Below are 54,297 nucleotides of genomic sequence, written 5' to 3'. Positions count from 1 at the left end.
TATGCTTTAGGGTTTTGTAACCAAGCTTCCTGATCTTCATCATTTATGAAGTGAAGACCTTTGTAGCTAATGATAATTAATCAAGTTACTGGAGTTAATCACATACTAGGATACGTGCAAAGAAGTTAGACACAGATTAAAGATTTGTGCAAAGCAAAGAAGTTTACTATAAGATCAAGATCAATTGGATATTGAAGCGAATGTTCAACTGTAAGTTGGTATTTTGGGATAAGCTAGTATATATAGTGGTAAGATTTCTCATACTTTTAAATGCTTGATTATTGATTACTGGATTCTTGGGAGTGGTGATCTGAAATTTACCTGGTAGGGTTTTTGCTTTGCGAGAGGTTTTCCCCATTCGTCAACAAATCACTGTGTTATTTATTTTTCACTGCATATTAATTATTTGGTGATTTGTTGATGCCTTTACAATTTGTATGTAATTTGGCCTAATTAATCAACTTGGGTAATTGAATCAATTAACTGTGTCAATTAATTCTAACCCAACAACCCAGATTAGCCATAAATAAAAAGATAATGGTTGTTTAAGCTTTTATTATTAGTTTATGCTTTTATAATAAATGGTTGTTTGTAGTCGTATCAATTAGTGATCCTAAGTTTGAAATATGTCTTACATATAATGTTAAAATGTTGATATCTAATTATTATTTTTTGAAGTGGATGATGTAAGATTTGAAATATAGATCAAGGTTTTGAAACCCGGATCGGACCGACCGGGAAACCTTTGAATCGCTCATTTTTGTGGTTTTTTTAGCCTCAAAACCGCTCTATGGGAAAAAAAGCAAGGACCCGTGCAAACCGCGATCGGACCTCACAGTTCTGAGAACTGTGAACGGTTCTCGCGGTTCTCAAGGTTCCTTTTTTTTTTTTTTTGTTGCAAATACTAGTTGAAATTAAAGATTTGGCCAGCACGCACTTTGGACCTTTTTTTCTTTTTTTCTTTTTCTTTTTTCTTTTTCTTTTTTTTTCTTTTTTTTTTTTTTTTTTTTTTTTTTTTTTTTTTTTTTTTTTTTTTTTTTTTTTTTTTTTTTTTTTTTTTTTTTTTTTTTTTTTTTTTTTTCAGATTTGGAACCAAAAGATTTGTGAGGGGGAAAAAAAAAACAAATTGAGAATGTAAGGTTGAAATTTATCAACCATCTTGTTGGTTTTATTCCGTGCCAATTTGCTTGTAATTTAAGCACTTAGTAACCCTATATTTAGGTGGGATTCATGTAAGGGTAGTGTGTGAAGAGGATGTGAAGAAAAGCTCAAGTTTGTGCAAAGAAGCAGAGTTTCGCGGCTAGGACTCACGGCTGACTCGCGACTAGCAAGCCGCCAAATGCAGGCACGTGAGATGCACACAAGGGAGCTGAAGGGTCGCGCTAGCTATCGTATTACAGGACAAAAGTCCCAGGCTGGCCAGACCGTTACTTCGCGACTTGAACTTGCAATTTGGACAAGCCGCGAGGTCAAGCCGCCAACTTACCCTGTTTGGCAAAAACTGACTCTCCGTATTCCAAACATACACCACTATATATAGACCTTTATACCCACTAAATTAAGAGAGCTTCCAGAGAGAATTTTGTGAGAGAAATCCTAGAAAAAAACAAGATTGCCTCATCCCCAATCTTTACCTTAGAGACTTTACAAATTCCTCTACTCTCTTTCTCTCCATTGTCACATCCTTGAGAGGTTATTGACCAAATCCTTTTCTCACCACACCCACGTCTGTGAGAAGGTTCATTTGGTGCTAAGGGAAGCAGTTTGGAAGGAACCAATATACATTGGTTGATGCTATGATATAGTAGCGGAATCCGGAAAGCTAAAGAAGAAATAGGTTCGGCGTAACCTCGTTGGAGCAAGAAATTTGGAGGGCTTAGGTACTTGGGTAAATTAGACTTGGAGGATCTTCTGCTGTTCATGTATCCCAACTACATTCTTTAGTGGATTATTTACCGCTTGGAGGGTGGCAGAGAGGTTTTACGCTGAGGACTTCGGTTTCCTCTTCGATAACACATCATGTGTTGTCTGTGTGTTTGCATCTGCCTTCCCTTTATCTTTGACTTATATTTACTGCTGTTGATGTGTTTATATTTGGCTTAGATTGTTTATCAATTCTATTATAAGCTTGTTATCATGTTCCGCATATTAATTGTTTGATATAAAGTTTGAATTGGTAATTTTGTAATTGGAGGTCCAAACGTTCAAAGGTGTTTTAGACGCTTTTTGAACTTTCAATTGGTATCAGAGCAGATACACTTGTTGTGGTTTTAATACTTGAGTGTGATCCTTGACTTTTTGTTGAGATGGATAGGTCTCAATCTCTCAATGTCCCACCATTTTTTTATGGTAACAATTATGCCTTCTGAAAAGTTAGAATGAGGGCATTTCTATGCTCTATTAATGACACCGTGTGGAATGCGGTTGAAATAGGTTGGACCAGGCCGGAGGCTGAAAAATCCACCTGGGATAAAGCAGCTCTTGTGGCGGCTAATGCTAATAGTAAAGCCTTAAATGCTATTTTCTGTGGTGTGTCTCCAGATGAATTCCATAGGATATCTCACATGACAGTTGCCAAGGAAGCTTGAGAGATTTTGGAGACTACATATGAAGGTACGAAAAAGGTTAAGGACACAAAGCTAAAAATGCTTACCACCAAATTCGAAGAGCTTAAGATGAAAGATGATGAGTCCTTTGATTCGTTTTATGGGAAGCTCAATGAAATTGTGATTGCGAAGCTCAATCTTGGTGAGAAGATTGAAGATACTAAGGTGGTGAGAAAAATTTTGAGGTCCTTACCGGAGAGCTTTCGAGCAAAAGTCACAGTCATAGAGGAAAGCAACAATTTGGATGAAATTAAGATCCAAGAGCTCATTGGGTCACTTCAAACGTATGAGCTTGGATTGGCTTCCCACAAGACGAGTAAATCATTTGCTCTCAAAACCATCACCGAAAGAATGGATGATCCTTCCGAAGAAGATGGAGTGGAGAAGGAAGTAGCATATCTTGTGAAAAACTTCCGCAAATTTCTGAAGATGAAGAACAGTGGGAAACCATTTAACAAAGGGAAGTTTCCATCTTCAAGAGGTGATAGGAAAGAGTTTAAGAGGAAAGAGGGAAAGGATTCTCAATCTCCTTCGGACATTGTGTGTTTCGAGTGTAATGGACATGAACACTTCAAAAAAGAATGTCCCAACTATTTGAAGTCAAAAGGAAAGGTTTATGCTACTACCTTGAGTGATACTGACTCATCAAACTCCGACTCTGAAGATAGCTGTGATGGAGAAGGAAACTACTCCACATTCATGACCATTGCACATGTGGAGTCATCAGATGATTTGGGTACACTTGTGAAGGAGCTTGGGGAACATTCTGATTTGGAGTCTATTAGAATAGTTGAGGAGTCTGGAGATGAGGAAGTTGAAAAAGCTGGGGGATTGCAAGAGACTTACAAAGCACTCCTTGAGAAGACTACTGAATATGCTAAGGTGGCTAATACAGCCATTAAGAAGATGAAGAGGGCTGAGGAAGATTATAAAAGTCTTCTGGCACGATACAAGGAGGCGAAGTGTGAAATTAAGACACTAAATGGTGAGCTGTCGGAAACTTACACCAAAGTAAGATTTCTTGAGCAAGAGGTGGTGCAAGCTCATGCCAAGTTAGATAGGGTCTCCTTTAGGAAACTGGGCGATGTTATTTCATCTCAGAAATATGCCTCAGACAAGTCTAGTTTGGGATATACTGGAGGAAGAAGCTCATCAGTTAATGTCAACAAAGAAGTGAAGTTTGTAAAGGTCAAAGAGATGACTGTGGATAAGCCTATTCCTGAGAAAGTTAAAACTGAAAGGAAGAAGAATGTGGCTGATCAATGGGTGTTAAATAAGTCCCGTAATTAATCAGAATCCAGATATGGAGCGAGAGGGAAATCAGTTCCAAGATCATAACAGGGTCCTAGAACGGAATATGTTTGTCACTATTGCAGATTGTAAGGACATATTAGACCCAACTGTCAAAAGCTGAGAGCAAACAACAATGCAAATGCACCTCGGTCACGAGGAAGAAGAAATGACATGAGGTCTTGGGGTGGTGAGCAACTAAGAAGTAAAAACTGTGATCCAGGAATGATGGATGTGATGAAAATGATCGGTGCCTTCATAAATTACCTGGAAAGCTTCACACGAAGGTTTGATAGTCCTAATTCTCGTACCTAATCCGTTAAGGATATCACTCCAACCGCACGTGACGTGTGGGTGACGAAGGGTACTCATGCATAAGTATTACAACATATCCATGCATCAATACTTCCCATGTTTGTGAATATGCTTGGTTGTGGGCTTCTTGCTAGTATTTAGGTTGTTATTTTGTGTGTGTGTGTTTGTTTTTGGTTTAAATGTTTTTACATTGTTTTTTATGTTATGTTTTTTATTAATCTTTTACTGCTTTTGTGTCAAAAATCCAAAAACACATAAAATGTAGAAAATCCAAAAAATTTGATCGGCTTTGTTGAGTTTTGTCTCAAAGCATGTTTTGCCTTGTACCTTTATACTAATGGCTTTATGCATTTAACGAGCTTAGCTTCTCTTTCATGCACTCATATCATTGTGGAAGAAATTCTGAAATCTATGTGACTGTTGTAAATAGATCTTCAACCTTGTCATGAATAATTAGTGAATGGTTTTGTTGATCTTGAGACATGCATAGACTTGTACCTATATATCTTCCCACTTTTTATTTTTATGCTTAAAAGAGCTCTCTAAATGTAAATCTCCAAATGAAAAGAGATATAGAGCTGCAAAAGCTTGTCGCACATACTAGTATTCAACTAGGAAAAAGGGAAAACAACCAAAATAAAATATATGATGCCCAAAAAGCCAAAGGCTAACTCATCAATTGAAATATAAAAAATTTCAGGCATCTATCTCAAAATGAGATTTTCTTTGCTCAAAAAGTGCAAATGATATGTTGAATATGGAGCCAAATGAAAAGTTTCAAAGAATTATTATGAAGTGTTTGTGGGAGGTCATATATGCATGTTTCTATAATTGAGATAGGTCACATTATCCAGTGCTAGTTGTGTATGCCTTGATTGAATTGATCATTGAAGTTTCACATTAGACTAAGGACTATATCACTTTTGATATCCACACACAACACACAAGTCTATGTTCAATGAACGCTATATTCATTTGTGTAATTGTACTTGATTAAATGTGTTTTCACATACTCAATCTTTGTTGATTAAACACAAAAAGATTTTTGAGTGTTTTAGATTATTTTTGGAAAGTGTTTTTGTTTTTACAGAATGTCAAAAATTTCAAAGACAGTGTTGCCCTGTTTTGGCGACTCAGTCGCGGGTAGCTCTAGTTGCAAAGCTCTCTCCGAGATTTTCGTGGGTCACTGGCGGGTCAGCATCCCAGTCACGAAAAAGACTTAGAAATTTTTTCAAAAGTTGTGTTGTTGCATATTTCGCGGCTCAGTGTGGCGACTTGATCGCGGGTGGAAGGTCCAGTCACGAGGGGTACATAGAGATTCTCATGGCTTAGCTCGCGACTCCCTTGCGGGTAGATCTTCTAGTTGCGAAAAACACTTAGAAAAATTTTCAAATTTCTTACCTTCATAGTGTTTCGCGGCTTACCCTGACGACTGACTGGCGACTTGATCAAGTCGCGAAAAACGCGTGTTTTGCATTTTAAAGATAGTTTTTAAAATTGTTTTTCAGTTTTCCCTCGAACTTTAGTGACTGTTCATTGTCTTCCTCAAATCACTATTTCAAACACTCTGTGTTCACTCTTGTGTTACCTCCATTTCTGCATTTTTTTCTTCTCAAATCTTCAAGAAATAGGTATGGGTTTTCTATCCTTTACTTCAGTTTTCCTAGTCTAAGTGTTATTTTCTTGAATTTGTGTGTTTTGAAAATCGATTGTGTTTTTGGGTGTTTAGTTTTGGGTTATTCATTATAGTGAATGTCATATGTTTGACTGTTATTGTTGCTATGAATATTTTGGTTTTTTAGTTGGGTTTGTTGAATAGGTTTTTGTTGCCAATGACTTGTTCAGTGTGGCTTCACATGATGTTTTGACTTATCTGAGTGTTCTTACCTTGATTGACTCTGTCTGTGAATATCACTTTCATGATATTGTGTTGAAATGCTTGTTGTCTGTGACACTTTGCTACTCATTTTTGACAGAGTGTGCTGTAATGCCTATTACTCTCTGTGTGTTTGGCATTTGTTCCATGTTTTGTATGTTTCCGGTCTTCGGCAATGCTTATTCTGTCACTTTATTGACTTAGTTCTCGTTTTGTGATTCTATGTCTTCTAAATTTGTTGGGTCTTTGCACTCTCATCTCTTGACTAGATCTAACAAAATGAGTGTTATGTGGATTTGGTACTTTGCTATATGTTTACTCTTTTACAGATGTCTCACGATCCTCTAAAGGAAAAGAGGTTATGACAGAAGAGGAAACATTACCTATTGCAAAACGAACATGTTCTTCATCACAGCCATCTACTGAACTCAATAGTGAGTTACTCAAAACTCCTCAGCACCTACATGCTTACTCAAGCATTTTTGACCGGGCAACTCCTATAGTGGAACGAGAGGTCAGATTTGACACTTTGGAAACCACTTTTGTCCCTCGGATCTTCGAGGCAAAAGATTAGATAGAATTATTTGGAAATTTTGTTGATCTAATGATGGAACTAGTGAAGGAGTGTTTCACCAACACAGTTGATCTTGAAAATGAACTACACTGTATGGTAAGAGGAACGAAGTTCATCATTAGTTCAGACACCATAGCTGAACTTCTCAAAATCACTAGACCTGAGAATGTTAACCTAACTCCTTATGATGATTGCACTCCAGTGATTCAGGACATTCTCCAAGTTCTTGGTCTTGGCCTCGACATCTCCAGTGCCGGCACATCCATAAGTACTACCAAGTTTTCACCTGAGTTGACAACATTGAATTTGATCATGTTTACCAACCTCTATCCATTGACCAACATGGTGTATATCAACCTTGGAAGGGCTTAATTTCTATGTGATCTCATCACAGGCACCACAATTGACATCTGTGCCCATATTTTTTATATCATAAGAAAGACAGCGACTCGAAAAGTAGCACGGGGGTGCCTTCCATTTTGCAGTCTCATTATGAAATTCATTTTAAGTGAAGCTGCTACTCCTCCCTCAGTTGGGAAAATAATTACTCGTCCTCGACCAATCTCTATGTCCACTCTACAAGCTAGCAGAAGTCATTCATCCAAAACTCCAAAGAGTGCACATTTCTCTCCTGCTACTCCTTCTACTCTTGAGCTAGATTCACATGTACATGCCACCCATGCATCACAGCAACCTAGCACTACACAAGCACAGTCTGCCCCTTAACCTGATAGGTTGGAGATGCTTTTTAAGAATCTCCACAAGTGCCTTGAGGAATTGGAAAAGACTCTCAGTGATGACCAGAGAGAGCAGTCAGAGAGATTGGCAGTCATGTAGGACTAGATCGATGTTTTAGCAGCTTAAGTTGAGGGCATGTTCATTAAGTTACAACAGTGACCCTTTGGCCATTCTGGTTAAAAAAGGGGAGAATTTTTGGGTCAACACTTGAGGGGGAGTGCTTATTTGAGGGGGAGTTTCATAATCCTTACTGCTTTTGTCTATAGTTTTGTTACTATGGTTTGGATAGCTGTTGTTTTTACTGATTTGATACAATGTGGTTTTGGGTTAATGTTTTGCTTATACTCATATCTCTTAAATGTTTTTAACACTTTGGTTTATTTATATATTGATGATGTTATTCTGTTAATTCAGCATTTGTTTTATCTGTTTGTACCCATGTTGCTTATGTAAGCTTTAAGGGTTTGGTTTTATGCACACTTGTAGGCCTTTGTGATTTGTGTCATGATTTATGCAGCCTTTGTGCTTTGTTAAATCAGTATTTCTAACCTAATGCTATGCATTCCTTTTTAAGTACTGTCACTCTTGTGCCCGTGTATGATTTTTTCTAGATGCACATACTTCATATATTGTGCATTAGTTAAGTGTTGGTCATTCAAGTGATTTGTTTTGTGTTTGTCAACTTGAATGTCCGGATGTTCATTCCAAGTGTGAATGAACATTATGATCACTTGTATAAAGTGATTACCTGTTTTTGGTCTTGCTATGGTTTATTGCTTTACTCTATTGTGCTTGATTGCATTATGCTTGCTCTATTTGCATTACAAGTTTTCTGCATACAATGAACTTATTGTGTTGTTGTGTTTCAGGAGTTACTTGTTCTTATGGTTCTAAAGTTTCACAGATTCTAAAGTTAGGTGTAAGTGAGTTTTCCAACTGTTCCCAACTCACGCGTTAAGTCTAGAGTTTGTTTTAGGGTTTTGTCATGGAATAGGCAAAGGGAGAGATTGTAAGGTTGAAATTTATCAACCATCTTGTTGGCTTTATTCCGTACCAATTTGCTTGTAATTTAAGTACTTAGTAACCCTGTATTTAGGTAGAATTCATGTAAGGGTAGTATGTGAAGAGGATGTGAAGAAAAGCTCAAGTTTGTACAAAGAAACAAAGTTTCGCGGCTAGGACTCGTAGCTGACTCGCGACTGGTGCAATACCTCTAATTTCCTCACAATTTTTTTTTAACTTTTTTAACTTTAACCTTTTAACTCTTTTTTAATATATTTTATTTAATGGCTGAAATTGAAAGTCACTTTGCAATATCTTAGGTATTGAACATTCCCTTCTGGTATAGCGTACACTTCGGTGGGCTGACAAGAGACAGCTGAGGGAGAGGAGAAGCCTGCATTAACCTGTGTCTCGTTCGTCTAGTCTCCATCAGTCCAGAGTCAGACACGAAAAGTGGTGCGGGCAGAAATTAAGGAAGCGCTGTGCTAATTTGACCAACCCATATATGTTGCTGTTAGATTGTTCCGTATTTCTTTCTTTTATGTAAAATGCCAAGAAGAAACGAACATTCTTTATTGCATCATGGATATGACTAGTAGCATTTGTCAATTTCGTCTGCATCATTTTTGTAATTTTGTTGCGCTACTTGTTGGGCATGGCAGTAAAAGCAGCATGAGGGGACATGCAAACAATCTTCCAAGATGACAGCGGTCCTGCCTGTGGCTGTGACTTCCAGTTCAACGGTATACAATTAATGTCTTATGACTATTGGGATATATATCTGTATCTTCATTACGCAATAATTCATTATTATAAACTTTTTACTCAAAGACTGTTGTATTTGTAGAAAAACTCTCTAATAGTGACTTTAGTTTGGTATGGTGAAAAGTGGGAAATAGAAATGAGAGAAGAAAGTAAAGAGGAAATAGGGAAATAGAGGGTCTTTGATGGTAAAGTACCCATCATTTTCCCTCTTCCCTCCATACATATCTTGAAGTTTTTATTTGTTTATTTATTTATTTATTTTATTTAATAAAAATATGAGAGTAAATTTATACAAATTATATTTTTTATATTCTCATTTTTCAACCACAAAAAAGATATTTTTATCCCCACTTTTTTATTCTCCCAACTAAATACATATGATAGAAAATTAGAATTTTTTTTTCTACCAATGCTTTTCTAATATCCCGCGATTGAAATAACATAAAATTAAAAAATATTTTACAATTATCTATGTGACAAAATGTTAATGGTGGATAATAAAGTAATGATAGACCTTTATAAAAACCAACGATGAAGTTTATTGAGAAAAATATTTTCTATAGAATATAGATTACTCATTCAATATAATATTGTAGATTACTCATTCAAGATAAACAACTTACAGCATTTGGATATATATTCGCTTTACTTCTTTCTTAAGAAAAGATAAATAGTACTAACTGATCATTAATTAGTACTAGTTCATCAACATAAAAACCAAACAGGAAGTACGTTATGTATATTGTGATCCAGACTCTTTTTTTTTTTTTTTTTTAATTACAATATGTTACTAGCTTTGCTGCTTGAACCTTTTCTCTGCTAGACTCCCAAGCTTTTTGTGCATAGAGAGGTGCCAACTCAACTATAAAACCTTTGGCTGGACTTCTTCTTTTTCTTATTTTTTTATTTTTTCACGATGCTAAATAATTACTTGTATTATACGAGTTATATCATAGGATAGACTAGTCGCACCAATGAGTCATTTTAATTTTATACAAATGCATCATCATCACTTGAACATATGTCTCTTTGGCTATAAAAAAAAAAAAAAAAAAAAAAAAAAAAAAAAAAAAAGGCCAAAGAGACATATATTCAAGTGAGATGATGCATTTGTATAAAATTATTGAAGTGATGATGATGCATTTGGCTATGTTCATCAAAATAAATGTCCCTTTGACTATATTCGAAATGTACCATTTCTATGATCTATTTGACTATTTCTGCATTTCTGTCGGAAGCATGGTTGTTAAAAGTCTTGGCAGCGGAATTTGGCCGTTTCAGCGTCTCTATTCCAAGTAAAAACTAAAGAGCCACCATAGGACGTTCGCAACGCAAATTGAGGATGTGACAAGAACGGCCAGTGCTGAGTCAAAAAAAGAGAGAAGAAAATAAAAAATTACAGTATATTATAATAACGAGCCCATTTCACTTACTCCCTCGAATGCCACCATAGGACCAAAAAAGTTTGTATGTACCTTGGGTATACAGCAGGCATATCTAGCTATTATATATAAATATAATTATATATATATGATTTATTTTATTTATTTTAATTTTTTTTATAGCTATATCAAAATTATCAATTTTGTTTGGTGGCCGTTCCAATTTCCTTATTGTAACATAATATTTTAAAATTGATTTATTTTCGTAAAGAGAAATAATATGTCTACAATATTTTTACAACATTTTTACAACAAATCCTAAGTAGCAGATTGTTAATGGTTGTTATTATTGAGGTATAAAAGTAATCTTAGTGTTAGGTTCAAATTTAAACCAATAACAACTAACCACTTGTGATTTGTTGTAAAAATGTTGTAGACGTAGCATCTCTCGTAAGGTAAAATATTAAGTGATGTAATATTATTTAAAGTTGCATCAGGTGTAACTTGAACCAAACTCTATTATTATTATTATTATTATTATTATTATTATTATTATATAACACAAAAAAATAATTTCTTTTGGCAAGAACACCATTATGATTCCTACATTTTAGGGTTATAGTCAATTTGGTCTCTACATTTTCGTAGCAATCAATATGGTTTATATTATTTTTAATTTGTAGTCAATTTGGTCCCTACCATTAACTCGCTAACGGAAAAGGCATACGCAACAAATAGTGTGCACTGTTGGCACATTTTAAGCTCATGTGGCAACTAAAATAATAATATTACATGCCACATCATTTGAAAAAAAAAATTAATTTATCAGTTTTAAAGAAAGAAAATAGAAAGAAAGAAATTCAGATCTATTATTATTATTATTATTAGATAACACAAAACAATAATTAACTTTTTATCACATTATGTTATACAATTTTCAGTATCTATCAATTCAAAATCAAATTAAAAAAAAAAACACATTTTAATGAAAAAAAAAATGTCATATGTAGGCAAAATAACAAAATTTCAAATAGTTGAAAGAAAATATCCGGCTTAACAAAATTTCCCTTCCTTGATTCGACAACTCCACCAATGCCTTCAAGTTAGGTTGGAGATTTTCCGATTTAAGAAAATTGAGTAGGGTTGGAAAATACCCCAAACCTAACCTCACCTCTAACTGTGAGGATGAGCCTTATATACAACTTTCCTAAACATGATTTGGTTACATGTAGACTACTCTTCAAACCTTTTTTTTTCTTTAGAAAAAAATTTAAATTACTATAAATTTTATTATAAATGATTTACAAATTAACATGAAAATAAATGCGATTGGTGATTTTTGTATAGTGTTTAAAAGTTGACATATTGGTTTGTAAAATTTATGTAATGAAATTTGTAATAAGGGAGTCAATCTCGTATTGAATGCTGTACCAGTTTGACCCAAGGGAGTCAATACCGTACCGGAGGCTATACCGGTTTGGTCAGCGGTACGATATATTTCGAATACCGGTCAATACCGGTATACCGTTTCGAATTTACCGCTATTTTATATTTATTTTATATATATATATATATACACACACAAAATCTCTAGGACCATGTTTATAAACATGTTTTCATTTATTGTTTATCTCTAGCTCACGTAACTGCCTATTAATTATTAAAAATATAAAACTAGTGAGCGGCAACTGGCAATAGTTGAATATTCAGCAAAAAACAAAAAAAGACAATAGTTGAAAATTTGAAATAAATGATGTAATTGAAATTTCAAACTTGTTTCAAATTTCAAAGTCTACACGTGTGGTGTCAGTACACACAAAATAAGATTACAAGAACCACACAAAACAAAAGGACCAAGGGGATGCAGCTGTTAGTCTAAACAACAGATAAGAAGAAGTGAAAAAAAAAAAAAAAAAATAAAGAAGGGAAGTGAAAGGAACGAAACTGAAGGAGGAAGAGGAAGGGATAATCAGATAAATGTTGACACTGACCAACAAAGTGGTGCTGGGCTTGAAGGCGACATGAGCCATTTGGTACTTTTATGTTTTGTTTTGTGTTTTGTGTTTTTTTTAAGAAGCTTTTTGTATCGGTCGGTTTTTACTTTCCATCCGAAATGGCCGGTATTCGCCGGTACGTCCAGCATAGTCCGGTATAGACCGGTATTTTGAGCGGTACAATTTAAGGGAGTTTCAGTACCGTTTTATCCACCGGAATGAGAAATACCGGCCGTACCGGCCGGTACGGTACGGTATTAACTTCATTGGTTTGACCAGTGGAACGATATATTTCGATACCGATTAATACCGGTGTACCGTTTCGGGTTTATCGTTATTTTTTATATTTATAAACACACACACACACACATATGTATGTGTGTGTGTGTATATATATATATATTATAATAAATATAAAATTTTACCATAAAACATTATCTCAATTTAAAACAAATTATTCATGATTTTAGACTTTATTATCAATTAAAAAAAAAAAAAAAACACAATATAAAAAATAGAAAATAATAAATATAAAATTTTACCATAAAACATTATCTCAATTTAAAACAAATTATTCATGATTTTAGACTTTATTATCAATTAAAAAAAAAAAAAAAACACAATATAAAAAATAGAAAGCTTAATTGTTCATTGCATACTAAGAGAACAAATAATACTAATAAGTTAATGCAAGTAAGTTACCATTATGTCCTTACAAAAATTCAAAAAGCTTTTTTTCCAATCGGCCGATAAATAGCTGGTACGGTTGGTATTTAAACTGGTACGAAACGTTGGCATTTCAATATTGGTATATCTACCAGTATGGTACATACCGGCCGGTATGGTACCAACTACTCTGATTCCTACAGAGTCATTTCTTTGATGTAATATCCCTATAGTTTTTGAAGTTGATTTACATAATTAATGATGTGGCTTGATGTGGCTTTTTTTTAGTATTCACCAACATTACTTAATTGAATAACAATCACCGCCTATCATGAAGACATTAGGGAATTTTTATTTTTTATTTTTTAAATATGTTGCATATCTAGACTTATTGTGTTATAAAAAAATTGCGAGTGGTTGACTCATATAAAAGTGATTTAGTCTAATCAAAACTTGGCATGTTAGCAAGTAATTTGCTTTTTTGTGTCCCTAACATTTTTCCTAGAGTTTTTATTGTTTCTTTGGACAACAAAATAACAATAATAAAATAGACAGTGCAAGTATTGTCATGCAATTCCTTTGTTGTGAAAAAAAAAAAAAAAAGGTTGGCAAACAATATGAAACCAATAAACAATTACTTATAATTTATCACATCAAAGTTATGACAAAAGTTAAAAATTGCAACTCAAAAGTTTATTATAAGTCTAAGTGTAGCTAGGGTTTGACTTACCTCCGGTATTTTTTTAACTGAAATCTCATTTTGTTTTAATAAAAAACTGTTACATCGCCCACTAACTAAATAAAAGATAGAGCTTAAAGTCCACTCTCACTTGCTATTTTGTATTTAAAATAAAAGGAGACATTCAGTTAAAAAAGTACTGAAAATAAGTTAAATTTGTGTAACTGATAGTGAGATCCTCCAAAGTTTGGATTAAATCTAGCGATTAGGTGGTTGTAAGTGGAGTGAGTCATTTTTTTTTTAGTTGATGAGAGTAAGTCCTTGTTAAGCTTGGTACATAAAATTATACAAATACGTAGAAAGGGTCCAAATTAAATTATACACCCTTGCTTTCTTTGTTTATATTATTGATTTTTTAAATAGGGCAGTTACTTTGTTGGTATCGCAAGGGCTGTAAATAAGGAGAAAGTCTATAGTGTTTTCAGAATACCAGCTCAGCCTAAGATTTGGTGTTTCTTGTCCAATAAATAACTGACAACTGTCCAAGATAAGCCACATTAGTTTACTTCACAAACCCAAATAAAAAGACAATCTTGCCCCTGAAAATAAATCAAACCGCGCCACTTTTCCCTCGCTTACTAAACCTGAAATTCCCAAAACCCATTTGTTTCTCTGTCTCTCAGGTGCTCCCTTTCCCTGTCTTTTTTCTCTCTCAAGTGCTCCTTCTCCTTTCTTTCTCTCAACTCTGAATTTTGTTGCCAAATATAGCTAGTTCTTTCTCTCAACCAGGATTTTGCTACCAAACATAGCCACTGCCGAGCATTGCAAATCCTACGAGACTGTAAGTTGAATCCTTTGAACCCCAAATTAAGCGTCGCAACCACTGCCTAGCATCGCAGGTCCACTGTTGATTTTGAGAATCTGCCTCAAAGGGGTAATATTTCTTTTCATCTGCTTCTTTTTCATACCTATTATATGGAATGGTTTTTTTTTTTTTTTTTTTTTCACTTATTAGTTATCACCCAAAAAAGAAAGGCAAAGGCACATTTGAGTGTGGAAAGGATAAAGTTTTTTTAGTTTCTTTTTATTAAATTATTTGCAAATATAGATGGGTTTTTATTTATTTTTTTATTTACTTATCACCAAAATTAAAAAAAAAGAAAAAGAAAAAGAAAAAAAAAAAAAGAAGCAAAGACACATTAGAGTGTGAAAATGAGATAAATGGGAATACGAAACTAAAACATGCTGTATATGTGATAGCCTAAATAGGAAGTTTATTTTTGATGTATATCCTAGCTTTTGTGAAACAAAGAGTTGAAGAAACAATGTATTGAAACTGATTTGTATCTCTTTCAATTTGGCACTGGTATAGGGATGTGATGCTTCTGTTCTATTGGGTTTACTGAAGGAATTGATTCCAATAAATAATCTCTTTCTAATAGTCCCCGCTGAGGTATTTAATCTTTCTTTTCCTTTTTCTTTTCTTAGTTTAAGTCTATAGTTGTGTTATTATGGAAAATTATGAATTCTGCCTATTCAATTTGTTTATTTAACATTCTTTTTCATGATTAGGCTAGACTAGTAATGGATTTTTCAGAAAATGCTCTTGATACAGCTGGTGACAATGATAAAAGTGAAAATCATGAGAATGTAATTTTGGGTGAATTCTATGAAATTAAACTTGGAATGCAAGTGAGTTCTGAAGAAGAAGCATATAATCTCTATAATGAGTACGCTTTAAACAAGGGGTTTAGCATTCGAAAAGGGGTTACACGAAAGACTGATGGTGTTCTTAGGCAACGGGAATTTTTGTGTTCAAAACAGGGTCATAAAGAGTTTGAAGACCCCTGTGATTATAAAAAGTATAATAAATTAGATACAAGAACAGGTTGTCAAGCTAGGATTTGGAGTGTTTCACACTTCAATGATGAACACAATCATGAATTTGCAAGTCTAGAAGAGAGGTGTAATTTGAGGTCAGGAAGGAAGGTGCTAAGTACTCATGGGACTGTAATTGAGACAATGGTTAGCTCAGGCATAAAAGCAACAAGGTCTTACTCATTTTTATCAAAGGAGCTTGGTGGTGCAAATAATGTTGGGTTCCTTAGAAAAGATTGCCATAACTTCCTACACATTAAAAGGAAACAATTGATTGAAGCTAGGGATGGACAAAGTGTTATTAATCATTTTAAAAATAGACAAAGTGAAGATTCAATGGTTTTTTATTTAGTACAAGTTGACCAAGAAAATAGAATGCCAAATTTTTTTTGGAGAGATGGTAGATCAAAATTAGATTATAACTGTTTTGGGGATGTTGTTGTTTTTGACACCACTTATCGAACCAATAAGTATAACTTAATATATGCACCATTTGTGGGGATCAACCATCATTGGAACAATGTTTTATTTGGCTGTGCCTTTCTAACAAATGAAACCACTGATTCATTTATTTGGTTGTTTGAGACTTTTTTTACAGCAATGGGAGGTCGACAACCAAAATCTATTTTTACAAATCAAGACAAAGCAATGGCAAATGCTATTAAGGCGGTTTTCTTTGAATCTCGTCATAGACTTTGTTCATAGCATATTAGTAAAAATGCCCAACAAAACCTCCTAGGACTCTATGGTAATCCAAATTTCCATCAAAGATTTAATAAGTGCTTAAATGGATGTTTAACTGAAATGCAATTTGAGTCAACTTGGAATGGTATGATTGAGAAGCATAATTTAAAGGATCATTCATGGCTTAAAAGGTTATACCAAATCCAAGAAAAGTGGTGTCTAGCCTTCAATGTAGATTTCTTTTCTGCAAAGATGAAGTCTACCCAAAAGAGTGAGAGTACAAATAGTGTATTTCACCAAATCATGAAAACGTCCATGACACTTATCCAAGTTGTTGAATTTTATGAGGAAAAAGTGGTAGAAATGTGCTAAAATGAAATAAATGAAGATTTTCATTGTAAGAATGGTGTACCTTCAAAAGTAATGAGGTATGGAGGTATCTTAAGTCATGCTGCTAAACTTTATACTATTAATTTGTTTAAAATGTTTGAAGAAGAGTTCAATTCAGGTGGGGGATTGAGTTGTGTTAAAACTAACCATCATGAGAATAACTTCACATATTCACTACATAATGAGATGATTAGTAAGGTATATATTGTGCATTTTAACCGGTCTGAATTGACCATTTGCTGTGATTGCAAGTTATTTGAAACTTTGGGCTTGTTATGTTGCCATGCTTTAAGGGTGTTTCTGGTTAACAATGTGAACAAAATACCTGATACATATATATCAATTAGATGGAAAAAGATGCAAAAAAGAGATTGTGTTGTTATGAGGATTTTTCTCAACCAAAAAAGAAATCAAGTCGTACATTGTGAATGAGCATGTTAACTCATTTGGATATAATATGTTTGATAAGGCTTCATTGACCGATAGTTGGAAAAAATTTATTATGGATAATCTAAGAGAGCTATCACGTGAGTTTGAAAAGTATATGATAGCTACAAATGGGGTGAAGATGTTGGTAAAGAATGTCCTCAAGATCTTGCACATGATGAGGTGTAACCAAACTTAGCTGGGGAGAAACCAATCCTTGATCCACCACATGCGAGAAAGAAAGGGATAACCAATGCTAGAATAAAATGTCAATTGGAGAAAAAGAAAAAAAAAAGGTGAAAGATGCTTCAACTTCACGAGCTCCACAATCTACTTCTATGATTCAAGAAATTCAAGTGAAAAAGATGAGAAGAAGCATGAAAGATGCAACTAGTTCCCAAGCTCCACAAGCTAGTTCTATGACACATGGTATGTTCAAAACAACTATTTTAGTCATTTTTTCTCTTTGCTTTGCTTGTCAAGTTTAACCATTTGCTATTTTTTTTTTCTTAGGAGATGTTCAAGTATCATTCATTCTCCCGTAGATGTCTATTGCTTATCCCATGTTTAGCTCTACAAGAATGCATCAACAAATTCAAGTGGAAAAGATGAGAAGTGGAAAATATGCAACTAGTTTACAAGCTCTACAAGCTAGTTTTATGATACATGGTATGTTCAAAACTACTATTTTAACCATTTTGTTCTTAGCTTTGCTTGTTAAGTTTAACCATTTGTTACTATATCCTTTTTTTCTTAGGAGATGTTCAATCATCATTCATTCCCTTGGAGATGTCTATTGTTTATCCCATGTTTAGCTCTACAAGAATGAATCAAGAAATTTAAGTGGAAAAGATGAGAAGAAGTGGAAAAGATGCAACTAGTTCACAAGCTCCACAAGTTAGTTCTATGATACATGGTATGTCCAAAACTACTATTTTAATCATTTTTTTCTCTTAGCTTTGCTTGTTAAGTTTAACCACATGCTACTATTTCCTCTTTTTCTTAGGAGATGTTCAATCATCATCCTTTTCCCTAGAGTTGTTCAATCCCATGTTTAGTCATACAAGAATGTGTTAGGTTCTAAATATTTAGAACAATTGGCAAATTGTGAACACAAACTTGTCTAGATATAGATCTTAGATTCTATAGGTTTTATTAGACAATGCTCAAGGTGATTCAAATCAAGATTCAAGAACATACAAGCTGCAGGAAGATGACTTCATATTCTGCCTGGTTCGATTGATCGAAGAACATGCTCGATCAATCGAAAATCATATCTGCAGAATTTTAAGTCGGCCCAAACAGCAACTTAAGCCTATTAAGGATTAGGGTTTCAGATTTACTTCTCCCACTATATAAAGGAAACCCTAAGCCACGTTTTTTAGAGCTTTTGAGAGAGAGAGAGAGAGAGAGAGAGAGAGAGAAAAGTGTGCCTCTTTTGTATCTAGGGTTTTGTACCCAAACCTCTCTAAGTCTTTGTTGCTTATATTTGCGATTTGTGTGAATCTCTTGTGAGATCTTTAAGGAGCTTTCCTTCATATAAACTTAAGGTTTTCAAGGTAGAGATTATATCAACATCTTGATGATCAACTCAGTTACTGACATTGGAGCTTAAAGAATAACAAGCGTGGGTGCTTGTACTTGATTGAAGAGTCTAAGAAAGAAGGAGTCTGTCGATTCAGAGTTTGCACGTGGTTGTGTCAGTAAGTTCTACTGGTGAGTAGCATTAGGAAGTCAAGCGGGGAGCTTGTAAGTCATTTTGTATGAACTTCGATTCTTTCAAGATAGTGGATTCAAGTTTACCTTGAGGATAGCTAGGTCAAATCCTCCCCAGGTTTTTACCGTGTGGTGTCTTGGGTCATCATATCATTGTGTTATTTATATTTCCGCTGCTATATATTCTTGATATGATTGTTTGATTGTGATAACCTAGATTGGCATAATTTGACTAAGTTAATCACTTGGCTAATTAACTAAATTAATCTAATTGGGTTAAGGGGTCTAAATTTCTATGAAGTGGTATCAGAGCGGGTAGCTCTTCTATTTTAGATCTTTCGATCTAAGAGCTAATCCTTAACCCCTGTTGTCATGGATAATTTGAAGTGTCTTTCTGATCATGTTTCTGCTCATGCTTCTGCTGATTTTATTAATGCCTGTGATGTTTTAAATAAAAATGACACTATTGTTTCTGTTGATTTTTTTGATGCTTTTGAAACTCTTCATAAGGAATTATCAAAATCTTTGAAAATTTCTAAGAAATTCAAGGAAGAGTTAAAATTGGTTAATTTTGAAAAAGAGGAATTGCCTGTTAGATTAGATGAGTCTAATAAAAAGAATGAATTTTTGAGAAATCAAATTTCCTCTCAAGATGAGAAGATGAAAAGTTTGGAACAAGAGTTAGTTGAATCTAAAGCTAAAATTGAAAATTGGCTTGTACCAAGCTTGCTGTTGATAACAGAAGTATTTCTGTTTCTTTTAAGCCTAAAACTGAAAAAATTTATATCCCTCCTTTCAAGAGGAATAATAAAGAAAAGACTTATTTTGTTAGGTTAGACAAAAGTAAAGGTTCTGATGTAGACGCTGAAGTTTCTAAATCTAAGTCTAAACCTATTGTTAGAGAGCATAATAAATTTATTTTTGTGCCTACCTGTCACCTTTGTGGTGTTGTTGGTCATATTAGACCAAATTGTTCTTTGTTGAGGCAAGAACCAAAGCCTGTGACCAGAAACCCCACTAGGAATACTGATATTCCTAAATTTGTTCATGTTTGCCACTTTTGTGGTGTCCGTGGTCACATTCGTCCCAATTGTCATAAGTTGAAATTTAAGCATTCTGTATGTCAATTTAGGATATATGATGATATTTCTCCTGCCATAAGTCCAAATAAATTGTTTCATATGTTTTTGAAAAATTTAAGCTTGTTGGCTTGTGAAAGGAATTTGCAGGATTTTAGTCTTTCTCAAGAGATTGGTGTAATTCCTCAAATACACTTTGCTTCTCATGGATTTTCACCTACAAAGCCGAAGACTCGTGCTAAATGGGTGAGAAAAGATTTTCTAAGGTGAGTGTTCCTGACTTGTCCCTGATTTAATGCTTTCAATTATTTGTGTACATGTTTCGTCTCTGTTTTTGGTTGTTTTGTTTTTTAGGTTGTTTTTATTTAAAAAAAAAAATCCAAAAACATTGAAAATTTCAAAAAGACAAAAATATTTTATTTTGTGTCTTGTTATATTTGTTTTGAGGATTACATAAGTTATGATATATGTCTCTCTTGATTTAGAATATGCTTGACATTATGGAGATACTTGAATAGTTTGTGCTAAGCTATTTTTGATTTTTTGTGAGTATGTACTAGTTTGTACATGTACTCAAGGGTTTATTAAGAAATTGATATTTCTTGTTTGTGTACCCTCTATAGCTTAGTGAAGCACTATCATATATAGCTTTGCATTGTTCATTTAGTATAATGTGTGCTTTTTGTTTCTGGTCATAAATTTTTTTAAAACCAAAAAGACTTTTGTGTTTTGTATTACACATTTTGGATTTATAATCAAGAATTGACCATCTTATCTTTACATAACAAGTTTATGTACCTTGTTTAGTTTTGATGAGCTTATTTATTGCACTTTACTAGTTGAGTTTTATAGTGCATGTTGTGTGAGAAAGATGTTTATAGTTTTTGATCACTTTGTCTTGATCTTGAAGTCACATGTCTTTGACTGTCGGACTTGAACCTTTTGAGAAAGGCATAAATAACTATCTCACCACTGTTTACTAGCCAATTATAAACACCTTAGTGCATATCTTAAGATTCTATGCTCGAGAAAGTGTAGCACATGCACAAAAAGAACATAAGGTGTAGTCTTGGTTTAATTGCTTAATGCTTAAAATTGGTGTGTACTATTAGGCTTGATGCCAAATCACATAATTAAAATTGGTGTGTACATTATGAGGCAAAATTCAAGAAACTAACATGATTGCAAGCTTATATTCTAGGAGATATGAGAGTTATATGATGTAACTCTTTAGGTAATAGTCTATTTTAAATTCTATGTGATGAATTTTGTAGACTTTGTAATTAATTGCTATTCACATATCACCTCACATGTATCTCAGGCTTTTGCTAGTTGCACACACTACACAAGTTACTATTTGCTAAACTTAGTACATTATATTGTGTGTGATTTTATTATGGCCATCCAAGATTAAAAGTTCCTTGATTTTAATGCAAAATGTGTTTAATGTTTGCGCTTTGAGGACAAATTGATTGAAAATCTTGATTTTGGAAGATCTGGGTTGAATTCAAGTGTTATTGAAAAACTTTTCGTCTCATACTCATGCATTTTTTATAAAACAATGTGCTTTAAGGAGTTTCTACATTAAAATGCTTTGCTTTTCAAAAATCTGATTTTTCCAGACTTTTGATCGATCGAACCTGTTTTTCGATCAATCGAAATTGTGATTAAAATTTTTGGTTTGAGTTTGCTTGACTCAATTGATGTTCGATCGATTCTCGATCGATCGAAATTGAAAAATTTTCAGTTTTTATGTTTTTGACCAAAATTTTTTTTCATGCATCATTTGTGTTTAGGATTCACATGTATTGCATTGTTTTTGTATCCATCTTGCAGTTTTGCAGTCATATCTCTCATTGTTTTCACACATAACATGCATACACTTTCCTAAATTGGGTACTCAACTTGATTTAAAAATTGATTGATTAATTTTTGAGTTTTGTACATTCTAGTATATGCTATTTCTTATGTGTGAACTGCAGGAATTTTTTTCTTAAAAGATATGATGGATAATCAATGTGCAAATATTTTCTCTACTCATGCAACTGTTTATGGGTCACATAGTGCCATGTTTGCATTTTATTGAAAGAGAGAATATTTTTTTTCTTCATGTGTATCCTCAACTTAGATTTTTTTTTTTTTACTTGGTTTGTGTCTTTTTATTTATCCCCATCCTCCTTTATTTTTCCCCAAAACTGTTTTTCCCAAAACTTGTTTTGTTTTTCCTATTTTTATAAGGGGAGATTTTTTTTTTTTTTTTAACCTTTGTGGTTCTTAGGGGGAGTTGTCTCTATTTTCTCTTACTCTGTTGCGTATATTTTCTGTCTACCTTCTGATTAGGTAGTCTTTGTCAATACGTGACAAAAAGGGGAAGAATATAAAAACTTTTTGATGTATCTAACTGAAGGGGAGAGTTAGAATTTATTTTGATTTATATGTTTCTTGTTTCACTTCTTATTGATTTATACTTATGAGTTCTTCATTGGTATATGTCTTTATTTTGTGTTATGTGAAATCAATAATTTATTTTTGTTTACTTGTATTTTCCACACATGCGTTTTTGCGTTTTGTTTAGTGTTTCAGGAAATATACAGGTTGATTTAATTGAGCTGCTGTCTATACTTGCAACTGATGGATAGTAGTTAGGTTGAATTTGTTGTAATTGGCATTTTATTGTATTGGGTTGTTCTTGTATTTGAGCATTTCATTTTGTATGAAGGTTTTGTCACGAATTGCCAAAGGGGGAGTTTGTTAGGTTCTAAATGTTTTGAGTAATTTGCAAATCGTGAACATAAACTTATTTAGATATAGATCTTAGAGTCTATAGGTTTTATTAGACAATGCTTAAGGTGATTCAAATCAAGATTCAAGAACATACAAGCTGCAGGAAGAAGACTTCATATTCTGCCTGGTTCGATTGATCGAAGAATAGGCTCGATCAATTGAAAATCGTATCTGCATAATTTTAAGTCGGCCCAAACAGCAGCTTAAGCCCATTAAGGATTAGAGTTTCAGATCTACTTCTCCCACTATATAAAAGAAATCCTAAGCCACGTTTTTGAGAGCTTTAGAGAGAGAGAAGAGTGTGCCTCTTTTGTATATAAGGTTTTGTACCCAAACCTCTCGAAGTCTTTGTTGCTCATATTTGCGGTTTGTGTGAATCTCTTGTGAGATCTTTGAGGAGTTTTCCTTCACATAAATTTAGGGTTTTCAAGGTAGAGATTATATCAACATCTTGATGATCAACTCAATTGCTGCCATTAGAGCTTAAAGAATAACAAGCGTGGGTGCTTGTACTTGATTGAAGAGTCCAAGAAAGAAGAATTTCGTGGATTCGGAGCTCGCACGTGGTTGTGTCAGTAAGTTCTACTGGTGGGTAGCATTAGGAAGTCAAGCGGGGAGCTTGTAAATTCTTTTGTATGAACTTCGATTCTTTCAAAATAGTGAACTCAGGTTTACCTTGAGGATAGCTAGGTCAAATCCTCCCTAGGTTTTTACCGTGTAGTTTCTTGGGTCATCATATCAATGTGTTATTTATATTTCCGCTACAATATATTCTTGATATGATTGTTTGATTGTGATAACCTAGATTGGCATAATTTGACTAAGTTAATCACTTGGCTAATTAACTAGGTTAATCTAGTTGGGTTAAGGGGTCTAAATTTCTATTAGAATGCTTCAAGAAAATAAATTAGTATCACCCTTCAGCCAGGTACATTATGTCACTTTAAACTTTTTATATTAGGAAGAAAAAAAAAAACCTTTTAACATGTACTGTTTTTTAAACTTTTTTACATTAGGAAGGAAAAAAAAAAGCCTTTTAACATGTACTCTTTTTTTTTCTTTTTTCAAGGACTCAACCACAAGATTCTGAATATATTGGAAAAAAATTTTGGACAGTTTTTTGATTAGCAAACTGCACAATCATATGCACAAGATTCTGAATATAATGGAGAACTTTTGGATAGCTTTTTGAATAGGAAACTACACAGTCATATGCACAAGATTCTGAACATAATGGAGAACTTTTTTGGACAGTTTTTTGAATAGCAAATTGCACAGTCATATGCACAACTAGTGGACAATATTTTTGGGCAACATATTTGACTTATCTGCTTTTTGGATGGGATATCTAACAATTTGGATAGTTGATACCTTTTGTAAAACTATTTTGAATACCTTTTGTAATTAATGAAGCTACAAAAATATATTAGATTCTATATTTTCATTTTGAGTAGCTTCTAGTTTAACACAAATTCTATATGAAATGGATGAATATTTTTAAATGTGATGGTAAAGTTCATTTCTATAAGTTCACAATGATCTCAAATGTATGTGAATTTTTCTTTACTTATTGATATGAACCCACTCTTTTAACATTGGTATAATGGAATGGAAGTTACAGAACAGGTCCAACTTATTAATATGAGTTCAGGCTTATAACATTGGTAAAATGGAAATGAAAGTAGCTGAACAAGTTGGCCACACCATTCATAACTAACACTCACCTTTAATGTTATGAGAAAATTTGTTTTGATGAAAATAATTTGCTCATCTCATTCATTGAATCAAATTTGTACACATATGCACCAAAAGAACCAGATCAACTCTGTAACTAACTTAACATATTACTACACGTGTGAATAGGGACTAACAAACATAACACTCTTACATGTGCTTGATTTACTAAGCTAACTATACTTATATACAAACTACATATTGTTTACTGTACAATTACAACTAAGCTACACTTCTGCTTTGTCGTTTAGAAAGATTTATACTATTCTTGAGCTTCTTCAATTTTGTAACACAAGACAAAATCCCTTGATGCTCATCCAATCCTTCAATCTGCATATCATCTGCTCTTACACATACTATTGCACTGTTTGATTGCCTTGCTTGCTCTGGTGCTTGTGTGTGCTGCTCTGGTGCACTAGCTGCTGTACTATGTTGCAGCCTGAGCTACTCTGGTGTGGCAGCTAATGTTGCACCTACTGTAGCTGATGTTTTATCATCATGCCTTTGACAAATACTAAAAACATTATGACACAAAAATGTATTGTTAGCATGAACACAAGATAACATAATAATATATATCATCTAGGATGACAATTGCAAGGTAAGTCATCTGCCTTCAAAACTAAAACTTCTCATTTAGGTGCATGATAACTAACAATTCATACAGTACTTAATACAATTAATCAACCTATATGGCTAACTAATGTACATCAGAAACTTACAACTTGGCCATTTCAAATAAGTTTTTCATTTTGTCATGAATAAAGCCAATTAGGGAAGAACAAAAGAACAAACTTGCCAAACTATTGGATTGCCCATGTCTTGATCAAAACAATTTGGAACCTATGACCCTGACTCCACATTGCCAAATGAAATTAAAACACAAGCTTCATTAGGGAGAGAACAGGGCAGCTCATTACACAAGCTTCATTAGGGAGAGAATAGGGTAGCTCATTCATATCTAATATAGAGAACAAGCATAGCTGCTACAATTTTCCAATAAATCTGATGATATCAAAAACAAATTCAAAGAAAGAGAACAATTTTTCATCCACTAAATTTGGGAATAATTAAAGCAACAATGCCAAATTCAAAGAGATACAGATTAGTTTAAGTATCCTAATTATCTTTGTTTCATAAAAGCTGGGGATATATATCAGAAATAAATATCTTGTTCGAGATATCAAATATACAACATGTTTTAGGTTCTAATATTCCTATCTATCTCCTTTCCAGACTAAAATGTTCCTTTGCCTCTTTTTTTTTTTTTTTTTTTTTTTTAAATTGTGATAAGTGAAAAACACCCATCTGTAGTTGAAAAAAAAAAAAAACAAGAAGAAAATGAAAAAGAAGATGTGAAAATGTACTGAAAAGAAACAGATAGAATGAAAAAATTACCCTTTTGGGTCATTGGGCGTCGGAATCGGGGAGTGAGAAAATGGCCCGGGTTTTCCAAACTGACGGTGATGCTAGAAAAAGAGTAAAGGTGATTTTCAAAGGATATAAAAGGCTGGTCTCGTTGGACCGGTGATGCTCGGCAATGACTGTGAGAACTTGCGCCGTAGGTGGGGGAAGAGCTCTATGGCAACGAGAAAATGGAAGAGGCAATTGTGGATGGAAGGGAGTTCAGGCATGAAGGAGAGAGTAATGTTTGATTTTTGGAATTAGATTTGAAAGGGACGGAGGAGAGAGTGAAAGAGTAAAAGTGGCAGGGGTTCAAAAAATATCAAGGTTTCATTTTAGGATTTTTTTTTTTTTTTTCTTTTGAAGCTGGGTTTCATTTTGGGAATTGAATTTGAAAGAAGAGGAGGAGAGATAGAGATTAACAATGGGCGGGGTTTAATTTATTTTTAGGGGGGCAAGATTGTCTTTTTATTTGGGTTTGTGGAGTAAACTGATGTGGCTTATCTTGGACAAATGTCAGCTATTTATTGGGCAAGACACACCAAATCTGAGGCTGAATTGGTATTCCGGAAACACTATAGACTTTCTCGTAAATAAGTGCCATCCCATGCAGGAGAAGCCAAAGCCTTTGCTTTGTCTTTGTTTTGAACAATCAGCTACTGTCGTTTGTACCTTTTTCTTTTATTTATACGAACTGTCTTTTTTTTTTTTTGAGAAAAATTTATACAAACTGTCTTGTATTTCATATTTCTATTTTTCTAGCTTTACTAGCTAAGAGATTCCCGCTTTTACCAAAAGAAAAAATGTTTATAAGTAGAAAAGACGTAAAAAAGTTTACCCAAAAAAAGAAAAAGAAAAAAGATGCACGTGCAAATTGATTTTGGGTAGTTGGCTTAGTTGCTGCATAGCTCTTTCCTGGGTGTAATACAATTCTATTCTACAAAAGCCTACCTTGACTAAACGATTGATTAAGGAAAATCTCACACACAGGGGCCTCTATATATCCACTCCCCTATCAAACCCCATCAACCATATTTCAAAACTATTCTCTTATAGTCTCTTACTGCTCTCTCTCTTAATTTCTCTCTGTAAATTAACATGGGTTCAGAAGGAGGAGGAGGAGGAGAGTTGATTGTGAAAGTGAACAAGAGGGAGGTTGTGGCTGCAGTGTTGCCATTGCAAGAGCATTGGCTACCACTATCCAACCTAGACTTGCTTCTACCCCCAGTTGATGTGGGTGTGTTTTTCTGTTACAAGAAGAACGCCAGCTTATTGGGAAAGGACCTCTCTAATAATTTTCCCACCATGGTTGGGGTTCTTAAGAAGGCCTTGGCCCAAGCTCTAGTGACATACTATGCTTTTGCAGGTCAGGTGGTGTCAAACCCTGTTGGTGAACCTGAGATTCTTTGCAATAACCGTGGTGTGGACTTTGTCGAAGCTTTTGCTGAGGCAGAGCTTAAAGACCTCGACTTCTATAACCCTGATGACACCGTTGAAGGCAAACTTGTGCCCAAGAAGAAGCATGGTGTGCTCGCTGTCCAGGTTCGTCACGTGTTTCTTATTCCCCAATATATTCACGTGCACGTACCCCACACGCACACGCACTCGCACAGAGCGGTAATATTTTTGGCTCCTGCTAGAACGAAAATTATCTTAGCATATGAAACGTCCTTATCACGTTATAATAAGGAAGTCAATACTATATTGGAGGTTGTACTGGTTTAGCAAGCGGTACGATATATTTTGGATACCGGTCAATACCGGTGTACCGTTTTAAGTTTACTGCTATTATATATATATATATTATAATAAATATAAAAGTTTACCATAAAACATTTCCTCAATTCAAAACTAATTATTCATGGTTTTAGACTTTAGTATCAATTAAAAGAAAAAAAAAACACAATATAAAAAATAGAAAGCTTAAAAGTTACCATTGCATATTAAGAAAACAAATAATACTAATAAGTTAATGCAAATAAGTTAGTATTCTGCCTTAACAAAAATTCAAAAATTACAAAACTTTAAAAAAAAAAAAAAAAAAAAAAAAAAACTTTTTTATATACTGGTCGGTATACCCAGTACCGGCCGCTCGAAATTGGCCGTTATGGCCGATACATGGCCAGTACGGCCGGTATTTTTTCCGGTATGAAACAGAGGGGTTAAATATACCGGTTTGCTTGCCGGTACGGTATATATCGACTGTACCGGCCGGTACTATACGAAATTGACTCCGTTGCTTTATAACGTCAATCTTTCTCCAACCCCTAATATATCTCAAACGAACCCTTTTTATTTTCCTTTAAAGGGAGAAAATCCTGGAAACTTTTTTTGGATATATATATTTTCTCTCCCTAAAATGTGTTTTTGGAACATGCTAGCCACATAATTTTACATGCAAACAATTCAATTTTAATAGCCAGTAGAGTATTTTGAGATGAACTAAAAATCTGAAATAATAAGAAATGAGAATAGTTTTTGAAACTACTTTGAAAGAAACATTATGCTATTTTTTTAAAATTTTTATATATGATTATCTATTTATAAATAAAATAGATCAAAACCAAAAATAGATTTTATCTTAATTAAAACCACTTTTAATGAAGTAGTATTACTTAATTTGTTTTTAAATCAGAAATATTCCTTGTCTTTGTTTAGGCATCTCGTGGGGTGTTTATGTATATGTGTGTGGATTGTTACTCTCACTCTCGCATGAATGCATGTATTTATTATTTAATAGCAGAAGAATTTTCAAAAGAATCTATATTTACATATAATAATCCTAAATTAGGCGGCTGATTATAGTTTGACGTACCGAGTCACCACACAAGAAACTAATATGAAAAAGATGCGTTTTACTTTTTGGCTTCTTCCCAAATGCCAAACTGCTAGTTTTGAAACTTTGAATGATAACTTTCATTTGGATCGTACGGATATTCGTAGTTTCAGTCTGCCTCTGTTTCTAAACCATGCCGGCTGCCGCACCTTAATTTGCGGCTTCAATTATATTATATTATGATCAATAATTGCTTTGAACAAATCCTAGCTACTATTTCTTATGTGTTCTATTTTTTTAGTTTTTTAATTTAAATTAATTTTTATATATTTTTTGAGGGTGAAAATTAAATTATATCGTTCGTGATATTGAACAATAACTCATAAATTGTTTTATTTTCTAATGGTCCTGGCTTGTATGAAAAATAAAAAGTAAACTGTTATTGATAAGAAAATATCTTATGTGTGGGATATGTGTTCTTTAATAATGTGTAGGTTCCACTTGACTATAAAGTCTATGTTAAAGATGAAATTTAATATTGTCCTTTTTTTTTGGGTAAAAGGAATTAAATTTCACATTATTATTAATATTTTTTTGTTTTACTCACATTAATTGAATTTGTCAAAAGTAAGGCATTATTTTCACACACGTGATATTGCTATAGTTAATTATTATTAACTATTTAGAAAAACAAGCTATAAAAAAATGGATTTTTTTTTGGGTAATAAAAAAATTAAATCTATTATATATGTAGGACTAACAAACTTCATAAATTAATCATATTTCGGAGAGGAAAAAAAAAAGAATAAAATCAATTAATAAAGAAAGGCTCCTTTTGATATTAATTAGAGTGCCAATTCTGTCCGGATGGGGCATAGAACCCCAGTTTTACGCCCATCAATCACATTACGCCAAATCAACTGATTGCAAACTAAAGAATAAAACTTATCACACATAATCTTGCCTCTAAAAATTTGTATGCCAAAATTATACCTTCCTCAAAAGTCAGAACCAACCAAACCTCCAAGCCAGCTAAGACACAGCCCCTGCCACCGGAGATGCTGCCCAAAAGCCTCTGGAGAAGTCGCTACTGACCTAAGTTTCTTTTTTCTCGATTTCTTTTTTCTTTTTCCCAATTTTCATTATCCAAGGTACAATCTTTTAAAGATATATATATCCCATCTGGGTTATGTGCAAGTTTGTGGGTTTGGCTCAAGATTTGCATAACAATTTTCATTATCCAAGGTACAATCTTTTAAAGATATATATATCCCATCTGGGTTATGTGCAAGTTTGTGGGTTTGGCTCAAGATTTGCATATGGGATAAAGGTGTGGATTTTGGTGGGGGAAGACAAGGATTTAGTGTCTCCACTGTTTGTAGGTTATTAAATTTTGAAGCTTTTGCTTTTGCATGTGTTTTGGAACCTGGGTTCTTGGTCTATTGTGGTTGTGGGGTTTGTTTTTGCTTTTAAGGTTTGGTAAAATTAAATTTAGAAGGAGGAAGAGAGATGACCAAATCATTGACCTGGTCATGGTGTCTTTGGACATGGCAGGCCATTAACTATCTCTGGAGTTGTTCCAACCCAGCTTCTCAAATCTCCAGTCCTTTTGGCTAGTGTCTTTGTTCATGGTCTCTTTTGGTGCTTGTGTCCTGCTCTTCCTCTGTTCTTTCTTCTTGCTTTGTTTTTGGCTGTAACGTTTCTTTGTGCTTCCAATGACATCACCGTTGCTAACATCAACACATAAAGTTTTTTTTTTTTTTTTTAAATAAGATTTTTAATTAGGTGTTGACGTGGCGTTACATTATTGGTGGCGTAAACCCCTTGGTTTACGCCACATCCGACAGAATTTAAACAGGTTTACGCCACATCCGACAGAATTTAAACTCTATTAATTATTATATACACCGTAAGTCATGTAGCCTAACCCAATAACTTGTTAAAATTAAAACAGCAACTAATCCAAATAAACGCAACAAGTACATGAATTTCGTGAGGACGAATTAGTCAAATATTAAATGTTTGTCAAGGCACGTGGTAAAAAAATAAATACTAATTAATAGTGACATTTTTGGTTTTGTATTTGGAATATGCAGGCAACCGAGCTCAGGTGTGGTGGGTTGGTTGTGGCGTGCACGTTTGACCATAGAATTGCAGACGCCTACTCGGCCAACCTATTTCTTGTGTCATGGGCTGAGATGGCTCAGTCTAAACCCATCTCTACGGCGCCATGTTTTCGTCGTTCTTTACTCAATCCTAGACGCCCTGGTTCAATTCATCCATCTTTGAACGACATGTATGTTCCAGTGACCTCATTGCCTCCACCCAAAGACCCACATCCTGGTGATGATTATCTTATTAGCCGCATATACTACATTAAGGCTGACCAACTAAACCAGCTCCAATCACTAGCTACCACAACCAATGGTTGCAGGAGGACTAAACTAGAGTCCTTTAGTGCCTTCTTGTGGAAGATGGTTGCTAAACATGCTGTTCTTAACAATGTGGACAAAAAGGTAACCAAAATGGGCATTGTTGTGGATGGTAGGACAAGGTTAAGTGATGGAGATAGAGACAAAGCTTCACTCATGGGTTCTTACTTTGGAAATGTGCTATCCATACCTTATGGAGGCAAGGAAGTAAATGAGATTGATGAAAATCCATTGAGTTATGTGGCAAATGAAGTTCATGAATTCTTGGATGGTGCAGTGACCAAGGAACATTTCTTGGGGCTCATAGATTGGGTGGAGTCTCATCGCCCAGTGCCTGGGTTGGCTAAGATATATTGTAGTGGGAGTGAAGATGGACCGGCTTTTGTGGTATCATCAGGGCAAAGGTTCCCAGATTCAAAGGTGGATTTTGGATGGGGTAAGCCGTTATTTGGGTCATACCATTTTCCATGGGGAGGTGACTCAGGGTATGTGATGCCAATGCCAAGTCCAAGTTGCAACGGTGACTGGGTTGTGTACGTGCACCTCTTGAAAGGTCAAGTGGAGTTGATAGAGACTGAAGCCGCTCATCTCTTTAGACCCTTGACTTTTGATTATCTCCAAGATACCAGCAAAGAATAATTTGCCTTATATAATTAAATTAAATTTCTTGTGCTACAAAATTCAGCTATATATATATATATATAGGATTAAGTGTGCTATTTAATTACTTAATTTGTCGTGCTTTGTTCAATTTGGACGGCTTCAAATGGTGGAGTTGGAACCTTGGAAGACTTATGCGTACTTATGTATATGTACCTAAATCTGCTGAATGCCTAGTGGGAGTGGACAATCGTTGGCTTCTCAACCTTTTACTTTGTTGTATTATATTATCATGGTAATCTTTATCTACTGTTTGTAATTACCTTTTTTTTTTCCTTTTTTTTTTTATTCAATGTACCAACCCACCATCTCTTTATCATTAATAATATTAATTGACTACTCTCTCAACTCTTTTAATTCTTCTTCTTTTTCTTTATTTATTAATTTTACATTCATAAATGCGCCTTCCATTGCCTACCGTCTATTACAAGCAAAAATGATAACCGCTGCTATGGTTATATGATTTCATATAGCCACGTTTTTAAGGTGCAATTTTTGTGCTATACACATATATTATGATATATAAAGAGCATTATGATTCATTAAAATAATAGGAATTAGGAATATTACAAATAAAGAGTGATGCTATTGAAACTACAAATTTTACTAAATAAATCTTATATATCATTGTATCATCAATTATAAAAATAGTTATTTAAACATTAATTCATTTATTATATGTTGTTTAAGTGACACCTGACGAGGTAAACAAGTACTGACGAAACTATCGAGCCTGTCCTATGAGGATGAGACTTTCGATAGAGACGAGAACACCCTCAGGATAGACAACGTGGAAGGCAGCACTATTGACGAGGACACCCAGTCCATTTAATGCAATCAACTAAACGGTTACACTTCCAACTGTACGAACCGTTTGAAGACATTGATGCCTCATTACACAGCCCCAAAACGTTACCTAATGGAGCATTAAGACCTCCATAACTCCTCCAACGGTTAGGGACCATGAGAGCATATATAAAGCCCATACACTCCCACGAAAAAGAGGAGAGACAAGTAAGAAAGGAGATTGTTTATTTGCTTTTCTGTTCATCTTATATTGCTTTTCTTTTAAGAGAGTTTCATATTCTGACTTTGGCATTGGAGGCATTGTGGCAGGCACCACACCGATGACCATCTTCAAAGGCTGAAGAATCATCTCCATCCGACGAACAGTGCTGACGAGTTCACACTCATCAGCTTGGCGCCGTCTGTGGGAAACGACATTTTTCGTGTTCAAACTTGAAATAGTGGTTCCTTATTCTTATTCTTTTTAGGATGGAGTCTAATCAAGATTCTGCAGCCCTAGCTCAGCAAGTTCAAGCCCTTGCAGCCACAGTTGAAGAACTGACTAGGCAAAACCAAGAAATGAGGTTACGGCTTCAGCAGGAGGAAAATTGTTCGAAGGGAAATCAGGAAGATAAGGGGGATAGCAACAGAAGAAGTGACCATCGAAGGCCAAACACTCCCGCCGAGCAAAATTTAGATATTCTTCGGGAGATGAGGAGGGAGATGGACGAACTAAGGAATGCCATCAAAGAAAAAACGGAGCGGAGCGTGGATTGGATGGTCCAGGCAACGGATTCGCCATTCACAACAGCGGTCCTCGACTGCCCAGTGCCGTCAAAGTTCCGGTTACCTCAGCTCGAGCCTTTCGATGGGCTGAAGGACCCCCAAGATCACCTAAACACCTTCAAGACGACCTTGGGACTTCAACAACCCCCAGATGAAATATTGTGTCGTTCCTTCCCAACTACACTTAGGGGAGCTGCTCGAGAATGGTTCACAAAGTTGCCAACATCGTCCATCGATACGTTCGAGCAGCTGAGCAACGCCTTCCTGCGTCACTTTATTGGAGGACAACGACCAAAGAGGACCGCTGACCACTTGCTTACCATCAGGCAGGGAGAAAAGGAAACCCTGAGGTCGTATGTAAAACATTTCATGAGGGAAACACTGGAGGTGGACGAAGCCGACGATATGGTGTAGCTGACGACCTTCAAGGCAGGGCTGAGGTCCAGGGATCTTGTCAGCTCACTCGCGAAGAACCCCACAAAGACGATGGCTGAAATGCTCCTCAAGGAGCAGAAGTACATGAACGCTGAGGACTCATTGGCTGCTATCAAGGACGGGGACAGACCAGGGGACGAAGGAAGAAAAGAAGACGATCGTAGAGGGCAAAAGCGGGACCGACCAGATCGTCGAATTAATAACGGAGTCAGAAGGAAAGATGATAAAAATCCACGAACGGTAAAATTCACTCCTCTCGTTATGCCTGTTGACAAAATTTTAGCGCAGATTAAAGACGAGCACTACCTTAAGTGGCCGCGACCACTGCACTCATCTCCTAACGTCCGCGACAAAAGTAAATACTGCCGATTTCACAAAGATCATGGCCATTACACCGAAAATTGTAGGGATCTCAAAGAGTAGATAGAAGAATTGATACGAAGGGAGAAGCTGCAGAAATTCGTGAAGAAGGGGGAACACAATAAATTCCGAGATGAAAACAAAGGCCAACATGGGTCCTCATCCAGGAACGACGGCCGTCAATCGCAACCTCCTCAAAATGTGGTCAGGGAGATACAGATGATAGCAAGGGGGCCTACCACCGGGGGCTCATTCAAGTCACTCAAGAAAACACATCAACGACAAGTGAATAGCGTCCATATGACACCCCTGCCAAAGTACAGACGAACTGATCAGGATATGACCTTCAACGAGAGTGACTCCAGAGGAGTGAAACAGCCTCACAATGACCCCTTGGTCATAATGCTCACCATAGAAGGGTTTAACACCAAAAGGGTCCTCGTGGACAACGGTAGCTTTGCCGATATCATTTACTTTTCCGCATTCCAACAATTGAAGTTGGATCCCAAAAGACTTCGTCCATTCGATTCTCCACTCGTCAGTTTTAGCAGTGACAGGGTGTATCCCAGAGGCATAGTGACGCTGACGGTAACAGTGGGAACGTACCCAACGCAGTTGACTCGTCAGATAAACTTTTTGGTAGTAGATTGTCCCTCATCCTATAATGCCATCATCGGAAGGCCAACACTCAACAAGTGGAAGGCGTCCACATCCACCTACTGCTTGAAGGTGAAATTTCCAACGGAAGATGGTGTTGGTGAAGTTAAAGGAGACCAAGTTCTAGCTCGAGAATGCTATCAAGCTGTTTTAGCAGCTAAAGAGAACCACACGTGGGTAGTGGAGGAAAAAGAGGAAGAAAAGGTGGAAGCACTGGAAGTAGTGGAGTTGATCGAAGGGGAAATGACGAAAACAACCAGAATAGGGACGACCTTAAGTCCTGAGATGAGAATGAGGCTCATTCAATTTCTCAGGGAGAACTTGGACGTCTTTGCTTGAAGCCATGACGACATGCCGGGCATATCTCCAGAAGTTATTCAACATAGGTTAAATGTGGACCCAGAAAGGAAACCCATCAAGCAGAGACGAAGAACTTTTGCGCCCGAAAGAGACCAAGCAATTGCTGATGAGATGAGTAAACTCTTGACTGCAGGCTTTATCAGGGAGGTGTACTATCCAGACTGGCTGGCAAACGTCATCCTAGTAAAGAAAGCAAATGGAAAATGGAGAATGTGTGTGGACTTCACGGACCTAAACAAGGCCTGCCCGAAGGACAGTTTCCCTCTTCCCAGAATAGACCAGCAAGTAGACTCTACGGCCGGACACAAGCTGTTGACATTCATGGATGCATTCTCAGGGTACAACCAGATAAAAATGGCTGACGAGGATTAGGATAAAACCGCCTTCATCACCAGCCAGGGGCTCTACTGCTATAAGGTAATGCCCTTTGGACTGAAGAACGCAGGGGCGACGTATCAGAGGTTGGTGAATAAAATGTTCGTCAAGCAGATAGGCAGGAATATGGAAGTGTACGTCGACGATATGCTCGTCAAGAGCAAGGAAGAACTCGCGCATCTGGATGACCTTAAGGAGACATTCGATACCCTCAAGCAATACCAAATGAAGCTAAACCCTGGTAAGTGTGTTTTTGGTGTCGCCTCCGGAAAATTCCTCGGATTCATGGTGTCTCAAAGAGGGATAGAAGCAAATCCTAAGAAGGTGCAAGCTATACTCAATATGGCATCACCTAAGACCGTCAAGGAAGTCCAGAAGCTCACAGGCCAGATTGTAACTCTTAACAGATTCGTGTCTAGAGCAACGAACAAATGCTTACCATTCTTTAAGACCCTGAAGCAAGCCTTTGAATGGACCGACAAATGTGAGGCGGCCTTCCAAGAACTCAAGCGTTACCTTAGCAATCCACCACTCCTACACCCGTCCAAAGAAGGTGAAAACTTGTACTTATACCTGGCAGTTTCATCTACAGCCGTCAGTGCAGCCTTAATACGAGAAGAAGATAGGAAACAACTCCCAGTCTACTACGTCAGCCAAGCTTTCCAAGGAGCTGAATTCAGGTACCCAAAGATCGAGAAAATCACGTTTGCATTGATAGTAGCCTCGCACAAGCTCAGGCAATACTTCCAAGCAAACCCAATCTTAGTGATGACGGACCAACTCATCAAGAAGTCTATGAATAAACCCGAGGCAGCCGGGAGGATGGTCCAGTGGGCAATTGAACTTAGATAATTCAACGTGGAGTACCATCCCAGGACGGCCATCAAAGCACAAGCTCTGACTGACTTCATCGCCGAGTTTACCCACCCAGACGAGCCGAGCCTTGCCAACATGGACGAGACATGGGTGATGCAGACCGATGGCTCGTCAGCCCAAAAAAGAGGGGGAGTAGGGGTCGTCATAACCACTCCTGACGGAGAAACATTGAAATATGGAGTCCAGCTGAAATTTCCAGCCACCAATAACGAAGCTGAGTACGAAGGAATTCTGACGGGTTTAAGGCTCGGAAGAGAGCTTGGGGCCAGGAACCTGCTAGTCCAGAACGACTCAAAGCTAATAATTGGGCAGATCAGAGGAGAGTACGAAGGAAAAGAAGAAAGAATGCAGAAATACCTCAGGTTGACGAAACGCTTGACTCAAGAATTCGAAAAAGTGGAGTTCATCCAGATTCCGAGTAGCCAGAATATGGCTGCAGATGAAGTCTCAAAGATAGCCTCGTCGGAAGAGACAGAATCAAGAACAGACTTGATGATGGAGATACAGAGGAACCCAGCATAGAAGAAATTTCAACATTCGCAGTCGAGGGCACAAATAGCTGGATGACGCCCATCATGTCCTTCCTCCAGGATGGCCACCTACCCGAAAACGCAGATGAAGCTAGGAAGATCAAGAAGAGATCCGCCAGATTCACAATTCTCAATGATACCTTGTACAAAAGAGGTTTCTCCATGCCCTACTTGAGGTGTGTTGACGAAGGAGAGGCCGAATACATCCTGAGAGAGGTCCATGAAGGGATCTGCGGAGATCATGCAGGCCCAAAATCCCTGGTAAGAAAAATTATGTGAACATGTTACTTTTGGACAACCATGCAAGATGACGCAACAAGATTCGTCAAGAAATGTGACAAATGTCAAAGGTTCGGGAACGTTCAACGACTCCCATCAGAAAAGCTGACGACGATAACATCTCCATGGCCGTTCGCACAATGGGGAATCGAAATCGTTGGCCCACTGCCTCAAGGTAAAGGTCAGGTAAAATTCTTACTAGTTGCTATTGACTATTTCACTAAATGGGTTGAAGCAGAGGCACTGGCAACCATCACTGAGGCCAACATCCAGGGGTTTGTGTGGAGGAATATAGTTTGCAGGTTCGGGATCCCACGGACGATCATATCAGACAACGGACGACAGTTCGATAGCCAGAATTTCAAGGACTTCTGCTCGGGCTTGGGCATCAAGAACCAGTTCTCGTCACCAGGCCACCCACAGGCGAATGGACAAACGGAAGTAACGAACAGCACATTGCTCAATATCATAAAGACCAAACTGGACGACGCGAAAGGGGCCTGGCCAAAAGAACTGCCCAACGTCTTGTGGGCCTACAAAACCACGGCTAGAATCCCAACAGGAGAGACCCCCTTCAGACTCACCTACGGTACCGAAGCAGTGATCCCTGTCGAAGTGGGAATAACCAGCACCAGGAGAGAAGCGTTCAATGAAGAAGCAAATGACGACCTACTGCGAGTTGACCTAGACTACCTTGACGAAGTACAAGACAAAGCCTTCAGCAAAATGACGGAATACTAGAGAAAAATAACAGACTACTACAACAGAAGGGTAAAGCTTAGGAGACTCAACATAGGGGACCTCGTCCTGCGCAAAGTAACTCAGGCAACCAAAGACCCAACTCAAGGAAAGCTCGGCCCCACGTGGGAAGGGCCATACAAAGTCATTCACTACTCCAGACAAGGCAGCTACCACTTGGAGACCCTAGACGGACAAAGGCTCCCAAGACCGTGGAACATTGAACACTTGAAGAAAGACCAACAGTAGATGTAATGAAAAGACGTATTCGTCATTTACGATCAATAAATGAATTATTCAGCCAATATTTGTGTATAAACATGCCTGGAGAAACTAATGAAAGCCACAAATGGCTAAGTAACAAGATTCCGCCTAGATGGATGTAAGTTACTAAGTGTTTGAGAAAGCCAAAAATGGCTAAGTAACAAGATTCCGCCTAGACGGATGTAAGTTACTGACGAAGACCACTAAATGATTAAGAAGCCAAAACGGCTAAATAACAAGATTCCGCCTAGGTGGATGTAAGTTACTGACGAAGTCCACTAAGTGATTAAAAAGCCAAAAACGGCTAAGTAACAAGATTCCGCCTAGACGGATGTAAGTTACTGACGAAGATCACTAAGTGTTTAAAAAAGCCAAAAACGGCTAAGTAACAAGATTCCGCCTAGATGTATGTATGTTACTGACGAAAATTACTAAGTGTTTAAAAAAGCAAAAAACGGCTAAGTAACAAGATTCCGCCTAAACGGATGTAAGTTACTGACGAAGATCACTTAGTGATTGAAAAGGCAAAGACTGACGAAGATCACTAAAAAGCCAAAAATGGCTAGGTGATAAAGTCCCGCCTAGACGGATACAAGTTACTAACATGCATCAAACGAAAAAGAAGAGGGACGTGCAATCACAAATACAAGTAAGTGCCAAAGAAATAAAATTAAAAGCCAGAGGCTAGCAGGCCAATTGCCACTATTTTTATAACTAAAAGCCCATAAACGCTAGGCTAAAAATGTTGTCCTCAAAATAAATAAAATTGTTTAGTAAATAGATTTACAAAAAAAAAAAAAAAGCCCAAAACATGACGGGCACCACAAAAAGAAAGAAATTTTTTCTGCTAAGTGTCAAACTCGTCCAGCCGCATCGTCGGCAGGGGCATCCTCAGTACGAGCGGCGTCATCAGGAGCGTCAGTCTCGGTGGCAGATGATTGAACAGCCTCGTCAGCCGCCATTTTTTGATCCACCTCTTCCAGATCAAGCGCCTCCATGTTTACTCCGGAAGGGTGTTTGACGAGGTATCTTCTCAGAAGCTCGAAACCCTTGAAATACCAACTGAAGAGTACGGTGTTGTACTCGTCAGTGGTCTGGAAGGCTGCTACTAATCTAGCTGCAATGGTCTTGATGCTCTCCTTGGCTGCTACAATTTGCTCGTCCTTCTCAATGTTCAGCTGACGCTCCACCCTAAGATCGTCTGTAAGTTTCTTTGCTTGCTCTCTCAAGGTATTCGCCGTGCCCATGGATTTGATGAGATCCTTCTTCAAGCCTGAATTTTCCGCCTCCAACGCCTCCACCCTAGAAGTCAGGGACGCCACCTTTGCTTCCTGAGTAAGATACTTAGAGGAAAGATGAAGACTCTCCCCCAGCACCTAAAAGAGAGTTAGAGATTTTCAAAAAAAAAAAAAGAGAAATCGAGGAAGAAGTACCTGGATGATCTTATGGACGTGGCCAGCAGCTACCCCACTAAGGGGGACATCGGACAAGGCCTTTAAATCGGCAGCAATCACTACTTCATGGGCTCGATCCACGGCCATTTTCTCGTCATTCCAGATGGTAGACGGACGAGAGTCAGCCTTCTCCTTCTCTTTCCCTTTTTCGGAGAGACGTGGCCTTTTCGAGACAGGAGTGCCACCTATCTCTTCCAACGATACCGTTGGAGAAGCTGTCCTTGTCATCTCCCCCACGGAGACGATCGGGTGGACGAAAGCAGCTAGAGCAACGGGGGTGCCCCTCCCGGTAACACGAACTGTTTTCTTGCCGAGATTAGACAGCGGCTCATCTTTCTTCGACCTCATCTTGGCGTAAAGGTCCTTGTTAAACTTCATCATCATCTCTGCCAAAAAAGAGCAATATAAAAAAAAAATAAAAAAAATAAAAAAAAAAAGACACTGACGAATTCAACACTTACTTTTCTTTCCTTCGATTTCGATGTTTCGCAAAACGAAAGAGGAAGGATCTGGACCAAGATTGTAGAAGGCTAACATCCTCGGGTCTACCAAGTCGTCCCAGTTTTCAATTGTCTGGGCGTATTCGATTGCCTGCTCAACGCGTTCCTTATACCTGCTCTTGAGCTTAGGCCGCCTCTTCACTGCAAAAAGAAGGATAACAAAAAATTGTGACGACCACAAGCAAATGAATACAACAAAACTAAAACGACAAGGAGGGAAACTAACGCACCTAAGGTCGGGGTTGCCCACCGACGAAGCAACCTTGGAATGTCACCCCATTCCTGATTGGAGGGAGTCTCAAAGTCATCCCCGGACACAAAGAAAAATCTTGACTTCCAATACCTGAAGGGCAAAGGTAGCCCTCTAATAATCCTGGTCCTTCTTTCCCAAGGAACCAGCTCATAATACCCATACTCTTTTGATTCTTTTAAACGATAAAGGTGGACGAGTTCACCCACCTTAATCATATCTCCATTAGCAGCCAACCATATCTCCATACAGTTGACTACTATTCTCCATGAATTAGGCATTAACTGCCCAGGGGCGATCCCAAAATAGCTCAAGAGCTCCATAAAGAAAGGGTGAACGGGGAATCTGAGTTCACAGGTAAAGGCAGCCTCATAAAAGCACACCTCACCCGGGAAGAAATGACAAGCCCTATCCTCGTCATTAGGCCGACGAACACGAACCCTCCCTGGAAACTGAAACCTATCCCTAAATCTACTCATCGTCTCGGCATCCAGACCACAAAAGTATAAGTTAACAACATACTTTTTAGAGACAATATTTGTGAGGGCTTTTAACCCCTCGCAATTAGTTAGGAATAATAGTGATTACAATTAAGTTGTCGCTTAAAATGTTTTTGCAAGGGGTTAAGTGGTATCACTATTCTATAAATTGCGAGGGATTTTATCGTCACTATAAAATTATTTATGACCAAAATTTTATGTCCATCGCTGATAATATTTTATATCATTTTTGAAATATTTTTTTTATTTTTAATTATTTCATATAATTTTTTTAACTATCATGTTACGATAGTACAATAATTACTAAAAATTGATCAATTGAAAGATAAAAATTCATATAAGTTCAAACTTTAAAATATAGAGTATACAAAGAAATCCTAAAATTAAACCTTGTTTTAAACTTAAACAACTAGAATTATGACAAGATCTATTCTAGTCTTTCTCTGAGTTACCCTCCAAGCTGTTTTCAATCTCCCTTGTGTAATTGATTGAGTTGTCCTCTTCATCTCTACTAATACCATCCTTAAAAACAGAACAAAACAAAACATTAAACATAATTCATACACTAGAATATTAGCTTTTATAAAAATAATAACAAATAATGGTTAAAGAGAGTGCAAGAGAGATAGAGAGAATTCATGACATGTATTTCATTTATACTCGCCCCCTAATCTCCGTCCATCCATTTATCCACCATCTTTTTCCAAAAGAGTGTAGGAATGAAGGAAGGACCATTCTTATAACGATCTTCTTTCTCTATGTACTTCTTAAAAATGGGATTTATACAATGGAATGGAAAATTAAATTGTATGGTTGATGAAGACATACAATGGATAGAATGGAAAATTATTCATAGCCTCCAAAATCCAAATTGCTGGAATTGGAAATGATAGTTGATGAGGACAACAAAAAAGAACAAATACACGTGGTGTACATTTACAAAAATCAAGCATGTCGTATAAGAGAAAATGACTGGAACTCACATTGTAGTGTGTACCGAGACGGGACCTGAGATAGGGAAGTAACTTCTTCAATTCCTTAACCGTCCTACTGTTTGCACCTAATCCTTCTGTGGCAACACCAAATTAAGAGAGAGAATATTTTTCTTCTCTTAAAAAATTGTAAAAAGTGAACCAAAAAAATAGAATATGCATGTGTATGAGAGAGATACCTCATCAACAAGCAATAAAAGTATTATCATCAAAAATTATAAAAATTTTAGCATTTAGCATCTCAAAAAGTTATTTTATTCATTTTAACATCTCATTTTACAATACACCCAACATCAAAAGTTCTATTATTATATCACTTCATTTAAATATTCTTTTTTCATTCTTTCTTTATGTTTTCTTTATTCTTTCTTTATGTTTTCAAATAACTACCATTAACTACCATGATTTTTGTAGCTAGCAATAACCCTCACACCTCTCTCCTTCACCAATCTTCTCATCCTTGCAATATCAACAAATGATCCACCTGATGTATACACGCTCAATGCAAACAAATAACCTAATGAATTTAAAGGCTCCAACTGCTCAATGCATACATGCTCAATGCAAGCAAATAACCTGATAACTTAGAATACATATCAATTAAAGAATTCCCCATATACACTTCAAAACCAAAACCTCTACTGGTCACTAACCTATGGCATTAAGTAATCCATCAGAATTCCCATGCATCTATTTTTATTTTTATTTTCATTCTTTGTTTAGGACTTTTGCTCAAGCTTACAAGTGCAGCCCATGATAACAAAATCCAAACACAAATTCTCAAAAAGCAACCAAATTTGCATTGATCACACCACAAAAGGATCAAGATATAACATCAATAAAAGCAACCAATCCATTTGTGAAATCATATGACTAGCACATGTGGTGGGCTACCCATCACACCAAATTCTGAATTCTAAAGTCTACAAAATAACAAATCATAACCTATGCAGATAGTTAGAGAGATTTTTGGGCTGAAGAAAGATTAAAAAAAAAAATACAAAGAATAGATCTAGAAGAGTGTAGTCACTGACTCACTGTAGTACAGCCACTAGAGGGGAGTATAGCCTTTCTCTTTCTTTAGTTTTGCCAAATATACATTTGCTTCAAAAACTCAGAAAAGTGAATGTTTACCATGTTTTGTAAAAAGGAAAAAATTGTGTTTCATTCTCCCATTATGTCACAGAATAATAATAATAATAAAGAAATCACATGTTCCTTGACTCTAGAACTAAATGATACCAAAAAAAACCTACAATCACAATCCAATTCCACTCCACCACTAAATGCCACCCATGTTGCAGCTAGAAGACCACATTCCATCATATCCTTGCAGCCAAAAGTAAATCCAAACAGCCACAACCCTTATTCGCACCTTCACCAACTAGCATCCATAATTAAAAAAAATACATCCAAAGCAACCACGGTAGCAGAAAACATTTAATAAAAAAAGAAAGAAAGAAAAGAAAAACCAAAGGGCCATAACTCGAACCCACACCACTGGCTAACACACCTGTAGACCCCCAACCTATAGTACCATGATAGAAGGAATTAAAATATTCCAAAGACAAAAATAAAAAACCCAAAAAACCATGGGTCGAATCCACACCACCACCAAATGCCATGCGCAACCACCATGGCATTCCTCACAGTATACTTAATTGTTCTTATTTATACTTAATTGTGCTAAAAAAAACTAATTATTTTTCCATTATTTCCAAAAGAAACTTGCACCAGCAACAAGACAAAATACTCCTACAGGACTCAAGGTTTAGAGGAGGGAATCAAAATAGAGCAACCAGATTAAAATTTGAAATAGCTACTTCATATATATAATGGTTTTACATACGCCATCATAGTTCCTACACAATACTCAATGCTCTTACTTTGGGGAGATAACTTTGAGGGCGTTGGCTAAAATTTGTATTCCTCAAACTTTTACTGCTGAAGGTGAGTGGATAAATTTAAAGCACATAATAGTTTTCCCAAAACAAGTTTATTGCTTCACTGCTATAGGAAATTAGAAGAATGATTAATGACCAACCAAATATCTCATATACTATTTCAGCCTGCATTGTGTATTTTTCATTTATCAGAATATAACATGTTTTTTTCTTCATGGTTAGTAATAGCACAAGTGACCTGTCAGATCCAAAACCAGATTGAATGATTCCAGTTTCCAAATTTTTGCATGTAAAAAATAATTTGTACCAATAGTCAATCTTATAAATGTATTTAAAATAAAAGTCAATCTTTTAACAGAGTTTTCTTTACTTACTTTCCTTCCTTTGTTAATTACATTGGAAGCCCAATCAAATCCTATGAACCAGGGGATAAAAACTTAATCCCTATTACAGCTCAGTGTATTGAACAAATCCATACTGACCCTTAAAAATACCTTCCTCATCAAGGAGGAACACACCCTAAATCACCTACTTCAATGCCTAACAACTTAGTACAGCTTTTGATTTTTCTAAATTCAGAAACGAAAAAAGAAAATTTTCCATAACATTGTAATCAACCAAACGAAAAAAAAAAAAAAAAAAATCAAATTTTTATTCACTTTTGAGAGAGAGAGAGAGAGAGTACAAAAGGCTGAAATTCTTGAATTTTAAGCTACCATTTTGAAGTTGAAAGTGCAATCATTTTTTTATGGGTACAATCGTTTAGAAAATAAGGATAGACATTTCTTATATAGGATGTATATAAAAGGTTTTTTTTTTTTTAGACGGTAAACAAAATGTTCATCTAAAGAATACAAAGTGTTATATGTTTATGCGTTTCATTTTATTTTTCTTTGAATTTTAGAATAACTTTTATCTCAAAAAAAAATTAATATTTTAATGATTTTTTGCAAAAGTCAATCGTGGCCCTCGCAAATAATTTAGTATTAGTGAGGGTATATTTTTAACCCACACAAAAAATAAACTTTTTGCAAGGGTTTTTTATTTTTCCTCGGAAATAATTTGGTGGGAACATTTCCCTCCAAAATTTTTGACATTTTAATGATTATTTGTGAAGGTCGATCCTAGCCCTCGCAAATAATTTAGTATTAGTGACGGTTTTTTTTTAACTGTCACAAATAAACACTTTTTGCGAAAGATTTTTAATTGTCCCTCGCAAATAATATGGAGGAAGAATTTCCCTCCAAAGTATTAGTATTTGTGACCGCTATAACACATAATTTCTACAGTTTTTTTTGTTGGTCACAAATATTTCACATTTTACCAAGTATTTGCGAGGGCTTTATTTTGCCATCACAAATAAAATTTTTTGAGAGGGCTTTTTGGGTTCGTCAAAAATTCTTGGTCGCTAATAGGCATTTTTCTTGTAGTGATCTCACAAAGCAAAGAAGGGGGTATGTATTTGTAGAAATTGACTACTCAATCTTTCATGCAATGTGACAAGTGTCTTTTAATTTGTCATTTTCTTGACAAGTGTTCAATTTCTTGACAGCAGATGACGTTTTTGTCAAGACACATATACCATGGTTACTGAACTCTCACACGTTATAAGTACCAAGTTACAAGTATCATTCTTACTAGCACTGCATGTGGCTTTATGGCAACAAATATTTACAGAATAAGTTAACAATCATATTTTTGTCCTAAAGTTATTTTTATAGTATAAACATAATAACCTGAGGATAAAAGAGCAATAATGATATAGCATAAACTCTCACATGTTATAAGTTCCAAGTTACAAGTATCATTCTTACTAGCACTGCATGTGGCTTTATGGCAACAAATATTTATAGAATAAGTTAACAATCATATTTTTGTCCTAAAGTTATTTTTATAGTATAAACATAATAACCTGAGGATAAAAGAGCAATAATGATATAGCATAAACTCTCACATGTTATAAGTTCCAAGTTACAAGTATCATTCTTACTAGCACTGCATGTGGCTTTATGGCAACAAATATTTATAGAATAAGTTAACAATCATATTTTTGTCCTAAAGTTATTTTTATAGTATAAACATAATAACCTGAGGATAAAAGAGCAATAATGATATAGCATATTTAAAATAACAATAAAACAAATAAAAATAAAATCTATCTATCTATATAATATATAATATCTAAAAGCGTAGCATTTCTTGTTACTACACAATTTTTTTAACCATATCAATGTAGCATTTTGATCCATTCAATCCAGATCAATTGTAAGATCTATTAATAAATAACTAAATTAGTTAATTTGATTATTTTTTTTCTCAAATTTATTAATACACGAAGGAATTAAGAATTTTTTTTAAATTAATATTAATCAAAAAATAAGATCTTTTAAATAATGCATGAAAGTTTTCATTTAAATTTTGAATAATAAAAAGAAAATTTAAATGATATCATTTATTAACTAAAAGGTTTACAAAGTGATATGACTGGTTAGTTTCACATCACCAACATAATAAAAAAATTCCTAACTATTTTTTATTGATGCTTTCGCTAGTAAATTTTTTTACTATATATAAGTCTTACAAATCTATATTGTATAATATATAAAAGTTGAAGTGTAGCTCTTTTTGATCCATATCAGTGTAGCATTTCGGTCTCACTTGGTTCACTTCGGTCCATTCATTCCATGTCAATCCACTTCTGTCTATTTCGGTCCAATCGGTCCATTCACTCTACTTTGGTCCATCTTGGTCCACTTCAGTCTATTTCAATCCACTTTCGTCCATTTAGTCCACTTTTGTCTACTTCAGTCCATTCAATCCACTTTGGTCCATTCAATCTACTTCAATCCATTCAATTCAATATAGTCCATTAGGTCCCATTTAGTCTATTTTGGTCCAATTTGCTCCACTTTAATCCAATTCTATCCATTTTGGACTATTTTAGCATTAAATTGATTCTTTTTATAGGTTGTCTTTTTAGTTTTGGGCTCAAATTTTAAAATTTTTAAAAATTTTTGGGTTAAATATTATGAAATTTTATTCAATTTTGGCATAACTTTTTAGTTTTTGGTTAATAAATACGAATAGAATAGACATTAGAAGTTAGAGATATGACTCTAAAAAGTAATAAAAAAACAATAAATATTCAAATATTATCTTAAAATTCAAGTTTCAATAATATAAACATTATACTTATATTTAAAAAAAAAATCTAAAATTATAAACTTATATAATAATTTAAACTTAAATAACAATTGCATTATTTAACCTAGAGATTTTAAATCATGTTCTTGCATATTAATTATATTATAATTTTTTATGCATCGTGTGGATTTGTGACTAGTACATAAATTTAAAAATTTGTCACATCTCTAAAAAATGACTAGTTAAAATTTTGAAAAAAAAAAAAGAAGAAGTTGGTTTCTTGCTAAAATTTGACTAGCATATTTACTAGTTCCCTTCCAGGTGAACGAATCAAATTTTAAAATAGGAAATTCGTTGATATTTTTCCCCAAATACTTTCATCTTTGTGATCGTGTTGGTAAACCAAGGTTTGAGCATGTTGAGAGGTATAGTGTACCGCAAATTCCTACGCTTGTAGAGCTCTGTACACAATCTGGTCTTGACCTTGAAAAGTACCCTAAAAGGAGAAGAAACCTGTATACAGTATTGAAGGAGGGATTGCAGATTTCGAATTAGTGACAAACAAAAAAGGACCAGTGAGAAAGTTATATGCTGAGAATAATGTTGATCCTGTACTAGATTCCAATTTTGGGACCAACATTGAGGAAATGAAGAAAAATTCAATTTAGNTATTATTGAATTCATATTTCAAAAATCCAACCGTTGGATTACATGTTCTATATGGTCTTAACATGTATGCCAATTTTCATGCCAATCAGATGTAATTTACCATTTTATCTATAAATTCATCTTTTATGCATTATTTTAAACTACTAAAACTTGAATCTAAACAATTGATTGATGACATGGCTATTAATATTTGATAAGCTTGAAATTTTGTAAGTATGAAAAATATATGAAGATAATGTAATCTAACGGTAGATTTGTCAAAATTCACATCGAATTAAGAAATATAGGGTTGGGTTCGAGTTACACCTGACGTAACTCTAAAAAATGTTACACCACCCAATAACTTATTATTAAATAAATATTTTAAAAATCCAACCGTTGGATTACGTGTTCTATATGGTCTTAACATGCATGCCAATTTTCATGCCAATCGGATGTAATTTACCATTTTATCTACAAACTCATATTTTATGCATTATTTTAATGGGAAGAAATTTTTATTCACTTTTGAGAGAGAGAGAGAGAGAGTACAAAAGGCTGAAATTCTTGAATTTTAAGCTACCATTTTGAAGTTGAAAGTGCAATCATTTTTTTATGGGTACAATCGTTTAGAAAATAAGGATAGACATTTCTTATATAGGATGTATATAAAAGGTTTTTTTTTTTTTAGACGGTAAACAAAATGTTCATCTAAAGAATACAAAGTGTTATATGTTTATGCGTTTCATTTTATTTTTCTTTGAATTTTAGAATAACTTTTATCTCAAAAAAAAATTAATATTTTAATGATTTTTTGCAAAAGTCAATCGTGGCCCTCGCAAATAATTTAGTATTAGTGAGGGTATATTTTTAACCCACACAAAAAATAAACTTTTTGCAAGGGTTTTTTATTTTTCCTCGGAAATAATTTGGTGGGAACATTTCCCTCCAAAATTTTTGACATTTTAATGATTATTTGTGAAGGTCGATCCTAGCCCTCGCAAATAATTTAGTATTAGTGACGGTTTTTTTTTAACTGTCACAAATAAACACTTTTTGCGAAAGATTTTTAATTGTCCCTCGCAAATAATATGGAGGAAGAATTTCCCTCCAAAGTATTAGTATTTGTGACCGCTATAACACATAATTTCTACAGTTTTTTTTGTTGGTCACAAATATTTCACATTTTACCAAGTATTTGCGAGGGCTTTATTTTGCCATCACAAATAAAATTTTTTGAGAGGGCTTTTTGGGTTCGTCAAAAATTCTTGGTCGCTAATAGGCATTTTTCTTGTAGTGATCTCACAAAGCAAAGAAGGGGGTATGTATTTGTAGAAATTGACTACTCAATCTTTCATGCAATGTGACAAGTGTCTTTTAATTTGTCATTTTCTTGACAAGTGTTCAATTTCTTGACAGCAGATGACGTTTTTGTCAAGACACATATACCATGGTTACTGAACTCTCACACGTTATAAGTACCAAGTTACAAGTATCATTCTTACTAGCACTGCATGTGGCTTTATGGCAACAAATATTTACAGAATAAGTTAACAATCATATTTTTGTCCTAAAGTTATTTTTATAGTATAAACATAATAACCTGAGGATAAAAGAGCAATAATGATATAGCATAAACTCTCACATGTTATAAGTTCCAAGTTACAAGTATCATTCTTACTAGCACTGCATGTGGCTTTATGGCAACAAATATTTATAGAATAAGTTAACAATCATATTTTTGTCCTAAAGTTATTTTTATAGTATAAACATAATAACCTGAGGATAAAAGAGCAATAATGATATAGCATATTTAAAATAACAATAAAACAAATAAAAATAAAATCTATCTATCTATATAATATATAATATCTAAAAGCGTAGCATTTCTTGTTACTACACAATTTTTTTAACCATATCAATGTAGCATTTTGATCCATTCAATCCAGATCAATTGTAAGATCTATTAATAAATAACTAAATTAGTTAATTTGATTATTTTTTTTCTCAAATTTATTAATACACGAAGGAATTAAGAATTTTTTTTAAATTAATATTAATCAAAAAATAAGATCTTTTAAATAATGCATGAAAGTTTTCATTTAAATTTTGAATAATAAAAAGAAAATTTAAATGATATCATTTATTAACTAAAAGGTTTACAAAGTGATATGACTGGTTAGTTTCACATCACCAACATAATAAAAAAATTCCTAACTATTTTTTATTGATGCTTTCGCTAGTAAATTTTTTTACTATATATAAGTCTTACAAATCTATATTGTATAATATATAAAAGTTGAAGTGTAGCTCTTTTTGATCCATATCAGTGTAGCATTTCGGTCTCACTTGGTTCACTTCGGTCCATTCATTCCATGTCAATCCACTTCTGTCTATTTCGGTCCAATCGGTCCATTCACTCTACTTTGGTCCATCTTGGTCCACTTCAGTCTATTTCAATCCACTTTCGTCCATTTAGTCCACTTTTGTCTACTTCAGTCCATTCAATCCACTTTGGTCCATTCAATCTACTTCAATCCATTCAATTCAATATAGTCCATTAGGTCCCATTTAGTCTATTTTGGTCCAATTTGCTCCACTTTAATCCAATTCTATCCATTTTGGACTATTTTAGCATTAAATTGATTCTTTTTATAGGTTGTCTTTTTAGTTTTGGGCTCAAATTTTAAAATTTTTAAAAATTTTTGGGTTAAATATTATGAAATTTTATTCAATTTTGGCATAACTTTTTAGTTTTTGGTTAATAAATACGAATAGAATAGACATTAGAAGTTAGAGATATGACTCTAAAAAGTAATAAAAAAACAATAAATATTCAAATATTATCTTAAAATTCAAGTTTCAATAATATAAACATTATACTTATATTTAAAAAAAAAATCTAAAATTATAAACTTATATAATAATTTAAACTTAAATAACAATTGCATTATTTAACCTAGAGATTTTAAATCATGTTCTTGCATATTAATTATATTATAATTTTTTATGCATCGTGTGGATTTGTGACTAGTACATAAATTTAAAAATTTGTCACATCTCTAAAAAATGACTAGTTAAAATTTTGAAAAAAAAAAAAGAAGAAGTTGGTTTCTTGCTAAAATTTGACTAGCATATTTACTAGTTCCCTTCCAGGTGAACGAATCAAATTTTAAAATAGGAAATTCGTTGATATTTTTCCCCAAATACTTTCATCTTTGTGATCGTGTTGGTAAACCAAGGTTTGAGCATGTTGAGAGGTATAGTGTACCGCAAATTCCTACGCTTGTAGAGCTCTGTACACAATCTGGTCTTGACCTTGAAAAGTACCCTAAAAGGAGAAGAAACCTGTATACAGTATTGAAGGAGGGATTGCAGATTTCGAATTAGTGACAAACAAAAAAGGACCAGTGAGAAAGTTATATGCTGAGAATAATGTTGATCCTGTACTAGATTCCAATTTTGGGACCAACATTGAGGAAATGAAGAAAAATTCAATTTAGTAGAATCCTTGTAAATCCTCTGGATCAGTCGAATGATGAGTAAGGGAAGAATTTGAGATGGAGTAGTACAATGTGCTGACTTATGCATGGCTCCAAAGCACCATTCTCGTAATCGTTCGCATGCATGGCAAGAAGTGACAAAATATGATCTTATATATCCTAATTATGTTTGGCAGCATGTTAGAGATCTGAATGGGCAATGTGTGCAAGCAGGTGCACCTGTTCCAGATCAGTATAGGAGTATGATGAGATTAGATGTTGTTCCTCCGGACTCTGATGAAGTTGATCTTGTTGCTTGTAATTAATATGGGGTTTTGTTATATGTATGCCGATGCTTTGTAAATGTTAAGTGGAAGGCTCATGGCTTTTAATCTTCAAAATGTATTTGTATGTGCATTTGGGGCCAGCTTACTTGTTTAAAAGCGAGACAAAAAGTGACTTCACTAAACAAATAAGCTCGCTTATTTGTTGGTCTGCTTAATCAAGTAGAGGCATGGCAACAGGAAGGGATCTAGCGAGTGAGATGAGCATGAAGAAGCATAGTGGCTTTATGGAAACGTGTAGTTGAAGGGAAGTTCTATGGATTTAGTTCCCTTGGGCAATCTTTGGGGGTTTAATTTAATGTTGCCATTCCTACCTTTAATCTTCAGCTTTCACTGACTACTTGTAACGAAATGAACATAATAATTAGTCATTCTTCAAAAAAATCTGATTTAGTTAATCAAAATACAAATCCTCAAATTGTACGAAAGATGCTACGAATGTCAGTTTCATCTTTTACCAATATTACCTTCAGTTTTAGTCAACTGATACTTTGGATGTTCTACCACTACCTAATGGAGCATAAGCTTTTTTGTTCATATATATCAGAATATTATATGGAAAATTCGGCTTGCCCCTAGAAGAAATATTGTTGCATTGAGGAAATGCTTTCTCATAACAATGTTCTCTAGAAGAGGTTTTTCATAACTAAGAAAATGATGCACTATTGGGTTCAAATAGAAGGTGACATTTCCTTATTCCTTCAAAATTTAAAATCGATTGGTCTCCATTAATTACTAGTGCATCAGAGAAAAGCTTCAATTTTTTCTTTTTCCCACATATTTACGTTCCATTGGTCAGACTGCCTTCTATTATATAATTGAAATCTTTCGGTTTTTCACTCCCTAGATCTGGAAATCATAGTTCATAGTCCAATGGATATAATAAGCGTTGTATAGAAACAAAACTGTGGGATCTTCTATTTTCATTTTCATCATCTGTCGCTTGAGAATTTGAAAATACAATAGTGCAAANCGTACAATTTGAGGATTTGTATTTTGATTAACTAAATCAGATTTTTTTGAAGAATGACTAATTATTATGTTCATTTCGTTACAAGTAGTCAGTGAAAGCTGAAGATTAAAGGTAGGAATGGCAACATTAAATTAAACCCCCAAAGATTGCCCAAGGGAACTAAATCCATAGAACTTCCCTTCAACTACACGTTTCCATAAAGCCACTATGCTTCTTCATGCTCATCTCACTCGCTAGATCCCTTCCTGTTGCCATGCCTCTACTTGATTAAGCAGACCAACAAATAAGCGAGCTTATTTGTTTAGTGAAGTCACTTTTTGTCTCGCTTTTAAACAAGTAAGCTGGCCCCAAATGCACATACAAATACATTTTGAAGATTAAAAGCCATGAGCCTTCCACTTAACATTTACAAAGCATCGGCATACATATAACAAAACCCCATATTAATTACAAGCAACAAGATCAACTTCATCAGAGTCCGGAGGAACAACATCTAATCTCATCATACTCCTATACTGATCTGGAACAGGTGCACCTGCTTGCACACATTGCCCATTCAGATCTCTAACATGCTGCCAAACATAATTAGGATATATAAGATCATATTTTGTCACTTCTTGCCATGCATGCGAACGATTACGAGAATGGTGCTTTGGAGCCATGCATAAGTCAGCACATTGTACTACTCCATCTCAAATTCTTCCCTTACTCATCATTCGACTGATCCAGAGGATTTACAAGGATTCTACTAAATTGAATTTTTCTTCATTTCCTCAATGTTGGTCCAAAATTGGAATCTAGTACAGGATCAACATTATTCTCAGCATATAATTTTGTAGTTTTTTTTTTTTTTTTTTTTTTTTACTGCTATTTAAAGGAATATTGATATGAGTCACGATGATAAAAGTAAAAGTCAATGATGATTTTAGAGTGATTTTTGTGCTTTATTTTTATTTCTATTTTTAATGTGGAAGTCTTCCTAAAGGAAACCAAATCTTGAAAAATGAAAGTGTTTTTAGCAATTTTTTCTTTAATTTATTAGATTCTCTATATGTGCGCCTGTACTTACAAATGATTTCCTTTTATTGAGATAATGAACTGAGTGTTTGGGATATGGGGCTCGGTATTTGGTTGTGAAAATGGAGTAGTTGAGGAAGTATTTGGGAGGTTGCTTGAATTATTTTGTAATTTTAGGATATGAAAGTATTTCATACTTTGAATTTAAATTTATAAATTTCGAATTTCAAAATCATCTAATCAATTTAAAAATTAAAGTTTACAAATAATATAATATATTAGTCTCTTACAAATGTCAAAAAAATTGACTGTTCTAACTTCAAAAATTTAGATTAGTAGAGCAATTCATCTCAATATTTGGAAACCAATTCTATGACAATTTGTTTTATATATAAAATATGAATTAATAAAATTAAGTGTTAAATTTTTTTTCAATATTTTGGTAAAATATAAATATCAAACAGCAAAATGAGTATTATCAATAGCTCTTAAAAAAAAATTAAAAAAAGATGTTACAAATTAATTTTCAAAGTATCCGTGCATCATCACTTGGGAAACTATCTAATTCATAATTTTAGTGTAAAATATATTATTTATATATTAATAAATTATAAATAATAATTTGATATTTTATGAACTTATTACAAACTTACACTGTCCAATCTCAACCCTATATAAATATAGTTTGAACATCTTTACATGTTTTGGGGATACTTTAAACATCATTACAATGATATATTTTAATCACTTGATTACAAAAATGTCAAAACTAATGTTAAAAAATGATGAAAAT

At 34.9% G+C, this 54,297-nt stretch overlaps 3 protein-coding genes and 1 long non-coding RNA gene across 4 annotated transcripts; 2 read left to right on the top strand and 2 right to left on the bottom strand.

Moving 5' to 3' along the window:
- The first annotated feature begins 27,012 nt into the window (after positions 1-27,012).
- On the top strand, positions 27,013-32,201 carry LOC112001830 (coniferyl alcohol acyltransferase). The gene is made up of 2 exons (XM_024034003.2): positions 27,013-27,524; positions 30,855-32,201. The coding sequence occupies exons 1-2, from the start codon at positions 27,081-27,083 to the stop codon at positions 31,827-31,829; spliced, it is 1,419 nt and encodes a 472-aa protein (XP_023889771.2). The 5' UTR covers positions 27,013-27,080; the 3' UTR covers positions 31,830-32,201.
- Positions 32,202-36,560: 4,359 nt separating this feature from the next.
- Positions 36,561-37,007, top strand: LOC112001829 (uncharacterized). The gene has a single exon (XM_024034002.1). The coding sequence runs from the start codon at positions 36,561-36,563 to the stop codon at positions 37,005-37,007; it is 447 nt and encodes a 148-aa protein (XP_023889770.1).
- Positions 37,008-39,128: 2,121 nt separating this feature from the next.
- LOC136066415 (uncharacterized) lies at positions 39,129-40,906 on the bottom strand. The gene is made up of 4 exons (XM_065770705.1): positions 40,481-40,906; positions 40,212-40,391; positions 39,730-40,136; positions 39,129-39,672 (listed from the first exon to the last, which is right to left on the bottom strand). Exons 1-4 carry the CDS (start codon positions 40,821-40,823, stop codon positions 39,151-39,153), a joined length of 1,452 nt encoding a protein of 483 aa, XP_065626777.1. The 5' UTR covers positions 40,824-40,906; the 3' UTR covers positions 39,129-39,150.
- A 391-nt stretch (positions 40,907-41,297) lies between these two features.
- Positions 41,298-44,503, bottom strand: LOC136061264 (uncharacterized). Its single transcript, XR_010627896.1, has 2 exons — positions 41,984-44,503; positions 41,298-41,522 (listed from the first exon to the last, which is right to left on the bottom strand). It is a non-coding gene; the product is annotated as an uncharacterized LOC136061264 (long non-coding RNA).
- Positions 44,504-54,297: the final 9,794 nt, after the last annotated feature.

Source organism: Quercus suber, unplaced genomic scaffold, assembly GCF_002906115.3.
Source record: "Quercus suber isolate HL8 unplaced genomic scaffold, Cork oak 2.0 scaffold_34, whole genome shotgun sequence".
NCBI lineage: Eukaryota > Viridiplantae > Streptophyta > Magnoliopsida > Fagales > Fagaceae > Quercus > Quercus suber.
This window is presented reverse-complemented; position numbering and strand designations above follow the sequence as displayed.

What these genes read in the sequence shown, in the direction of transcription:
- LOC112001830 (XM_024034003.2), top strand. Translation starts at nt 27,081, where the DNA reads ATGGGTTCAGAAGGAGGAGGAGGAGGAGAGTTGATTGTGAAAGTGAAC. An exon ending in ATGGTGTGCTCGCTGTCCAG is followed by an intron (nt 27,525 to 30,854) that starts GTTCGTCACGTG and finishes TGGAATATGCAG; the next exon opens with GCAACCGAGCTCAGGTGTGG.
- LOC112001829 (XM_024034002.1), top strand. Translation starts at nt 36,561, where the DNA reads ATGGACGAGACATGGGTGATGCAGACCGATGGCTCGTCAGCCCAAAAA.
- LOC136066415 (XM_065770705.1), bottom strand. Translation starts at nt 40,823, where the DNA reads ATGGAGCTCTTGAGCTATTTTGGGATCGCCCCTGGGCAGTTAATGCCT. An exon ending in GTGGGCAACCCCGACCTTAG is followed by an intron (nt 40,392 to 40,480) that starts GTGCGTTAGTTT and finishes TTCTTTTTGCAG; the next exon opens with TGAAGAGGCGGCCTAAGCTC. An exon ending in CGAAATCGAAGGAAAGAAAA is followed by an intron (nt 40,137 to 40,211) that starts GTAAGTGTTGAA and finishes CTTTTTTGGCAG; the next exon opens with AGATGATGATGAAGTTTAAC.